The sequence below is a fragment of the Plectropomus leopardus genome, chromosome 23 (assembly GCF_008729295.1).
Source record: "Plectropomus leopardus isolate mb chromosome 23, YSFRI_Pleo_2.0, whole genome shotgun sequence".
Classification (NCBI taxonomy): Eukaryota; Metazoa; Chordata; class Actinopteri; order Perciformes; family Serranidae; genus Plectropomus; species Plectropomus leopardus.
This window is the reverse complement of record NC_056485.1, coordinates 12,096,766-12,147,285: the sequence shown is the minus strand read 5'-3', so window position 1 is coordinate 12,147,285 and position 50,520 is coordinate 12,096,766. Positions and strand designations below refer to the sequence as shown.

Genomic DNA, 50,520 nt, shown 5'->3' with positions numbered 1-50,520 from the left:
ACACGTCCCAAAAACTGCTAAAAACAGCTGGAAACAGCTTAGAATAGCCTGCCAAGACACGCCATAGCAAAGAAAGTTGCAAAAAAGCCCAAAACAGCATAATTTGGCATGTCGAAAATCTGACCAAAAATCCAAGGCTATAGTAAGGCAAAAAAATGTCAAAATTTGACACGTCCCAAAAACTGCTAAAAACAGCTGGAAACAGCTTAGAATAGCCTGCCAAGACACGCCATAGCAAAGAAAGTTGCAAAAAAAGCCCAAAACAACAGCATAATTTGGCATGTCGAAAATCTGACCGAAAATCCAAGGCTATAGTAAGGCAAAATGTCAAAATTTGACACGTCCCAAAAAACTGTTGAAAAACAACTGGAAACAGCTTAGAATAGCCTGCCAAGACACGCCATAGCAAAGAAAGTTGCAAAAAAGCCCAAAACAGCATAATTTGGCATGTCGAAAATCTGACCGAAAATCCAAGGCTATAGTAAGGCAAAATGTCAAAATTTGACACGTCCCAAAAACTGCTAAAAACAGCTGGAAACAGCTTAGAATAGCCTGCCAAGACACGCCATAGCAAAGAAAGTTGCAAAAAAGCCCAAAACAGCATAATTTGGCATGTCGAAAATCTGACCGAAAATCCAAGGCTATAGTAAGGCAAAATGTCAAAATTTGACACGTCCCAAAAACTGTTGAAAACAGCTGGAAACAGCTTAGAATAGCCTGCCAAGACACGCCATAGCAAAGAAAGTTGCAAAAAACCCAAAACACACATAATTTGGCATGTCGAAAATCTGACCGAAAAATCCAAGGCTATAGTAAGGCAAAATGTCAAAATTTGACACGTCCCAAAAACTGCTAAAAACAGCTGGAAACAGCTTAGAATAGCCTGCCAAGACACGCCATAGCAAAGAAAGTTGCAAAAACAGCCCAAAACAGCATAATTTGGCATGTCGAAAATCTGACCGAAAATCCAAGGCTATAGTAAGGCAAAATGTCAAAATTTGACACGTCCCAAAAACTGCTAAAAACAGCTGGAAACAGCTTAGAATAGCCTGCCAAGACACGCCATAGCAAAGAAAGTTGCAAAAACAGCCCAAAACAGCATAATTTGGCATGTCGAAAATCTGACCGAAAATCCAAGGCTATAGTAAGGCAAAATGTCAAAATTTGACACGTCCCAAAAACTGCTAAAAACAGCTGGAAACAGCTTAGAATAGCCTGCCAAGACACGCCATAGCAAAGAAAGTTGCAAAAAAGCCCAAACAGCATAATTTGGCATGTCGAAAATCTGACCGAAAATCCAAGGCTATAGTAAGGCAAAATGTCAAAATTTGACACGTCCCAAAAACTGCTAAAAACAGCTGGAAAAAAAGCTTAGAATAGCCTGCCAAGACACGCCATAGCAAAGAAAGTTGCAAAAAAAGCCCAAAACAGCATAATTTGGCATGTCGAAAATCTGACCGAAAATCCAAGGCTATAGTAAGGCAAAATGTCAAAATTTGACACGTCCCAAAAACTGTTGAAAACAGCTGGAAACAGCTTAGAATAGCCTGCCAAGACACGCCATAGCAAAGAAAGTTGCAAAAAAAGCCCAAAACAGCATAATTTGGCATGTCGAAAATCTGACCGAAAATCCAAGGCTATAGTAAGGCAAAATGTCAAAATTTGACACGTCCCAAAAACTGCTAAAAAACAGCTGGAAACAGCTTAGAATAGCCTGCCAAGACACGCCATAGCAAAGAAAGTTGCAAAAAAAAACAGCCCAAAACAGCATAATTTGGCATGTCGAAAATCTGACCGAAAATCCAAGGCTATAGTAAGGCAAAATGTCAAAATTTGACACGTCCCAAAAACTGCTAAAAACAGCTGGAAACAGCTTAGAATAGCCTGCCAAGACACGCCATAGCAAAGAAAGTTGCAAAAAAAGCCCAAAAAGCATAATTTGGCATGTCGAAAATCTGACCGAAAATCCAAGGCTATAGTAAGGCAAAAATGTCAAAATTTGACACGTCCCAAAAACTGTTAAAAACAGCTGGAAACAGCTTAGAATAGCCTGCCAAGACACGCCATAGCAAAGAAAGTTGCAAAAACCAGCCCAAAAAAAACATAATTTGGCATGTCGAAAATCTGACCGAAAATCCAAGGCTATAGTAAGGCAAAAATGTCAAAATTTGACACGTCCCAAAAACTGTTTAAAACAGCTGGAAACAGCTCAGAATAGCCTGCCAAGACACGACCCAGTAAAGAAAGTTGCAAAAATAAAATAAAACAGTATAATTTTGCATGTTGAAAATCTGACCGAAAATCCAAGGCTATAGTACGGCAAAATGTCAAAATTTTAAACGTTCCAAAAACTGCTAAAAACAGCTGGAAACAGCTTAGAATAGCGTTCCAAGATACGCCATAGCAAAGAAAGTTGCAAAAACAGCCCAAAACAGCATAATTTGGCATGTCGAAAATCTGACCGAAAATCCAAGGCTATAGTAAGGCAAAATGAATAAAATGAATAGAATTCTTCAAAAAAGGCCAAAAACACCATACCACAGCATTTTTTAAAAATGCCCACAAATGTCAAAATATGAAGCGTCAAAAGTGCCCAAAACAGTTGACAACAGTTGAAAACCGCCTAAAATAGCGTGCAGAGACATGCCATTTGCATAGAATGATGTAATAAAAGGCAAAAAAAAAAAACCCATAATATTGCATGTTGAAAAGAAGACCAAAAATGACATACTATATTATGGCGAAAAAATGTCAAAATATGTCACGTCCCGGGGCGCATTTTGGTGCAGTGGTTAGAGCTGGCATCCCCTCTCTCTCTCCCCCTTCCACACTTGTGCTGTCCCATCAATTAAAGGCAAAAAAAATATCTTAAAAATAATATCTAAAAAAAAAAGACACACTATAGTATGATATCCTGCAAAAACGGCCAATATCACCATAATATAGCATATCGAAAAAATGACAGACTATATACATACTATAGTATGGTGAAAAATTCAAAATATGACATTTCCCAAAAACAGCTGAAGACAACTGAACTCCCTTAAAATAGAGTGTCCATGGCACGCCATAGCATAGGATGCTGCAAAAACGTCCCAAAACTACCTTTTATACCATTTTGGACGACATACTATACTATTACCTTTTATACCATTTTGGATGACATACTACATCTATTACCTTTGTGTCATTTTTGGACAACATAATATTCTTTGATAATGTACCTTTTATACCAGTTTGGACGACATTATATACTTTGACGTTTAGATGTACCTTTTGGTGTCATTTTGGACGACTATGATACTATACTATTACCTTTTATACCATTTTGGATGACATATGTTGGACGACATTTTATACCATTTTGGATGACATAGCACATCAAGACTTTTTGTGTCATTTTGGACAACATAATATACTTTGATGTTTTATGTATTTTGGTGTCATTTGGTTACACGTTTTATACTTTGACGTTTACGATGAAGTTTTTTGGTGTCAGTTTAGTATGACTATGATACTATACATTGATCTGTTTCTGTATTTTGTACAACATGTGACATGGACGGTTAGATGGTAATATATTTTGTGTTATGTGTGTGTGTGTGTGTGCCATGTTTTTGGTGTGTGTACTATACTTTATGGGATTTTTGCCATTTTGGACAACATAAAAATGTTATCACTGTTTTCATGCCATTTCTAATGTTAACAATACATGACTTTTTGAATACATTTTTATACTTTTTTGTGACGACACACTATCATCCCATACTATGACATTGTACGAATTTTCGTCTGGTATGCTTTACAATGACATTATTTTTTATGGCATACTATGACCCCTCTATATCAGCGATTCTATGGCAAGCGACACAAATACAATCGAATGCCATTTTCATGGCACTTTTCTCAATGACATTTTGTATGACATATTGTACTGTGTTTTCGATTACTAAGACAAAGTGGGCAATACAGTCTCTCTATACTATGACATGTTTGCCAACATACTACGTTACGACTAATAATTTACTTTACTTTCATTCTTCTCTCACATACTATAATATGGAAGTTTTTGTTTGAAATGTTATACTAATGACTTTTCTCCGCATACTAAACTATAATATTTTCCACTGATTTTTTTCATGATTTTATTACATTTTTTTTATTCTGACTTTTTTTAACAAACTACTTTTTATCAACACGCTGTAATACGATTATATTACTTTTTTGTAAATTCTACACTACTATTGTTTAATCATGCTTTACATTCCTTTTTGTTTTTGAAATTCTTTTATTTTTTTTAACATATTATACGCCTTTTTTTAAGCCTGCTATCCCATGACTTGACCTACTACTACCTACTACAATGAATTCAACATACTATACAATTACTGTTTTAACATACTATATTATATATACATTTTTTTTTGCTGAGTCATATATTATAATGGCATTATTTTCAACATACTATACTATGGCTCTTTATTGGCATACTTTATTTATAAGTAGTCATAGTCATAGTCAGTAACATGCTATACTTTTAATGACATTTACAACATACCATGACTTTTTAATGGCATACTATACAATACAGTTTTATGATTGATGATTTTTTATGACATAGTATGACTGTTTTCATACATTTTCATGATTTTTTAAGGCATACTAAACTCTGACTTAATCATATTGTTTTATGACATACTACTTGACAACTGCTTTTTTAAAATCTTTTTTATGACACATTATACTATGACTTAATGTTTTTTCTATGACCTTTTTGACCTTTAATCTTGTTTTTATGGCATAATATTCTGTGACTTTTTTATGACATTTTTTATCATTGTCTTTTTTTACATTGTTTTCCATGACATACTATCTAAGCCTTTATGGCATGCTATAGTATGACATTTTCATGATTTTTTATAACATGCTTCAACATTATTGATGGCCTACTATGTCATGACATTTGACTTTTTTATTACATTCTACAGAATCACATTTTAAATAACATACTATTCTATTACATACCACATGCAATAGTATTACACTCTTATGGCATACCATACTTTGACTTTTATCATTACATTCAAAGTCATTCTATACTATAGTATAATAAAAATAAAAATGGATTTTTTTCAGACTTTTTCATGACATACTATACTTAAAGAGGGAAAGATATTAATGGGATACAATACCATGACTTATTTTTCTTTTTTCTTTTATCAAAATGTTTTCATGGTAAGCTATATTAATACTTGTTTTAGTGACTTTTTTGTGAAAATAAGGCTAAAATAGAAAATCTACAGCAGCAATTAGAACATTTTTTGGTTTTTTTTTTGTGGCATGTGCCTGGCTGTGACTGTGCAGCAGCAAACTATCATAATATCTGTTTTTAGCCCTGCATCTTAAACACTCTCCTCAGGCCGGTTCTGTCAGGATTGCCGGAGGCTGAGGAAAGCCTCCTAAAAGCTGAGGCATCTTTCCTGTATAAGAAGCTTGTCAACATTACAGGGATAGAAGGGATAATGAAATATACCAGGTGATAGCTTCCGTATAGAGTAGGTTTGAGTCATTTCCTCTTTTTTTTCAGTTTTAAACTGAGTGCTTTGCAGGCTTCTACCGTCTCTTCCTGGGGCTACGATAAAGCTATGCAAGACTTTAAGATGTTGAACAGACACAGTCAAATTCTAGACCTTTCATCTGAAAGTCTTCCTATTTTTAAACTCTCAAAACTTAAGTAGGAATGTTGTATTGTATCTGTTTTGCATAGAAATCTTTTTAAACTCTCATACAGGAGACAATGGCTTAATTTACTAGTTGGGTGACAGAAAATTGATCGGCAACTGTTTTATAAGCAAAACTTTGTTCAAGTAATTTCTTCAGCAAAAATGCCAAATTTCCTCTAAAATGTGAATATTTGATGGTTTTCTTAGCCTTCTATGGTAAGTAAAAATCTTTGGGCCTTTAATTCCTGGTCAAACAAATAAAGCAATTTAAATACCACAATGTCTGTTGGGGCACTGGGAAATTGTTAAATTATAAACCAATTTGTAAATTACAAAAAATTAATTGAGAATGAAAAAAAAAACATTAGTTGCAGCCCTGCTTCAATTTAACCCAGCTTGTATGCAGGTCTCTGCTGTTTCTTATGCTGGTGTATCATGCAATTTTTATGTCAGCCAAAAAGCTTGAAAGTGATTTTTTCATACAAATTATCAGTTCTATCCTTCAAGTTTGACCCTAAAACTTCAAATCTATAGGGAGCATGTACTTCACATTGCCATATGCAAAAATCAGTGCCACTCATCTCTGAGTAGCAAATACAGACAATATGCAGGAAAACGTGGCTAAAATGTTAATGAGCTGTGGTACAATGGATGTCATAAATGTATTCAGAAGGAATTCAGATATAAATTTTCACTGACTGCTACAGGCTGTCGGTAAAGCTAATGGATCACTGCAATTTGGTGAGATAAAAGGCACCATGATCTCCATTTTGCCTCAATACAGTCTGCAGTTAAATCATATCATGAGACTAATTTTGGTCTATCAGGTGATTCAACCTTAATTTCTTTTTAACTGTTCTCTGTACGACTTATATGTTGAGCAATCACTGATTAATTAGATTATTGTATTGTATTATCTATTTGGCAATTTAATGTATAACAAAATATTATATTTTAGAAACTTCTTATGATTATTTAACGCAAAACTCTTAATTTAAAAGGTTACTAAAGCTGTCAGATAAATGTAGTGAAGTAAAAAGTACAATATTTCCTCATGAAATGTAGATGAGTAAAGGTATAAAGTACCATGAAAAGAAAACACTCAAGTTAAGTACCGAGTACCTCAGATTCACAGACTCACAGATTCACTCATGAGCTTAGTTACATTCCACCATATCAATAGATGATTTACAGACACCGAGCTAAATTATTTAGATGTCTAAATCAAATGCAATAATACAAACTATTTTTTGGTTTGTGAATTTCTAATTTTTGTTTGGTTGTTAAAACACAAATTCAGCATGTGGCACTGTGCAATTTGGCCAAATGAGGAAAATCTGCAGCAGCTCTATTAGCACTTTTCTGATGAAAGTCCATTTTGCTATTTAGGGTGATATCAAAGGTGTATTTCCCCGCACAAAGCTATTGTAGGGCATCTCTGAAGCATTAAAAACATCACAACGCCAATGAAAACCCAGTGAGGGGGTGGTGGACAGTGCAGCTAAGCTCTTGTTAGAATGCCACCATGGCTCTTACCAAACCAGCCTGTCGCTGCTGCAGGGCGATGATGGAGGATGAGGAAGTGGAGTGGAGCGAGGCTTTGCACCCCAGCAGGCCTGCTGACACATGGCTGCCTCCCTCGCTCTCAGCTGCAGTGTCAAGGTCAGCCAGCCTCTCGAGGCAGTGGAGTGCTGCCTCAGAGAAAAGTGAGAGTTACTAGCAGGTAATTAAACGAGAGCATTTTCTTTGTAGCAAATAGACTAAAAAAATTTTTTAAAAAATGCACCATGCATGCATGAATTTACTTAATGAAACTTTTGTGATGAAAATGTTGTTACTATAAGGATCTAAAACACTCACCATACAGTAGCTGTACAAGAGCTTTTGATCAGAGCACATTATCATCACTATAATTGAGTTTTTACGGTTTTGATGAAATTGTAGTTCTTTGAACTTCCATTTTTGTTCGAGCAATTAAAGTACTTCTATCTTATGCTAAAGATAACATGAAACAAATCAAAGCTTCAGAACAGCCGATAGACTTTGTGGAAGTTGGTTTCCTTAACTGCTGTTTCCAAGGTAAAAAAATGAAGCCAAAACGGAAGCCCTTTAAAGTGCTCAAAGAGATAAAATTACATAAATACAAGGCGAACTTTTTCAGCTGATGAAGATCATTTGATACACTCAACAGCCCCAGAACAGTTTCTAAATAAACCTTCCTGTGAGACTGCTTTCTTATCTAATTCTCTCATGTTTTAGTATCAACATCATCAAGAAAAAGTAGAATATTTACCTCACAGTGAAGAAGTCCTGTGAATCTTTACCTCAGCACTCAAAAAAGCATGTGTATCTGTTAGGACTTGTCTTAATAACAGTTCAACTTCAAGTACAATGTGTGCCACATAAAAACATGTTTAATTTCTGCTAACATAACAAGGGAGGGAGTCTACATATCTTTAAAAAAAAAAAAATCTCACATCTGTTTTTTTTAACAGGGAAACATGACAGAATTGTGCTTACTTGTGTTTCTAACATCACAACTTTAAAAACTTTCAACTATCTCCCTGATGCACAGACAGGTTCAATATTAGTCACAATATGAGTTCTTCTCAAAGCTGAAGGCACCTGTGTTTTTCCTCTTCTCAACTGTTCTTTCTGAATTTTGAAAACATTGACTGAATTTCTACAATAAACCTAAAGTAGAAAAATAAAGGGTTTGTCATCTGACTCTAATATAAGGTAGTGGAAATGTTGCTGTTCATTTGCAGTATTCCTGATTTCAGAGAGATGCTCTGACTGCCATCCTTCAAACGCTATCTGTTGTCCTGACGTCCAACAGACCGTCACAGCCAGCGGACCCTGGGTGCTTCTATACCGACATGAACTCTAGCTCCCTCTTCGCTGCGGTGCACTCTCCGTCAGATGTACCAACGGAGGAGTCTCAATCTCAGCAGCTCCAGAGCAGATGTTAGAGGTGTCCCCCATTACCATCACTGCTCCCAGGTCAGCTCCACAGGCAGATGTTGCTCATGGCCTGGCAGGTGGAGCTGGTCTCTGCAGGGGAGAGGTAGATCTTGCCACTGGGGCACACACACACCTCGTAAACAGCCTGCTCGTGGGAGGCCTGATTGGCCGAAGCTGTGTAGACGCCCAGCGGGAGAGTACCCAGCTGAATGATGTTGGCATCTAAAAGTATCTAGGAGGAAAGAAACATCAGAGACACGCTGGAAGTCATTCAAAAAACATCGCCAGAGGTGCCCTGTGGTGATGCATTACTAGCACGAACTGATAAATGACTCTGGTGCAATCACTAAATACAATGTGACAGGTGAAGTGAAATACAGCAGCACTCATCTGGTGAGTTAGGATAAGAAGTGAAGGAAGATCTTCATCTTTCTATTAAATATTTGCATTTGGAACATAAAATCGTCCATTTTTGGCAATGCTAGCGGCATTAGTCACTCGGTCCACCACTTTGGTCCAGGGAAGAATATCTCTATCTAACTGTTTGATGGATTCCAATGAAATCTCGTTTAGACATGCATGTCACCCTCAGTATGAATTGTAGAACAGCAGCAGCAAAACAAGCAGCAATGTAACAACACCATCAATTTAGATCTACTTAAAGTGTTTGTTTTTGCTACTGACAGGCTCAGATTATTATTCTGAGCGTCTGTTAACATAATGGCAAGGATCCCTACTTTTTTAAAGGCCTAGAAACAATTAAGTCCAGCCAACAGAGTGGTAATGTCAATTTGCTCAGGAAAAAGAGAGAGGCATTCTGGATCTCCTTTTTTAAAGGTTTTTTTTCCCCAGGAAGTATGAATAAGGACTTAATGAGTTTTTATAGTGGCTCCCATCTATGTAACTTTGTAGTGGCTCTCTTTTGATTTTCTAATTATATTGTTTTAAAATGTGTCTATCCTACATTAATATCTTTTTCATTGTATTTGGTTTTTATTTTAAAGTCATGTATTTTTTTATTAGTTGTTTTTTGTTGTTGTTGCTGTTTTTTTTTTTTTTATTGTAATTAAGGTGTTTTTTAACAGTGTGTCAAGCCAAATGGACATATTTTGGGCTTGGACTCCTGCTGTGCAGGCTCAGTGGCACCTTTTAAGGTATATGCCTTCCTAACTGGCTGAATTAAGGTTTTTTTTAACCAAACCAGAGTTGGTGATTGTTGGAACAGTGGAAAGACAAACCAAGAGTGTTTAATCTTGTCATGAAGTATTTTTTATTGAAACGTGTTATTTGCAAATTGTCTGCTACTCCACAATTACAGTGTGCAAAACATTTCTTCCATCTCACACACCAACCCTATGGACATAAAATACAAAATCAGAATATATAAAGACAGAACTAAAGAGAATACAAAAAAAGGGGGAGAGGAACTTTTCACTCCCAGCATAACTACTTATCCTCCTCACCTCTCCCTCTGTGGACTCCAGCTGTAGATCTTTTCGACCGCTGACCTTCAGTGGTCCCTTGGCAGCGCTCACTTCGACCCCTCTGGGAGCCTCCATGGTCAGGGTCCGTGTTGGAGACTCCAGCCTGTAAAGAAAGAAAAAAAAAGAGCACAAGCTCAAAGATTTAGTGCATGAACTCATCCATTATTTCTATTTATACTTTCAGGATGTTTGCAATACTAAAACTTTGCCTTTTGGTAGAATTTAAAAGCTGAGAATAGGAGATGTGTTCAAGGTTAAATTGATTGTTATTCAGCTCATAGTTAAGGAATATCCCTGTGTAATTACTTGTTTGGGGCAGGATGATGGAATTCAATCGTATTATTTGTTTCATAACAGACCCAAAGCAGCGAGGCATTTAGAGTCAAAATGTCTCACATCTGAAAAAACAAACCAGCTCATTGATATTTCTGCTTCACTCTTGCTGCATAAATATATGTCGGGTGTTAGTAATACCAACGACCAACTATTAAAGCTGCCGTTCATGTTTAAGTAGCTCCTCTCATTATTCTAATCCAGTATGGCTCCTAAACAGCCCATTATTGTATCAGCGGATTTTGACCTTCGGCAACACTGAGGCTAATGCAATTTGCATTTTCCTCCTGTGGACTATGTGTTTACACAGGGAAAGATAAGTGAGAGAGCCAATCAATGTGGAATTTGTTTTCATAACTCATAACCGTTTCAAATTGATTTCTTCCCCCCATCTTCCCTAAATCTGTTTTCAATGAATTTTAAATGGAAGACTTTAAGGAGCCGTCTTGAAATCGCTTAAATCTCCATACCCTCTGAAAGTGACACACATTTCGGATTATGCGCTATTGGAATAAGGGAAGAAAAAAAGAAAAGCAAATGAATTTCATCTGCATTTGAAAATCCTCTTTCACTTTAAATCAGCTTTCAGTAGATATAGTTTGGAGAGGATCTGTGAAATGTGCCTTTGACCTGGGACTGTCTGTGCCACAGACCTGTAGAAAAAAAAATCTTTTTTACTCGTCTGGTGCTCATTTTTCTTTTTTCTCTCTGTTCAAACTAACAGCAGATACGCTTTGAAACAACTTACATTATGATGACATCTGTTTTATATCTATTTTCTCGTTTGAGTTTTAACTCAATTTACACTACTTATTCTGTATTTTTGAATGCATTTGATTATTTGTTTTGGATAAGTGACAAAAAATTGTAAAAAATGATTGTAAAAAATAAACTGAATGTACATTTAAAGATGTACTATGCAGAATTTTCTTATTTAACTGTGTACAGACTCAAACAGAAGTTATTCATCTCAATCGTCACTTTTGACTTATGATAAGTGATGTGTATGCGCACAGCACTCAGAAGAGGTTGGGGCTTTATAAAAAAGCAGTAGCCAGGTGCCAGACCATAAAGCTGCAGGCATTCAAGAGACACAGCACAAAAAAACAACAACAACAAAAACCCCACAAGTACAGCAGGTCGAAACGCCAAATAAGAGTGAATCTAGGGTTAGCTTTTATTTTCGCCGGCAAGCACATCTAGAGTAACCAACAATCCTACTGGTATACCTTTATGTTTGCAATTACTTAAAAATCATACTCACTCCATCTCCCGTAGCAACACAACATACCATTTCTCCTCCTGAACCCAAGACATTCATTAGAGAGCCACAAGAATCTGTGTCAAAAGTGCTCCTCAGCTTGGTGCGTTTCAATAATTATTTCTGAAGCGTTCGCTGATTCTCCATGGCGAGGATAGACGAGTCATTAAAAGACCCATTTAAAACACTTTGCAATGAGCTATGCAGTATGAAGTTACTGATATGTGATGCATGTGTGTGATATTTTCACTCCATTCGAAGCAGTTCTATCATCACCCGCTACACACACACACACACACACACACACACACACACACACAGAACTCTAGCAATTCTGCCAGAAGACCAAGTGCTCAATTTTCAAGATTGCTTGTTTCAGACGCATTCTATAATAAAACATTAAATGAACTTTATTTAATTTAAAAAATCTCTTGGGTTCTATAATCCTTTCAGACACTTCTGTTTTCATGTACGAAGGGCTTATGGTCTAGTTTCTGATGCTCCAAAAGTAGAATGAGGTCCAATTTCACCTTACTGCTGACTGGTAAATATCACCATTAAAATTAATGTTAAATTAATGAGAAAATTTAAAGGTGCAGTATGCAACTGTGGGGAAAGATAGTTGACTGTTGAAGCTCATTCTCAGGTCATAAATTACGGAAGCTTTGGATTGGTGGTTTGGTCCGACTACCAGTCCAAGTTTGTTCATATTTGACGACCTTGGGTTGCTGGGGAGAGGGAGTACTTTGCAGCCTGCTGCTCCTGCAAAATCATGACCCGGTAACTCAAGATAATCCACAGAACTTGTGGATTAGTTTCATGTAGAAACTATTTTATTTCTATCGACAGAAAAAGGTGTGTTCGCATTTTGTGCAGAGTTGATTTAAGCTTCTGTCTGTGTGGTGATATGGTTGGAGGGTGTAGTTTGTTAGAAAGAAAACAGCTCCTACATGAAACTACTCACAATAAGGTCTGTGGATTATCTTGAGTAACAGGGTCATGATTACTGGAAAAAGACATTGCATTTGAGGTTTAAAACTGTATTCATTTTAGTAAAACAAAACACTATTATAAAACATAAAATCGCAACACTGAGGTGTATCAATATTGTCTTTCAGCCCTACTTTGCTGTGGCCATGTATGCCACCTAGCAGGAAATGTCTGCTGTTAGTTACCATTTGTTTGCTTGTTTGTTACCAGATGATGAAGACACATTTGTTCTGTCCACGCATGTCAAATGATAATTAACCAATAATGTGTGGGGCCACATATAGTATATTTTGAATAACAATCCAAGGGACATTTACAATCAGCCTGAGGGCCATAACTGGCCCCGGTGGGGCAGACTTTGGACACGTCTGCTTTAAAGCATTGAAATCAGCCAAGCAGCTCTGAGACTAATACATGAAGCTATATTCAGTTTTTGTCCAGAAACCTTCAGATTATGAGACCTGGTGATCAGGCTATCAGATAAAAAAAGATCCCTCCTCCTCGGTACTGACAAGCTCCTTGTACCCATAATGTTTCAGGGCTTCTGGCTCCATCCAGAAAACTCTTTTATGTAAAATCCTCACTACAGATAACCTATGTGATATTTTCAGTCATGATGGCTGTTTACGACAGACCAGCTCTTCTTGCCGCATTCAGGATGACCTTTACATCCACAAAAAGGTCACCATATCGCAGAGATATGGAGGAAAGAGCAGGACCAAATGGGCTGACGGCCACAGCTGGAGTCACAGTGGATGAGGTTAGTTTAAATATTGCATATCTACTCTGTTAGCTGAGGGGATTCCAAAGGTGAAAGTCAAGTTTATTTTTATATGCGAATATCACAAATGGCACCAAAGTACATAAACTTAAAAGGCCCAATCTTAAACCTTCTGACCATATAAGGTAATCTTCATTTTTAGTTTATTCTGTTTTACTCAATATTTTCATATCTTCTAATATACTATTTTAAAATTTAAAAAAGGTTTTAAAAAATCTAATAATGACATAATTGTTAGTTGCAGAGAAAATGGAGAGGACACACTAAAATGATTTTTAATTGTGACGTTGATAAGATGCTTTACCCCTGATGATCTTACAGGCCGTAATTATTGCATCACATAGAGTTTTGACAGAGCCTGAACCCTGTATAGCAATAATAGATGTCATTCTTACCGAGAGATGGAGGACTGAGAATGACAGTAAATAAGCCTCCATCAAAAACTTTAAACCAATTATTTCCACTGTATCTGTACGTAATGTTATCTGCCGTCCAAACATTTCTATCATGGCCATCACAATAGCAAAGAATGGCCATTTTTCTTTGCTGCAGTCAAAACTAGAAAAAAACAACTCCAGCTTCACGACATCTCAATCCCAACAAATTGGAGGGAAAAAAGTGACCAGAGCTAAGTGGGACCAAGAAGAGTTGTTCAGTTCTGCCTTTATCTTCTTAATGAACCTGTCACTCTTGTGTGGACACAGCTACTGCAGAGACTGTCCTGAAAGCTGCTCAGATCAGCTCGACAGGGGTACGCGGCTGGCCGCACTGCAAACAGACTTTAAACCGAAAGAGGAGGAGCGCTATGGTAGCAGAGAGTTGTAGAGAAAATGAAATGAAAAGCGATTTTGCTGCTCTCTGATACTGGGCCGAGAAATGCACCATGTGATGTCTGCACTGCAAAGCAGAGCCTTCAAATCCTGTCTGGTCTGCCTTTGCTTCTTAATGTCAGACTTGTCTCACTACAGATTCCCATGTGCTTTTTTAAGCAGCAGCTTGCAAAAAACTGCAAAAAAGTTTGTTCTTGACACGACTGAGACCTGGAGAGTTTTTGTCGCACTGATCAGACGTCCATTCACCATCTGTCCTCCATACATGTCAAGAGAATAGACTAAGTCTCTCTGAATGTGAACAAACTCGATGACAGAAGTATCACAGTGAAATGTTCAGAGCTACTACAAAAAAACAGCTTTACCAAGAAGAATATCACAGCTTTATAACACAGCTTCCCTGCCTATTCAGATGTATTTGGGCCATGTGCATCAGGAATCAGAGCAGCAGCCTCCAGACTGAGACGCAAAATGATCTGATTATATAATTGACAGAAATATTTTCATATTTAGGCCTGTAATTTGTGGTTGGAAGCTGGTACTATTATCAGACTTGAGTGGGCAGCGAGCTAGGGAGTCAAAACATGACTCCTCAGAGCCAAATTTCCAGCAATTGACTATCTTGATTTCTGTCCTCGAACTCAATGCCGGAGGGTATTTTGAGAGTGAAACCGAAAGAGGTCACTGTCAGGTGAAGGAGCTGATCAGAGCCCAACGAGAGCTATGACTAAAGGTAATGAAGCTGTGAGCTGAGAGCAGGACATGACAAACTGACATATCTCTCCTGCAGGACTATATCCACTTCATAACTGCGCTGCCCTTGTTTTAGAGACTTCAACATCAAGGCCTCGATGCTTGATAGCTCCTCAGCACAAGTGCAATTATTCACAAGTCACCATACACAAACATGTCTCCTAGTTTTTTGCCGTAGACAAAGAGGATGAACTAAGGAGTGAAAAAACAAAGTGAGTCACTGGGGACCAAACAACCATAAATCAATCAAACTGCTCAACTGTTAAGCTCCTGCAGTACTGCCTCTGCATTATAAGATGCACACTGCACTACAGCTTAAAGGATTAGTAGATTAATCGATTAGCCCATCAACAGGAAATTAACTGGCACAATTCTGATTAAGAATTAACCAATTAAGTCGTTTTTAAATCAAATAAAAAAAGCAAAGCAGTCCTAGAAAATCTCTGCTGGTTTTCCCTTTTTTTTTTCATTGTAAATGGCAATTTTTGGTGTTTTAGCCTGTTGGTTGAACAAAACATGACACAATCAAAAATTTGGATGTGCATTATTTACTATCACAGATTGTATAAATGAGGGACATAGCTACCAAACATAACCCATTGGTTTGTGGGCTCCTGTTTTGAAGCCATGAGTTGGGCGTTTTGGCCACTGCCATTTAATGATTTTGGAGCCAGAAGTGACCATAATTGGAGTCTGTGGAGGGTGAGGGGTGGATCTAACTGAGAAGCTAAGGACACTATCAGCAGGCAAGCTGTGACTCAAGCGGCCCCGCCCTTAAATATGCACAACTTATTAATAACAAGGTATTGAAAACCTCAACCCTTCTTCAGTTGTCTTGAAGGAGGAACTTGGCAAACAAGCAAAACTTCCTGTCTATAGTACATTTAATTCCAGATGGAGGCAAAATGTACCACACAAAGTGCAAGATAGAAGTTGCAGCCACACAGCAAAGCCAGCAATGGACCATAAAAATGAATCAAAGCCATTAAAACTAAGACTATGACCTCATAAAATAATAATTCAGATGAAGGATAAACCAATAAAAAAGAGTCAGTCAGACCTGACATAATTATTATTATTTGTTTTAAATTCAATTAAATTAAATTAAATAGTCAAAATAAGACAAATGGGAAGCAGAGCTTAAAATAATGTCTTCAATTTAACTTTATAAAATCATACTGTTGAAGCACTTCAAATGATATCATCTTTATTTCTGTTGTAAAGTTGGGCACATAAAGTTTGGGGGTCTATGAGGGTGGTTTCCTCTGTTTTGGAGCCAGCCTCAAGTGGTCATTTAATAAACTGCAGTTTCTGGCACTTTGTTGGCTTCATTTTTCAAGTTTGAATTACACTGTTTTGATTATCGAAAGGATTCTACACACTATTTGCTGCTACAAGAACAACAACTAACAACAACTGTATTTCATGCCACTGACATTGCTGTCTTCAAACACTAGAAACTTTATCCACATTCCATTTTGTATTCTATTCTATTTCTAATTCTAATCGAATGTAACTTTCTTACGTCCTCATTTTGAGTGTTTTTGTCTCAATACACTTTATAAAACACTACGTATACAAAAGACACGAACTCTATAGAACCATTTTTTAGTGTGTATAGTGTTCATAAAGAACATTTTATTTTTTCATGCGTCGTTTTGTGTATCTTTAATGTCATAATATACATGACATTACAATTGGTCAGAGTTATAGTCATACCATGCATACGCTCTTGTGCTTATCCTTTTGTACTGACATAGATCTCTCTGCAAAGGATCAATAAAGTTGATCTTTTCTTATGTTGTGCATACATTTTTGCTAACCGTAGACAAAAGTTCAGACCACAGTTAAAGGCCCTATAAGAGTAAAAAAGTCTTACGATTATTCAAAATAGTACCTCTAAATAATACTGTTTGGGGTGTCCAGTGGCTGAGTGGATAAAGCAGGCACCCCATGAATGGAGGCAGTGTCCTTGCCGCAGCGGCCACGGGGTCAAGTCCAGCTCACGGCCCTTTGCTGCATGTCATCCCCTCTCTCTCCCCCTTTCACGCTGTTTATATGTCCTATCTAAACTAATAAATTATAATGTTTGTTTACTGAACATTATGTATGTGTCAACTAGAAGAAAGCAAGCAGAAATTGAAAAAAAAAAACATTTAAAGTCCAATAATGAGAAAAGGGGTTACCCATACACCAAAAATCTGCTTTAGATACACTTCGGGCATTATTCTGAAATAAATGTGAAAACAAATTCAGGAAGCAAATGTAATTTGACAACTAAAATTATTTTTTAGACTGTTTTCATATTCCCCCCACTTATTTCAGAATGATTTTGGCATACAAAAACAAGCACGATGATGACAAATGAAGACAAACTTTGAGTGCCAGCATACACAGATAAAGCGCTCGGGGAGAAGAACAGGTGCTTCAAAGAAAAGGAAGATCTCAGGTGGATTTCTTTGATTTCGTATCCGCTCTGTTCTTCGCCCAGTTTACCGTTGGCTTGCAGAGACATAAAACACATCACAAAGAAAAAGATATTTCTTTAAAGAGGAAAAGATGGGCAGCATGGACGTGAGCCAAGCCATATCTTTATCATCCAGAGAGGTTTACTTACAGGTGGCGAGAAGTTTGAAAAGAGGGCTTAACTCATCTCACTTTCAGGGTGGGGGTGAGGCGGATAAAATATGGCCGAGAAGTTCCAGAGCCACAAATATAAACAATGCCAAAAAAAACATGCATATTCCGCTCTAATGATGGTGTTAGGTTTATAAGAAATATCAATGTTTGCTTTACAATAAATATAATAAAAGTCAGTAAATTTGTGTGATAACATGTCAGCGTATAAGGATTCTTATTTTAGTAAGAGAAAGTCTTTTCTGATATGCCATCTCTAAAATTTATAGTATGATGACATCAAATCAGATGATAAATTAGGTTTACATGTGCAATCAATCAACAGGCTATTCTGGCTCATAATATACTGTCTTGCTCCATAATGAGAAAGTGCCTGTTTTGGTGACATTAACAGGAACTAGATGTCACAGTGCAGATTTTCTGGTATATGATGGTGACTGGATGTTGAAATCATATCGTATTAATAGGAATATAGCTTAATCTGCTGGCAGAGTTAATGCATTGTGCTCTCTAAACATAAGCAGCCAGTGACAACTGGTGGAAAGAAAACTTATTTTTAATTAATCACAAACCAAAAAGGTTTGGACACAATGGCTGCAGTAAAAACATGATTCTTCAACTGTCAATGGTTTTCTCAATCAGTTTCTTACTATGAGCGATGGGGTTATGAAAGTATTTTTTATTTATTTTTTAACCTTTTTTTCTCATATGAACTCCAGACAACGTCTGGAGAATCAAGTCTGTCGTAGTTTCACACATGTAACACACAAAAGGAGATTGTACGTGTCAGGTTTTCACCTACTGAAAGTACTGGTTTCATTTAATAAAGAGATGGCACTGGGGTATAACGTACAGGAAGCGAAAATTTAAGTGTTTTGTATAGTTGTTTCATAATATGGTTAACAAGAATTCTATTGCCATTCCCTTGATTTTAAAAAAAAGGCTTATATTGGCATCTTCGTGTAAATGACCCCTCTTCCTCATCTGTGGATTATTTTATTTTTTTCTGGGTTTGTGCCAGTTGCATGTTAGTAGTGTTGTCTGTGTCTGTTGTCTCGATATATTTTGTAACTGTAACTTAATCTTTTGGCATGTTGAATGGAGCAAAGGTGAGTATAAGTAGGTTGCAGTTAAGTAGGGACAGTTATCAGTTCTGGGGTGGAGCAGTATTCATTGGTCGAGCAGAGTGCGTACAGGGACTGGGGTGAGCTCACATTCACAGATGATGGTTCAGAGTTCGGGTCGGGAGATGATGTATCGTCCTTTATTGTACTTTTGCATTTATGTATGTCACTGGTCCTTATGGCTGACTCTGTGTGACTGTTAATTCTGTGTTTTGTTTTACCTGGCCACAGAGCTGTAGTTGTGGATGAAACGGCAGTAAAAGTTTGCAAACCCCAGGAATCATTGAAGTTGTTCGTGGGAGTCAGGAACAGGCCAGGAGGTGACGGCAGAGACCTGGGGTCCATAAGCACGCTGCCATGAGCCATGATGTACCAGAGGACAACAGAGCATGTAAGGAGTTTGTAATGACCTTTATTTAATCTTTTGGCAGGTTGAATGGAGCAAAGGTGAGTATAATCAAGTTGCAGGTAAGTCGGGACAGTTATCAGTTCTGGGGTGGAGCAGAGTTCGGGTGGGGAGATGGTGAACGTGGAGGAGGCTCTGAAGACGGCCGGAAGAATGGCGATCTTTCTCGACAGAGCCGAAGCGGTAAAACACAACACAGCCACAGGCAAACAAGAACCAGGAAGTGCACAGGCAGAACTCTTGGTCGGAGACAGAGGCTGTTTGGTTTACCAGGACAGAGACGAGGAGAGGTGATCAAAGGCGAGGCGAGTCGAAACCAGGAAAACAGTCAGTCAACAGGCAACAAGGTCAGGCATGGAATAAGTGAGGCTGCTTAAATACTGGCTTGATATATAATTTTTTCTTTGTTTCAGCAGCATTTTTGGCTGAATATATACATTAACATGAGGCTGGTTCTACAGGATAGCCTGCATGTGTTTCTGTCAAAGCAGTTAAAATGTGAAATTCTTTGCACATACAACAACAATATTAAATAGTTTTACTGACATGCCATGGTAATAATGGTGGTTTGTGTACTTTGCCTACAGCCCAATTAGTGTATAAAGAGACACTAGCAATAAGGAAAAACAATAATATGAATATCAAAAATGTTTTTAGGCTTGAATTCATGTCATTAATGGCCCACGGGATTCTGTTTTTTTCCATTTTTCTTTTTTAATATAGCTGTATGAGAGAATATAAAAAATCTTTGACATGATGTTTGGAAAATAAATTGGGCTTAGAGCAAAGAAACATTTATTTAAAGCCCTTACAGTACAGTTTGTAAATCTGCTTGCTTGGAAATATTTCGGTAATTTGTTAGTGAAGGAAGCCAGTCATTTTGAAATATCCTTAAGAAATGTTTTTATAAATGCAATATGTATTAAATTAAAACCACACAAAGAGAATCAAACTGTAACAAGGCATAAATTGAATATCTTTGACCAAATATGAATTTAAAACTGAGCGAAATCTGAATCCCGTTGAAACAAACATCACGTTGGGGCTTTTATGCTTTAACTGTCTCCTGTTCGGTTTCCTCTCGTTAAGATTTTGACCACATTACAGATGGTCACCCCTGCGCTGAGCCTGTGTGTCTGTGTGTGTGTGTGTGTGTGTGTGTGTGTGTGTGTGTGTACGTGTGCTTGCTTTAAAGTGAACCTCATCAGTATTCCTCTCACTCTGGAGGAATTAGATGCCAGAACACTGCTTTTTCTGCCAACTTTGATCCCAGCCCTCCCTTCAGGACCAGTAAGGTGGACAACAAACCGCACTCGTTATAGCTCGTTAATGGACCGACACAGGGCTCGCAGCCTCGGGCGGAGTGCAGTGGGGATCACATGCTCCGAAGTGTATGAGTCTAACACGCATCTCAACCTTACCGACTTCCTCCATGCTCTCTCAGTGCTTTAATCAATTCCTGTCTGCTATGCAGAATAACTAACAAATTAGCTCACCCATCAGCTGTGAAATTAAAATAATGGTCAAATCTAGTTTTAAATTTGTGTGATAACGAGCCAACCAGTAGATGCTTGAGTTTACAAGAGGGTGCTTGAGAATAATTATACTGGTGAATAATGGCTCCTGCCACTTTTCTCTTTTTTTTTTTCCTCAGCTAAGGCATTGACTTTGAAATGCCGTGGAACATTTATCATCATTATTTAAAGATCATCATCTTAATTGAACAGGATATGAACATGTGACATTAAGCTTTAATGAATTTCTGTTAAGTCAATGAATATGAACTTACTTTAGGTCTTCAGAAGCCCTCGCCTGGATCAGGGGAGTTTCGACTGAATGTCCAAACACGGCGCCTTCTGAGCCTAGAAAATAAGACATACTTTTATAATTCAGAAAATGACAGCCAAGGATGTGTTTACTAAGGCTTATCGAACCTCAATGTTTGGCACCGACTGAAATGCGTCCATAGCACGGTATCAAACTGTCTTAGGGTGTTTTCACACCTAATCTGTTTGGTTCAGACAAACTCTGGAACATTTGGCCGTTTGGTTTGATTTGTTTAATCTTGTGTAAAACCTGTCAATCATTTCATGGTACCAACCAAAAAAACGGCACTGTGCGGGCTCTCGTTTCCTTTTCTCTCTGATCAGATATTGGAGGATTTTTCCAGTGTTAGACTGGATTTTACTTCTGTAAAGTTACACAGCTGCTTGTGTTTAGACAACATTTAATATTTAAGAAGTCTGACTTGTGTAAACTAAAAAAATACATTTTGTAGAAAGTAGTGTTTATATCAATCATAGTCAAATATTAAAAAAAAAAAAAACAAAACATTGTTTCCTGGAACTATTTAGAGGTTATGGGTTCTTTCTTAATTTTAAACTATACTCATCCCTAATGTTTACCATCTGTTCATTTTGGATTTACACTTCTTCTCATACGTTTACATATCCTGGCTGGATCTGTATAAAGAGTACCCTTCTTTAAAGAAACATGAGTGATTATACAAAACACATTACTATTAAACTTAATGGGATTCAAATGAAACTATAAGACACTGCCGAATAGTACAATCATTAAATCCAGTTTTGGTTTTTCAAAACTTTTCAGTAAAATTGGGATACCACTGGTCCAAAAAATTTGAAAATATCCTGATACCAGAAGAGGGGTGTGATCAGGGTGGAACAAAATAAAACTTTGAAACTGCTAAAATACAAATGCAAAAATAAATCCTGTATATTCCATTTCTGACCCCGAAAACTGAAAATGGTTCGTTTTTAATATTTCATCTTTAGATTTTGAAATGAAAATCAAATATATGTGTATTTTGTAAAATTCAAAGACCAAAAAGTGCACAAAAAAAGCACAAAACTAAGATGGATTAGCTGATCATCTACAGCAAAACCAGATCATTGTGATCCCGATTTAAATTATTTAACTGGACCCAGAAGATCTTATAATGAAAGTATCGCACATTTACCTGTGACAGTGAACTTTTCTGTTGTCATGATGATCTCCTCCTCATTTGCAGTGAACAGCAGTCTGCCTCCGTCTTTACTTCGTACCTCCAGCCTCTGGCACTGGGCCTCCACAGCCTCAGGTCCTACAGAGACACAGACATCCAGGTTATGGAGGCTCTGGCTGTCAACACAAAACTGCCATAAAACGGTCTTGATTAAACCTCAGTGAGGTGCTGGAAACTCAATTATTCTAAGACTTTGACGCTGATAATTCAAACTATTTATTTGTTTAGCTCTACTGCATCGTTCAATACTTTTAGAGCGCTTCCAGGACTAAACGTATATTTTAGTTTGATAATGAAAAAGCATTAAAGAACAGATTTCCACCTAAAAAGTATTATAGTCTTCATTCCTAACAATGATTTTCTTTTTATAAATGCTGCTGTCAAATAAAGGTTGCCTTATGGCTCTGCAAATCAGCTTTGGGAAACTGTGTTTGTGCATGTAAGACTATTAGCAATCTGAAATACTGTGTAGAGTGCTTGCTCTGCAAATGAAAGGCGCCCAACAAAGCTGGATCAGCCATGCTTTTACAATGGATGGAGACAAATCAGTAATCTGTTCCGCTGGTGAGGAATATTAATTCCTGTTCTCCAGACTTTGGTGTTTTTCCAGATGTGCATGCAGAAACTTTTAACGTCTCCCTTTCTCACTCCCTCCTCCACTCTCTTCCATTAATCCACGAGCTGCAGCGGCTGGGGAATTTAATTATTCTCGCCAAGTTTCATCTCATTTCAGACAAAATGCACTTTCTACAAAAGCAGGCACTAATTTTCTGAGGAAGGTCAAGCGTGACCAAAAAGTGTCATATCACCAGTCTTGTCAAATCAGCATCAACTCTCAACTTATGTTGGCTAAGATCAATAGCTATTAATGTTAATAAGCAGGTCATTTGCCTTCCAGTGGTCATTAATCATGTAAATGACTTTGGTAATTTGGACTGACTGATGGTTGAACTTGATGATAATAAGAAGAATCCATTGCCCTTTCAATAAGTGCATCAAAGGTTAGTGTCTGGAAGAAACTGCAGAGAGTCTTTTCTGAAGGTGCAGAGACGATTAAAGAGAACTTGAAGATGAATTGTTTTGCTAATCTTGATTAAAGTCATTAATAATATAAGACTGATCAGGCAATTTACAGTCAGGGTCAGCTTAATCTAAGATCACTTTTTTATAAATTGTACAGGGAGAGAGGAATAATGGCTGAACCTAAGTGTAAATTAACAGGTAACCCAATTATAATTATGTGATTCTTTTAACATTAAATGACACAAGGGCAACAAAAAAAAACAACAACACACATTTAAACTACCTTCAGGCAACGCCCAGACAGTGATGTCACAGCTGTCAAAGCCAAGTGGTGATTTATCATCTCGAATACAATGAATGTGTACAGTAGTCAGAACTGAAGACTCACCCACTGTGAGCTGACCGGTCAGCTGGCCTTGTTCGTTTCTGGCGTTCAGAGTTACATTCTTTTCTGACCCCAAGACCAGCAAGCTGTCCTAGGGGAAGTATGAATGGGGAGAGAGAGACCAGGAGACGGAGAGGGAAGGAAGAGAAAAGAAATATGGTATATAAGGATCTTAAATTTAGAAAAAGAGCAAAGTGAATTCTTGTCTTCTTTGTCATGAAGACGCTTACCATGATTCCTAACTTGGGACTTATTTTTTGTACTTTTAAGCATAATTTCTAATGATTTTGACAACACTGTTATCACTGAAGATATTAGTAAGATCAGGAAACATGTCACTAAAAAGTCCAACAGGTCACTGACACTGTCTATCTGATGTTGGTGCTGGATTTTTTTTTGATCAAAAACTGCTGCATGCAGTGTCTGAAAAAGATACCGATGAGAGCGGTGACAGAAACCAAAACCAAAACTATGAGCTGAAAAGCACCAAAAAACTACATAATCCTGAGGGGAACTGCAAAGTCAGGTAATCATTAATCACCACAAGTACCTTACATACAGACATTTGACCCATTGCTAATATTAAAAAAATAATAAATGCAGGTTTATTGGTAAAACACACTCACAAGTGATTGCACACCATGCAGCATCCCTTTTGTGGAGAACAATTTCCTTTTTGGGTGCTTGTTTCTCTTTTTTCCTCAAAGGTCAGCACTGTCAAGACAGTTTGCATTTGTCAGAGTTCAGTGAAGTTGCGTGAAGGCAGCAAAAGTTTATTTTTCCTCCACAAGCAGATCCACTACCTCCCAACCGCCTTATATCACACAATATTTAGTTCTTGTTCATAGTTTCTTTTTTTGTATTATTTGTGAATAAAACTGACATTTGTTAGCATTTAGTTATAGTCTCACGTTGGTGCTAATAGTTATGCACAATGCGGTCTAATAGATTTAGAGTTCATGCTCTCCCAAAAGAGACGTCAATTCAAGCAGATTATTTCAAGTTGGTGTAACTTTGCAGAGGTCATCTCGTTAATTTTCATTCCCTACTTGCTCCATCCAAATATAAATGCGCAACATGAACAGAAGTTCTCCAGGAAGCAGAGCATCATGGAGAAATTTGAGTTCTTGATTTGAAGCATCCCTTTTAAGAGTTTATAGGTCTTAAACTGTTTCCTGAGGGGCCATGACTGAGACGCCGTTGCGCTCAACACTTCTTTGGGATCACATAAAAGGCTTTTTAGTCACTGCGACCGTTGAGGAAGGTCAAGTGCAGATCAGAGTGAATGCACATAAATGGAGCCTGTTGTTGTAGGTGCAGTGGGCCCCGTCAGACTGAAAAATTACCATGGCTGCTGTAAGGCAAAGGATGCTTCCCTGCATACAATGAATAACATCACAGCCAAAAGCGAGAGCGCGGCACAGTGCTTCGATGAAATGGTTTAAAACAAAGTCACCTCATATGATGGCACTACCTTCCTGTGAGCGGGTGAGTGTAAAATAAAATGCAGACATTTAAAGCACAGATAAAGAGCACTGCTCGGGATTTAACTGTAATCCTAACCAAATATTTGCATGAATATGTTTGAATTTTAATTATTTCTAATTGTTGTGCTAGAAGCTAATTTGCATACTGAGCTGAACAAGTAAATATAATGAAGAAAAAATTTTTCACAAGTTAAAAAGGCATGCTTATTATGTCTTAATTTTCCTCATCCTGATATCAAACATTGCAGGCAGGCTCTTTCCATGCAGGGTACAGGCTGTTTTGCAATGTGTTTGCAGGCATACTTAATATTTTCCATATTAAAAAAGGGCCTTGTATTTCAATGTAATACTGTTAGCCAAATTAAATTGGTTCTAGCAAGCGTGGTTGGAAGGATGTTCAGCTCTCTGAGGCGCCGCTATTGCAGTCTGCTCCCGAAAAGCTTTGATTTCAAACTGAGAATTAAACATGTTGATGGCTTCAGCTCTCATTTGCCGACTCAGATTCACAACTGGTGCTCACAATTATCTTTGTCACGCATCTCCAATGCAAGTAGGTGAGACTCTGTGAGGGAGAAGTTTCACTCCAATAAAGACACACCTGCATCTGAGGCTATTTATAGATCAGTCAGGGTCCCCCGAGACGATAAGGAGAGCCAACAGTCTGAACAGCAGAGATTTGATTAACTGTATCTGGGCACTGTGTTGACTCATACCACATTGTTCCTCAGACTGAGGCAGAGAGTTAAATTCAAAGCTAAGATGCAATTTTGAGTTTTTTCTTGATTTCAAATTGCAATTATAGTGTCATACTAAAAAAACAAAAGCACTATCATATCAAGAGCCAATTATTTGGGCCATTTACTTCCAAACTCCTCTTTAAAAAAATGTGCATACATAACTGTTCAAACGTCATATTCCATGAATAATCATCATATAATAATATATCATAATTTGTATGAATGCTTCATATCTGAGAACAAGTTTTATGCATGTTTTAATGAAGCAACAGATTGTAACTGCTGACAAGTCCGACAGTTGTCAAATTTGACCTCTGTGGTGCCGTCACTAATGGGGCAGCAACGTTACAAGAAGCTCTAGCTGGGCACAGTCCCAGAAATTCAGTCAGAATTTTAAGACCCACATGTGCAAAAGATATTCTGCCTCCCTTTATGTCACCCTGCTGCTCCTGCATCAGTGGCCTTTAAAAAAAATACTTAACTGCTGGAAAGATGGTCTTTTCATGAAAGCTGGCCTTGTCAGACTCAAATACTCTTGAAACCAGTGCTACATGACCAGATAAAACAGAAGAAAAAGGGCTTTGATTTTGATTTTGCTCAAAAGGTAGAAAACCTACAACTACCAGAAAGCATTGCAAAGCACCAGACAAATAAATATCTCGCTAGTCGGAGACACAATGCAATATTGGCTATTTTAGCTGCGCCCCATTTACGTCAGAGGTAAAAGGTCGGAACTGGAAATGATGTCACACCAGAGTTGATCACTTTCCAGTACAACAAGCTGGAAAACCAAGACTTAACTAACAAAACCAGGTTAGCCATTGTTAGCAATACCAGTTCGCAACACATGACATTTTATTTTGCTAATAGAAACGCCACTGCATCATACTGTTTTAGTCAGACGCAGTAAGACAGAAGCACAAATAAACAGTATAATACTGCTGTTTTCAATACAACTGATACACATTACAGCATTATTGGATGTTCAGGTTGGGGTTTATGAGGTTCTTCCAACTTTCCAAAGTGGAAGTCTGACTTAAGGCAGCATTCAGGTTTAAATTTCCAACTTGGAACTCCCCAGTACAAATGAAATGTACCATTTGACACAGGAAACAACATGGCAGTCTGTTGGGAATAAACAATTAAAATTTTTCAGTTAAACGGTGAGCTAAAATATGTTTTCGAAGACATCTGAGGTGAGAAACAGGAGACACAGTAACAGAACTTTTGTTTATATCTAGTTAGCACTGTCTAGTTTTGTCTGGGTTTAAGAGAGAGCGAAAGTGGTAGGTCTTTCTCTTGGTCCACTTCAATACTCGTTTAGTTGATGGTTTTGGGCATACTAAAATGCAGAGTTAGACTCTGTAGTCGGAGCAACAGCCCAAGAGCCAGAAAAATAAATTTCAGCTGAGAAATGAGCAAAGAGGTCTGACCCCTGGCAAGATGGTTACCACATTTACACACATACCCACATTGTTATGATTCAAAGCTGGTATTGAAAGCTGCCAAGTACTCCTTTGACCATGTGCAATCAAAGGCCAAGGCTGCAGATGATTTTTCTCTCCATACATGTTCAAGCAGAGCGGAGGAACTAATCAGTGAAATCATTCCTGTAGTTCTTACTGTAAATAAAATACTTGCTTCTCAATGGTCTGTGATTGAAATTCACTGGGATACAAAAATTTACAAAACACTCATGAAAAAGCAAATCTGAGTGGACTGACCCACCTCTGCTAAAAATATATCTGCTCATCAAATCAAATTTGACCTCGGTTGTCCTTAACCAGCAGCAGACATTATTACCCTAATGCATATGCAAAACAGAAGCTAGACCAAGGCAAATCACTAAACCCGACCTGTCTCCTTTGTGTATGCCTTTTAAGTGTTTGCAGAAAATCCAAATAATGCATTAGCGAGTTAAGACAAAACATGACTTTTGCAAAATAAAATACTGCATACTGAATGATTTATTTTTCATTTGACTCCTGACCAAAACAGAGGCAGCATCTGTGCGGATTCACAATTTATACACTTTGTAGATTACAACATGTAAAATTTTCTGTGATAATCAAAATTTTCAAAGTGGGAAGCTTCAGGAAGAAGGAGAAATGAAAAACTGAACCACAGTAGTGTAGTAACATATTCAGTTGGATAAAAGTGGAAAATGCAAATTTTCTACAGCTTCCGAAGCTAAGAATTTTAAAGTCTAACCAACAAGCAGCCATTACACAAGCGTTGCCAGAAACCAACATGTTCTGCCAACAGCCACTGCAGCCATACTAAAAGCTCACAGGCAACATATTTGTCTTTGAACAAGCATTACTTGATCCAGCCTGTTTCAAGTGTATGTGTGAGGAAAGTGAAAGCGGGAAGAAATGCCTGCTCAAACATTTGGTTTCACACACACTTGAAACCATGAATGCAATATTCTTCTGGCAGGTGGCAAGAGTGACACAGATTTCACGAAGTATGAAATTACAGCTGCTTTGTTGCTTTCAGCCGGGTGAAATTTCACGTGTCAAACTGATTTCTCATGCCTAAAATTATAGCAGTTAGAAATTATAGCTAGAGCCGTTGTGTGGCAATCATGTGCTTGAAATTTCAAGTGTAAACTGGATTTCAAACATTTGATATTACGGTCATTCTGTCAAATCTTTTTCATGGTCCTTATATTGTCTTCTTTTGGCAACAAGAAGTTGTGTGTGAGCTGTGCAAAAGCTAATAGACGGACAGATGGACGAACGGACAGATAGATAAGCAGACATTCATGGGGAGAAGCCCCCAGGGTGTGGAAATAATGCACAAAATATTCCATTCCTCCATCTGCCTGTCCGATTTGACAGACAGCTCATCACAGGTGAAGCTGAAGGCTGATGCAAAAAGAAGTTAGCATTAGTTATATTAAAACGCTCATAATATTGAGTGTCTGTAGTCCAATGTGCACTTGAACCTTCGAGCAGGAGTGCCACACAATACCCACAATGTCAGATATGAAAGCAACAATGGGGCTCTAATCTTTAAGTGTTTGAATCAACTCTGCACTTGAAATTTCACCTGCCACAGGCACACCAAATCAGAAGTTTGGAGAGGCAGTTGTTACCGCCTGGGTTCACACACTGCGGAGCATAGCAGGCAGGAAATGTGAAGCATTAACACTAAAGCACTGGAGCCTGAACTTTGCCAAAACAAAGAAAAGAAAGCATTTAACTACATAGCCTGCTAACTTATTTACTTATTGTACAGTATAATTTACTCAGTTTTTGTCTATATTTTTAGATATTTACTGTGTGTGCATGACATGGGTGCCAAACTGCTGCGTAATTGCAGCCGTACACTTAACAGTTGAATTGAATTAAAATTCCTCAATATCAACGCAAAATTGTTGTGTAATACAGAATATAACAGCACATGGCCTGAGAGTATCTGTAAAACTCAAACATTTGTTGTTCTGTATGTGCTTTGTGTTTTTTTATCTTGGCAGGGATTGCAACCGATGGAAACCGTTTGTGCAAAGTTAGCAGCTCGCATTTCACAACATGCAACTGAGAGCGCTGATTCAAGGGGCTACTTAGCCTGTAATTGGCTGCCAGCTATCACAGTTTCTGCCAAAAACACTGAGGGAGCTATTTCCACTTGGTATTCACAGATTACAGCTTCAGTCATTGCTGAAGATTCAAAGCACTGATTGATCCAGGAGTAAAACTAAAGCTACTTTGAGTTCAGCCTCAATAGCAGCTTGGACTCTGGGAACATAAAAAATAAATAAATCATACTATATTTAACTTCTGTGGTGCACTACAGAGTTCACTGCTGTTTGTGGTAATGGCTTATTGATCAGTGGTGGTTATCTGACTCAAGAACAGCATTGTGCACTGTGGTGTAAACTCATTGGATAACCATAATCCCCTCTCTCGCAGTGCTTGACATATTTCCTCAGGTGAGAAATATCGAGTGACCCACAGAGATTTTTGTCCAACAAATATCTCTGGTGCCAGTAGATAAGGAGCCAACAGCACAGCCTGTCTGTAAAACAAGACAGTAAAAATGTCTGCAGGTGGTATTGCACCGGGGAATGAAATATTGGCTTTGTCCAGTGTTCGTGTCGGGCGTCTGCTGTGGCCTTGAGGTGTTTGCTATTGCTAAACACGCGACTGTTATATTTAAATCAACACTTAGCTCCAACTAGAAGATCAAAGAGCAAGAGAAGGCAATTCCAAGTTGTTTCTCAATCTGCTGTGGCAAATTGTGCCCACTATCGAGCCACTTCTTCCATCGACGTCCCTCAAAAATCAAATTTACATGGAACCCCAGCTTCCAGTGCTTGAAATTGCTTTCTGCACCATGCCTAATCACTGAAAAAGGGGATGATCCAACTGAGCGTCTGCGATTCGTGTGGGAGAAGGAAATTTGGATCAACTTTGCACTGGAGCTGTGTTGGTTAATCTACTAAACATCAAAGAGGAGAAAGGGGAGGGAGGAAGTGGAAGAGGGGAATTTATCGCGTGGGCTTGATTGGAAATCCAGCAGGGGACTCTGGTCCCTCTGTAATCGGCTGTAATCTCCTGTAGGGTTGTATGTGGCCTGAGAGGAGCTGAGAGGCAGCCTATTACCCATCTCCTGCCGATGGGAGGCCCTGATAGTGTACTGTTGGAAGATGACAGGAAATGAGGATGAGGAGGAGCACAGGACACAGAAAGAGAAAGAGAGTAATCTCTCCTATCCTGGCACAAATATAAGGTAACATCAAAGTAGCGTCAAGTAAGAACTCAGAGAGAAGAAGGCCTTTGTTGCTTTCATGAATTAAGTATAACTACCTCAACATTGTGAGATCAATACCAGCTTTTCTGCAGCTTTGGAAGATCTTTCCATGCAAGAGACTTTCACATGCCTCTGTCAATGGTAGTTATTCCTAGTTTATCAGTGCTGCAAAGTACTGATCTACAGCAGTGATACTCAACTTAACGCCCACAGGCCAAATCTGGCCCCCCAGAGGGTGCCAGGTGGCCCCGAAACAATTTTCTAATTCACAATAAAAAATAAAATGATTCACAATGGAAACTGTTTATGTACTTTTAGTACACATAAGGTGCCAGAATGACTAAAAACTGCATCAAAATAGAGCTTGTTGGGGTTTCCGGTGGCTAGAGCAGTCACTCCATGTACATAGATTGTGTCTCTGGTCTTTCCTATATATTAAAGGCATAAAAGCCCAAGTGCAAGTGGAGGATCCCTTGCACCACCTGACAAAGGTCCTAACTAAGCCCCAATTGTCCAGAAATCCTAGAAATGTTTTGAAAACCTAGAAATGTCATGAAATCCAAATATATTCTTTAAACATAGAAACATCTATGTTTAAAGCCTATCCCTAACCCTAACCCTGAACCTCCTAAAATCTTGGAAATGTCCTCAAATCCTAGAAATGTCCTAAAATTCTAGGAATGTCCTAAAATCCAAGAAACATCCTAAACTTCTGGAAGTGCCATAAAATCCTAGAAATGTTGTCAAATCCTATAAACATGTATGGAGCTTCCGCGTCTGGCCCCTGGCCTTGTCATTTTGCACAAGTGCCCCCGCCAGCAAAGCAAAGTTGAGTATCCCTATTTTACAGGCAAGTTGTAGTTATAGATAAGAACAAAGGGAGCAACTTACCCTTCTGGACTGGATCTCGTTCACGTAAAGAGGCCGGAGAAACTCGGAGATTCCCTCCAGGCGAATCCCGTCTTGCTTCAAATGAAGGTTTCCCATTCCATCCTGAAACATAAATCACAATTATCAGTGATTTTGTACTGAGCGGCGCTGAGTTTTCCTGATTTGATTTAAAGGACTTTAACTTCTCAAATGCATAAAACATTGGACCCTGCTGTCACTGAACTACATTAGGAAGAGCAGGAGCGGCTGCCTGCCAGACGGGCTGGTGGACGGGCAGCTGCGTTGAGTGACAGCGAAGAAGTAGGACATGACATCGAGGTGACAATGCCACAGACACTCGGTGGTGTCGGGGTGACAGGCTGCATGCAGTGGGAGGCTGACTGAGGAGAACCGGGCTAATGTGGCAGCTGTGGATGTGAATGTTGAGAAGATTCATGCAAATGACAAAAGAATCAGATTTAAGCTCATGCAGATTTACAGTAGTTGGCTACATAGTGATATTTTAATGATTATCATTACCAGTGCTGCTGGTAGTAGAGGTAGTTGTTGTAGTAGTAATATTTTCTTTTTTAGAAGTGTTTTTCACAGTGAAAAACAGAATAGTATTAAAAGTACTTGGGTTGCAGCTATACGAGATTTTTACATTACGATAACTGTTTAAAAACATATCGCAGTTTCTCAGTATGACATTATACAGTATCAATCATTATTAGTGTCATAATAATCAGTCACAATGACCCTTAACCCTTTGAACTCTGGTCTGCCGGTGCCTGCGTTGGTATTTTTACTTACTGTGATGCCATTTCTTAGAGATGTTTCATATATAAAGTTATGCCTGTCAATAAACCATTAAAACTCAAAAAAAAATATTAAAATGCTGTCAGATAAAATAAGGAAATGGGACATGTTTTTTCAGCAGATTACAAAATGTGTGTAAAAAGTTCCTAAAATAAATGTGAGATTCTCAGTCTTGATAGTCTCAGTTTTCGACTATCAAATTAATTAAACTAATTTAATAATTGATTTATCGGGTTGAGTAATTTTTTTTGGGTTGTGGACAAGACAAGATATTTTAGAACATAATCTTGGGTTTTGGGACATTTTTCACCATTTTCTGACAGACCAAACAACTTAACGACTAATTGAGAAAATACAACAAATAAATCAACAATGAAAAGAATCACTAATTGCAGCCCCACCTGAAAAGCAGTGCGCAAAAATATAAAAGGACTAGGAAATTATCCCCTAGGTAAAAATCAGGGCTGAGGCTACCTTTATCAGGCTGGGTATCGGCTGAACACAAACAATCCACATTAAATACTGTTTTCACTGTCATTATGAAACTCTGTTTCTAAAGTCAGTTGCTGTCATTCAGTCACAGCAGGCTGCAGACTATGTTTTGTGGTGGCACAGCAAACCCTACACTCGTATTATCCAACAAAACATGATCCCAGAGACATTTTAATTTTGGGGAAAAGGGAAATGATATAAGATCAGTACTTGGTATCAGCAGTTAGTTTGAGAAAACATCTGACTGGTACATCCTATGCATCAAAGTCCTGGCTAAATAAGCATTGCAGAAACCTGCCTTAAAAATATATTTATTTCCTTATCAATTATTTATGAATGTGGACTGCACTTTAAGATTTTTGGACATGTATTTCCTGCTGCCTGCTGGTTTTCGTTTATTTCTGTGTGGTGTGAGGATCACTTTGCTCTTGAAAGTTGTGTATCCATCACCATGAGCTTCAAGTCTGTGTTGATTTTTATTAAAGATTTATTGCAGCCTGTTAATTGCAGTTTAAGTGCATATTGATTTTAAAAGTCTGCAGTGTATTACCTCAAATAATTACAATGTAACTTTGACAAAAGGTTAATGCAGACCTAGTGTTCACTGTGATGAATTCCACAACTTATGCAAGTTTTAAAGAGTCTGCTCCTTTTTTTTTTTTTTTTGATCGTGAAGACATGACGAGCGGTTCAGGTGCTATATAGCACTGCTGCCACACAAAGAACTTTTTAAGCCCCTATATGGTACTTTAGAGGTTCTGTGCTGGTTTTTTAGTTTACTGGGGGAAAAACACTACAATAAAATAGCCTACAAACAAACATGTATTTTAAGAGATAGCAGCTCTTTAAATAGCGGCTCTCAACCTTTTGCCCCAACGTGCACAAAAACTTTAAATTTGAAAAAGTAAAGTAATCACTTTCGGTACCTGTTAAGCACCATGTTCATTTAGAATGCAGGCAGCGGCTGCCTGAATAGTACGAAAAACTGTAAAACAAATTTTGTAAAACACAGCAGCATGGTTTGAAAAATGGTTAGGTGTAATAAGTGACTGCAAGGCAATGGGCTAACATCTTCTGGTCTTGCATACACAAAACACATGGGCCAGAAAGAGAAGAGAAAAACAAACAATCAATCAAACAAAAACAATATCCCAAATTAACTGTTAACATGATGAACGACTAAATATCTAAAGAATATCTCAATAAAGCACTTTTTTCCTCTTCTCCTTGGCTTTCCCCAGATAACTGACTTTTAACAGCCATCTCAGTCTTTGTGCATCTTCCTTATTAACAAAATCCATATCTATGTTTGTCATGCTAAACAAAGCATGTGCAGTTCACAATGAAAAGAACAGTAAAACTAAATGGAATTAATTTTCCATATTGTTTAGACAGCACATTGAACAGATCCACTTTTCTTCTTCTAGATTAAAATATCCAGTTTCAACAGTCAAATAAATAAAATACCAAAACTCAAATGAGTACAATAAAATCTTTGTTTTTTAGAATGGTTATATACAATGTAACTCTAATTTATACAAAAATTACTGCTTTACATTAAGGTGAGCTAGTTCCAGCGTCCTGAAACTGTCCAGTGCAGGCTCACTGTCAAACAGGCTGACTGTTTGCATCATGACTGACTCATATTAACAAAATATGTTTCAATTGTGTTTTTTTCACAAGTCAAAATGTCTGGCATTAAAAAGGGTCTTTAACCATTTAAGATCCCATTAAATTTAAAAACGTTTTTTAGTTAGGGACTGCGACTAAAAAGTCAGACCAAAAAAGCAATAACAACTTTTCCAATCATTTCAGCTTGTCCTTAACTCAACAGGTGACTGCCTTTTGGTTTAAATTTTAGATTGATTCCTTGAGGTCCTGATTCAACAAGAAATTAACCACATTCACATTCAATAAAATGAAGCACGATTCTGAAACTTCACTGCATATTTTTCACCACACATTAATGCTGTTCAGGACCATTTGGGTGTAGACAGCTCAGTAGAAATTGGACAGGGTTATGCCTTGCCACACCACAATGAACAAAGTGAAGGCTGATGGCAGCTTTGTGAGGATGTGAGTAAGTGGGTGGGCCCTGAGGGATGCGCTGAAGGAGTCCATAGTGCTAGCAGCACAAATGGACAGAGATAGTGAATTATAGGGGCGGAGTACAGCAAAGAGAGCTTTTTCATACGTGGTAGAGAGCCAGGATTGGGGACAGACAAGAGGACAAAGTCAGAGGAGCGGAGGAGGTGTGTGTGGAGTGTGGAGTTATTTGTACTGTAAGTCAGCAGCCAGAAGTTAAAGTCACTCCTGTGCTGACGCTGAGGTGATGTGGTGGGTGTGACGAGTTCAGTACAAGCTGCAGTCAGTCAGACGAGTAGGTGGGAGGCAGGACAAACAGGAGGGCGGCACAACAGTCCGGTCGTGATGTGCTGAAGGCCTGGATGAGTTCCTCAGTATGAGTGAAAAAACACAGATAAAGGCGATGTACCCGAAGTGGAAAAACCACAACTGCAACCACAACTTTTGATTTGTGAGATTTAAAAGTGTAGAGCTAACAACACTCAAGGTCACCCTGCTGTCCTCAAGAAGCAGACTGAAGTTGTTTGGTGAATGACGTGGATGTGCCTTGTCAAAGTTGAGCTTTACAGGGTTATTGTAAACTATGTTTTGATCCAGTGCACATGATGAGGTGTCAAAGATGATGCAGATACAGATCAAGCTTAATACTTCACCAAGCCCAAAATGAGCCACACAGCCAGGTGTGCTTGTGAAATGTATTCTGTCCACAGAAACCAGAAACATTAATGGATTAGGCTAAATGTGTTTGGTTTTTGAGCAGAAATTAGCAGTGCAGTCTGCATTTAGAGCGCATAAATAAGCATTTCATGTTTATTAATGTGGCCACTCATAATTTGCTGTCTTTTGCATGATATCTCAATCCTGGAAACACATTTTTAATTCATTTTGGAGAAGATTTTTGGAAGTTGTATTGAGATCTCCATCTAAGATTTCTTGACCAAATAAAATGACACTATCAGACTGATTTAAAGCAGAATTTGACTTAACAGGTGAGTTTACTCATTATGTGGGGTACTTCTCCGCCTGTAAAAATGTTGTTGAAATGTCTTTTGTTGCCCAGGAGGAGCTTTCTAAAGTTTGAGGACATAATCCTGGAGAATAAAAGGACTTGGAGAATTCAACTTTTTAATGTGGGCATTGTATTCATTCCTGTAATGTCGGCAGAACTACCCTTATTAAGAGCACCTCTGCAACCAACGATAATTTTTTTCTTTGACTAATCTGGCCTAGTGTTGTCACGATACTGGAATTTCTAACTTTGATAGAGTATCTTAAAAAATGATTGATATTAGATACAATTTTTGATGCAACTCAGGAAAAATTGGTATTTTTTTTAATCTATAAATAAATTTGACTAAAACATGACAACGGTGATTTTTCTTTCCCTGGTTAGTCGCAGAGAACAGTAGAATGACTATAGTAAACATTAATACTACAAGTGAGTGAGAAAACGCAGCTGATACCAATGTATCAATACTGTGGAAAATTATTAAGTGTGAGTTAGTGAGTATTTAAAATAAATGGAATCAATATGTATCAATAAATCAATATTGTTGAAACACTAATCTGCCCAGTAATTTCTCAATTAACCACGCTGTCAACAAAATGTCAGAAAGAAATAAAACACGGCTTGCGTAATTTCCCAGAGAAAAGGGTGACGTCTTCAAATGGTTTGTTTTAACAGTACTAACAGTACAAAAATCTAAAAACTATTTAGTAACTTATAACGTATCACAAAGAAAAGCAGAAATTGTTACATTTAAAAGCTTATCAGCATATGTGTGGCTTTTTGTCGGAAAAAAAATACTAAAATTATTATTCAGTTATCAAAATAGTTGCCAACTGATCTTCAGTCGATCATCTGATCATTGCAGCTCTAACTGGGAGAGTTTATGCATTATTCCAAGATGGTTAGTTAGTGTTACTGACATTCTAATCATACCAGATAAATACTCTTATTTAGCTTTTGTTGTGTTAGATTTTTTGTAGTTCAATCAGCATTTAGCTCCTCAGAAATTAAATTACCAGATTTTTGTATTAGTGTTGAATTTGATGTCACTGCCAGTGATGGTACAACCGATTATTGACATGTCTGCATTTTTTTTTTTTTAAACCAAATAGCCGTTGTGTGTTTAATGTCTAAACTACAATGTAAATGCAGCAATTTACCAATCTGTCATCTTCTATATAAGCTTAGCATGCACCTACAAGCAGAGAGTTTCTTTGTCTTACATTCATTCGTTTGAAGAACAACGTAACTGTTGACAGAGATGCTTCTGGACAGCAGCCGTCATTAGTTTTTGTGTGTGTGATGTCTCCAGATAGGTGATTTTAAACCTGCCTTGGGGGAAAGTTTTGGTGTTTGGAAGCTTTTTGGAACAGAGAACCTTTGTGTAACATTTTAAAACTAGGAGACTATGCTTGCATGCCAGCAGGTACAGTAACCTCTTAAAACTGACTTTATAACCAATACTACGGCGTGTAGTCTGGCATGTTTTCTTATTGAGCTGCCTGAGTCCTGAGAGATGGGGAGCAGCGAAGTACATTTTCTGGAGCGACACCAACAGCACTGATAAGGTCTTTTACTCATGACACAGATTGATGGGAGGCGAAGGACTAGAGGAGTGATGGCAATAGTCAGGGGACACATCCGTCACAGAGGGGCGATGCTGCCATCGCGAGTTTGTTGAAAAAATGCTAAATTGTTTGCATTGTCCCTGGAAATGTCACAGGAGCTCGCAGCATCTGCCTGTTTGGTTTCTCGTCGAGATTAACACATTCTGCGTCAGCCGCTCCTGCTGCCAAGTCTTCTAATTCTTTATCAAATCCACACGAGACAAAGCACACAACATGAGAGATGGTGCCTGTAACACATTTCAAGTGGGCCTGAATGAATAAATTCTTCCACTACTGCTCTGTTATCAAGCGCCAGTGATGGAAATGGCAAAGCTGTACTCCATCTACACAAAGTGAAATGCATGTCAGTTGACAAACTCTGCATTAACCTTTAAGACACTAAACCAGGCAAAACAGCAGACTGACATGGATATTGTCTTAATTCTTAACATGGCCCAGTATTGAGATGAAATGCTGTATATTATCAGTTATTAGTCATTTTAATACTACATATATTTTATACTTTAAATCTATGTAATATTTTCTAAGAACAGAGTATAATACATTTTATTCTTGTAATATTTAATCTTGCTGTGCAATGTACTAACTAAGGATTTCATTGTTTTCTAAGAAATATTATGTGAGTGCAGAAGATAATTTATGAGCATTTTTGTTTTATTTCTTGAAGGTCTAACTTTGGTAAGATTTACTAAACTGATCATGACATTTTACAATATACCCAACTAAAGTCCAACTAAAGGATTCACAGGGATGTATTGGCAAAAATGGAACATAATATAATAAGTTTGGGGTTTTTTTTTTTGTCTATAATGATCAAAAAATAAGAGTCATTGTCACCTTAGAATGAGTCGTTCATATCTCTACATCAGGTCCATGGAGTCCACCATGTTACACCACTAGTAGCTCAGAACAGACAAACCGATCATTGTCTCTAAATAGAGTTATTTGTGTTTTCATGTTGGCCACAGTAGTTACTACCCCCTCTGCAACAAGCAGCACCGGAAAAACACTGATTTTTACTGCTTTACTCAGAGTTTTTACCAGGGTAAATCAGAGCCCTTATCAGAAAGAGACCTCTTCGGATCTCTCTAAGCAAAAACCTTCTGAACATCTGGAATTTAAGAAAAAAGGTAAGCACATTTTGCAGGTGTTGGGCATCCATAGTTAGCAGCCCCTCCATGACGAGTGGTGATGGAGAAGAGATATTTTTTAATATGAAATGGCATTTTTACTGATTGAAATCTAGTTTGTTAGTTAGTTTGTTCTGGAGAGGAAGAGACCTATGCAGATAATTCAGCTCCTGGTAAAAACCTCCCGAACAATGAACACTTAAGCAATCCTTACATGCAGGTCATGCTTAGAAGAAACATCTTTAGTGCTAAGCGGCCTATTTTGCTTATTTCACATGTTAATAAAAATGTTGCAATGTATTCTCATAGAAAATGCATGCCCTACAGTTCATATGATATAATTCATATTAGAGCCCCATGAATGACAATAACATGAATGTTATGTCCTTAATGTACAGTTATGGAGATTAGATTTAGGCAATGAAATTTACTTTGTTTCAGTGTCTTTAGATTTAGGCAAGTAAAGTCACTGTAGGTAACTTTAGGAAAACAAACATGGTGAGGATTTTCAAACACGCACCTCTAGGGGAAGTCCAGATTTTTGTGACCCATCCACCACCCCGCCTCTTTGCAAGACCACTCTGGACTGCTGTTTACTTCAGCGAGCGGATTGGTCACATGATCATTGCCTTTCAAAATACGTGGGATATGTACGAATTTAGGTGCATTACTTTTAGTAGGAAATCGTACAAACAGTTTGTGAGCCTGAACGTTGATATATTTTCTCTGGGTTTTCCTGATGTTTTTTTCTGGCGTGTGCACTTTTCAAGCTACCGCTGCTCATGCTTACAACCCAATTCCTCTTTAATTTAACCAAAAGAAAATCACCACAAAACAAATCATTTCTTTTGCTCCAGGGGACTAGTTCTTAAATTGTAAGTCCATTAATTCATTAGTTAATTGACAGGAAATCAGTGTGTCACAATATTCTTAATTCACTGACTGTTTAAGTGATTTATTAAGCAAAAGTGCCAATCACCACTTCTCTGTTTTAATTGTAAATTGAATATTTTGGTTGGTTATTTATTATATTATTTTTGCTCATACAAAATGAGCAATTGGAAGACATCACCTTCGGTACTAGGAAATTTTGGTTGGCATTTTTCAGTTTTCACTTTTTTTTTTTTTTTTACAAATTCATACACAAAAAAAATAATTGAAAAATAATGGAAGAAATGAGTGGTAATGAAAATGGTTAATTGCAGCCCTACAGCAGAGATGTTTCCTGAAAATACCAATAAGTGTAGAGTCTTGAATAACTGTAGCCTCACAACAAATTACAATGAACAGCAGCTACTTTAATACTAATTAACTCATGAATGTTCAATATTATTATGTTAATAAGTAACAGACTGAGCTTTATTTTAGATGATGCCATGCTGTACTCACCACTGAGAAATTCATGACCTTTATTATCCAGACAGTGAGGGCCAGGTTAACTATCATGGTGACCAGGAGCAGCAGCAGGAAGAAGTAGAGGCATCTTTTTCTCCAGCCGTACAGACCCACTGGGTACACGGCATCACAGCCCGGTCGCTGGAGATGCAGGGACTGGGATGCAAGGATAAACTGCTCCTGGGTAATCTGGAATACAAACACACACACACACACACACACACACACACAACACACACACACACACACACACACACACACACACACACACACACACACACACACACACACACACACACACACACACACACACACACACACACACACACACACACGCCTTTATGTTAGCTGGCTGTCAAGAATATATGGACTCTGTAGAAGCAATCACATATTGTTACTGGTTATTACCTCACAAGCACCCCTAAAAATGACTCTGAGCTGAGGTGAGCTGAGGCATGGCTGTGTATCTTACAATTTTTGAAAAGTGGTGCCACTACATAAAGAACAAAAGGTAAGGGCATGGCATAAATGCAAGCTGGAGTATAACTACAGCCTGAAACACCCATGCTTGGTAATTAAATGGAGTGAGAAGGAGACATCTCAATCTGTTACTCAGAAGTGATTTATTAAAATTCTGAATAGGGGTTGCAGATTTATTTTTTGGAAAGTGATTTTTTTTTTTTTTGTTGTTTGCAACTTTTCTTACAGACATACCTGGGTACACCGGCTCCAGACACTTTTAGAAATTAAACCAGTAAGCAGGGTAATTTATCAAGCTCTGTGCCTAAAAGACAAGGTCATTTGGGTTATTTTATTAAGAGATACCAAATCGAAGTGCCCACTTTGAAAGAAGCCCAAATGGTTGTGTGATTTATTCACCGGGAGACGGAAATCATCAGTCAAGATTTATCGATTACAAGTTAGAAATCAGTTGTGGGAATAACTGGCACAGAAGTGAAAGCTGTTTAAACTGCATAATTACACTTTAAGTCAATAAACAGTCTGCAACCAAAACAAGATACTCATGAACTAACCATTGCAATTAATGTAAGTTACAATCCTTAAAAGTAATGTCCGTGACATTCCTGCTTGTATTTGTGTACTTTACAATGAAAGTTCATTTGTCTGGATTTAATAACATGCCACAGCTTTGTTTTCAATGCTAATTACTTGTTGACATTTTGTCAAACTGGATCCCTGTGTTCACAAAGAAAGTCGCCGTGAGTGACAGCTTCCTGCGGCTGACCTGTTTACTGCTCCCCTCTGGCTGAGATCTTTGTAATGTTACTGCCCATCAAACATTCACAAGAATACATTTAACACACCACATGCACTGAGCAGGCTTTATGGAGCTCTGTCCAGCAAACAGATGTGAAACTGATGGAGACACAGGCAGGCAGCCCATGAGTTAAGTCAAGGACATTTCAAAAGCCCAGTCTCCATGTATGAAATTTCACATTATGAACAAATTACGGGCTGCTTTTCTTCCACTCAGAACGAATGAAAACAGGAGGTGGATTATGAGGAAAGAGGGTCAATTTGGTGCCAGAGAAATGTTCTCCACTCTGGCTGAGTAACTAAGTGCCTGCCAGCCACCGAGAAGCTGCTACATGCGAGCTCTGATCTGAGATCAGAGAGGATGATGTCTGTCAAGTGCGGTCGTCCAGGCGAGGGTGAGCAGTAGCTGTTCTCCAGCCGATCGTGACCGCGGGCTGACAGTGTGAAACTCCCATCACAGGGTGCAAGGCTGGCTGAGCCCTGAACTGTTCTGTTCAGCTGTTTTTGGGATGAATTCATACTGAGGCTGCCTACCATCCCACTCTCTTGCATAGATAATGAACAGAGTGAAGGGCCTGCTGGTACAAACAAAGTGAAGCAGAATGTTTTATTATGTCCAATTACGTCAAAGATTTTTTAAATGTTCCTCAGACTTCCAAAGCACAACTATTAATTCATCAAGCCAATATAAAATGCATCCATTGCATGTAACATGCATCTATAACTGACATACCTGTGCACAATTTTCCCAGTGGGACCTCAGAAGTGTAATGTATGCATTACTCAAGTCAGGATCCATGCTCCACATGCTTTATTCACACTCAGCATGTCATTAGCATAGGACACTGATGGCAGGTCTCATTAGATTGTGTGTTTTCCTGACAGGCTCTCATCAACAATGGCAAAGCAAAACTCTTTAGCTCAGTAAGCTAAAGACTTTATCCAAGAGGAACTAAATTATCATAAAGAGGCAGAAGCTATATCCTACGCTCCTCTTTACCTCATCAGTTCAGATACAGCAGCTGCAGAGTGAGCAATGCTAGAAAAAATGTCTGTTTAAAAAAAACAGGACACTGAATTCTACCTGTGATAATTTTAGCGATGGTAAAATGCCAGATGTTGGATCTGGATTTGTTAAACAGTCTTAACAATGAGAATCAGGCAGCGTGAGGTGCATCAGCTGGTAAACAGCTGGTGCCAGAAATAGGCATACGTCCTTCAGGCTGCATTTTCAGACATTCATCAAATCCAGAGGTCTTCACTTTGTGGATGCAACAAAGCGTTGACCTCAGTGCTGAAAAATGAAGCCAATGCAAAAGTGCTAAAAACTGCAGTTCATTGAATGGTCACTTGAGGTTGGATCCAAAAGCAAGTCAATCCCCAGAGAGCCCCACCACCTTTACCGCAGAAACAGACAACAGCCATGACAATCGTTATCTATGTAACGGCAGAAACAAATAGCATGCGATTTTTTTCCTATGATAACTCTGAATTTATGATCTGATAGGCAAAATGAAGCCTGGTTGTTAATTAATTTCACATTGTCCTTGTTTTCAGTTGTTGGCCAATTTAAGTATCTATTTTTATGTCTAAATCATTTATAGTGATTTAATATGACAATTCGAACAGAGAAGTTAATTAAAATGCCCGTCTGTAGTCCAAATAGGGTCACTTCTGGCTCCAATGGCAATTTTCAAAATACATAGCTCGAGGCTTAAAAACTGGAATCCAAAAACCAATGCATGACTTCACCATCTTTTGTGCTATTTATATATCTAGATTGTTTTTTGTGCGAGTTGTCAAGTGTCATTTTGTTCAATTATATTCAAGAGCAGGCAGTTATGTCTGCGGCTGATATCTCCAACACTCGGCAACTCACACCAATCTAGACTGATAAATAGCAAAACAGGCAAGAGGAAAAAAAGTATTTTAGATTTTGGAGTAAACTGTCCCTTTAAAGGAATAAATTCAATCAACATTTGCAGATATTTTCAATACGTTTCGGTCAAGCAGTTTTCTTGCCTGTAATATGAAATTTTAGCTGTTTATATTTTTACAAAGCCATAATGTCTGTCTGTGCACTGAAGCCCGTCTTTCCAAATCTTTCCCATAATTGACAGTTTTTTGGAGGGACATGAATGATTGGACAATCTCCAAACCAGAACAATAATAACACAGGGTAATGCACTTCAAACGTGGCATCTAACAAGAGTCTTCCACTGCCTTACAACTTAATACAATCTTTAAGAGACTCTTTCCTTGGGCGAACAGTTTGGGTCACATCTGCCAGCACTGGCAGATGTCTCACAAATGGATGTTGAGACTTTGCAGCAAATACAAATGACCCATATCGCTGGCCTAGAAATGTCAGTGATTCCAATTTAACCAGTGATACAGCTGAGGGACAAGAGCATTATGAAAGGTGCTTACACTGAGGCTGAATATAAACTCTTCATGCAGTGTCGCAGAAGACTTTTTCACAACCACAACTTTGCCGTACACACAATGTTTAGTAAAACCATACACTGAGTTACTACAGATCTTCTTCTAACATCCTTACACCTAAATGGAATCTAAAGACACTCAAAATTAGCATACACATTTAAAATTACACCAAGAAAAAACTGCTTAAAAAACAATGTTTTAGCCTACAGCCATGCCCCTGCTGGACAGATTCAGTCTATTTTCAATCCGCTGTTGCTAGGGGAAATTTCAGCACTTGTAATTTCTATGGCAACCCACTGTTCCCAACGCTAGTGGATCCTGTGATTTCTTTGCAAGAGTTTTAATGCATATATTACCCTGGTCGAGCCATGCCTCCTAAAGCTCGGTTATTCACAGAGCAAATGGAGGAGTGCATAGTGGCTGGCGTTTTGTCAATCTGTCATTTCAGCATGCCGGTCACAGCTGACTCACAAACAAGCCGGACTGGACTGATCGAGATGTCCAACTGCAGCCGGCGTGAGAAACAACTTTGACTTTTCAGAAACAAAATATTGATTACAGAGCTAGTTGTGCAGGCATGTCACGCTGCATTGAATCCCATTCATCAGGTCATGTCAGTTTTAGAGGGTCTGACAATTAACACTTTGTATGGAAAAGCATTGCAGCACAACTGAGTGACTGAAAAATGTGTCCACAATGTGTGTATGTCCACTCCAAAACTCTATAACTAAAAAATTTGCCCTTTTACAATAGCCTCTATAGAAACAGTCCTGATAATAATTAGAAAATATAAGCAGTGGTCAGTTAAAGGTCAATGCATGACACATGGACACTGATGACTACGATGAAATTATGATGAAAGTATCTGAGCCCAAATAACCGGCATTTACTCATACAGTGTAACAAATTTTAATAAACTTTCAGAATCCCATAGAATTAAACTGAGGATATCTCAAGCCAGTTATTCAACCAACTCATCAGCCAAAGCCCAATCCAAAATCCGGACATAGTACGACTCTTTATTTGGACAAACAAATCAGAAATTAGCCATAACCAGGAAGGAAAAGACCCAGAAAACTGCTCTGCCTTGCAGCCAATTTTCCCAGTGGCTACTTGCAGTACTGCAAAGCATTTTCCCTATAGGCCAGCACTGTAAAAGAAACATCTGTAAAACTATTGACAAGACAACTCACACTACAAACAAGGCCAATTATAAATCTAATCCAGGAAAGCAACTTAAATCAGATGAATAGGCGCCATATTTGGTCCAGTATCTCTGTATTATGGAAGTAACACGCACAAATGTATTTTAAAATAGAGATCCATCAGTCAGGTACTGATATTAGATACTGAGTCGAAACTGAATCTTTGAAGATTTTTTATCAAATAGCTGATGCATGGTTTACTGGCATCATACAAAAGTGATTATGCATCCTCATACATATTGCAAGAAAATTCAGAAGTGGCTTCATGAGATCAGGTGGAGTCTACCATAATTGAATATGTCTTTATACACCAAATAATGAATTAGATTTCAGCTTTTTTTACCCTGTCTTTCTTAAGCCAAAAGATGCATTAAACACAAAGCACACACTAAAAGAAAGAATAGAGCAGATCACTGCTGTATCACCCATTTAGTGTGAAAAGGTGAATGTCACTGCAGAATACCACTTTATCTGTAATTTTCCATGGTATAAATTACAGACCATTACATGCAAGTTTAGATTAAAATATACTCATTCTGTGTGTTTCTCAACAATCTATGATGAAAAATTAAAGGTATACTACACATGAATTTTCAGCTACTGTTTGTAAACAGGAAGATCAGTGAAAGTGACTTTTCCCACGCTTGTAATTTAAAGTTGGTATTTTAGAAAAAAAAAATTAACCTTAAACAATATTTACAATAAGTAGAGCTGGGTATTGGTTAGCAGTAAATCCAGAGGTGGGCGGGACCTAACCAGAAGTTATTTTAAGCCTGGAATTGGTATGGGTTAATCAGAAGATGGTGTATTTATTATCAGAAACTATTTACAGAATAATCTCAGGCTTGAGCTTAAGATAATTTGTGATCACATGAGCAAGAGATCAAACACAGCTACCCAAATGAGGGTTTTCCTTCATTAAATTGTACTTGTAAAAAGTAGATTATCCAGACTGGATATTAATCTCATTCCAGTACTCAGCTCAACCCTGTATCAGTAAGATATCGATCAAAATAACCAAGTATCTAAACTCCTCCAGTCAAATGAGGCCTGAATTCAAAAACCAGATCTAGAAAAAATGTCTCCATGTGATTGGCCCACTGCAGTTTGCAGATCAGTTCCCAAAACATTCAAAAGTATACAATATACAACTAAATTCTTCCACTTATACGATGGGTGTCAAATAAATAGAATATAAAGGTATCAATGAAGTGTTCTATTGGTTTCAGTATCATGTTAAGGTTAGTGGTAATATAACTAAATGATACCCAGCCCTAATGAAACTGTTCACAACAACCATATGAATGTGCATACTATTATAAGTGTAGAAATGAGAATAATTCAATGCTCAAACTTTCAATCACAAAAAGTCTAAAGACAATTTTTCCACTTACACAAGCAAGATGAAAATTTATTTTCCAGTCCAACAACTATACTGAGTCTGCAATCCTCACCCACAAAGGCTGTTTTAGGAACAGTTGTGCAGCTCTAAATAATCAAATCACGATGTTCTAGTATGCTCGAGACAAATGTCAACAGATCATCATGGACAGATGGGTCTGAAATCTACACAAAGCAACGGCTGATTTACCACCTACAGCCCTGATTACATGTAGTTTCTATTAATAGAAACTTACCACCTACGCAGTAACTTGCTCCTCTAAGGTAAAATAAGCTATAAAAACTGCTATCTCTGTAGATCATGCGCTGCACTGGAAGATTCCTAGTGGATTAGCTGCACAACCATATTTATGTGTGTATACGCTACTTCATCAATCCCCTTTAAGTCTGTGCTGAGATCTGACTGTGTCACTTTATTTCTTTTTTTTTTTTGCATGGGGAGGAGGAGGGGGAGTCCACAGAGCTTTGACTACAGACGTTACAGCTGGATTCAGCCAAAGCCAGCAATTACCAAGCAGTCCCCTACCCACTGCCAGCACGCCTCATCTTCACCAATTAGTGTTGAGGGTGATATTCTACATGCTGTTTTGATCAAACAGTGACATGCTGCAGAGGCAGCAAAATGCAGCCGAGAATCGCCTAATGAAAGAAAATGAGACGTTATTAATGCCTGATAGTGTTAATCAGCAAATCGGCTAGCGCTGTCTCACTCAGCGGTGCCACGGGACTCCCACAGGGCCACCTCAGCTGGAGGTAGGAAAACATTTGGGATGCACTAATGACTGTAAAGTTTGTACTTATCCATCCCGCGCACAATCGCTGAGGTAGCAACGGGTAAAAGGGATGGACACTTCATACTACGAGCCTGTCATACAGTATCAAAGCACCTATTCGTTTCAGTTCTGTGGGCTTTTTGGTATGACAGAAAACCCAATCAAAGAGACAGAGGAGCCCGAATACGCGGCTGTAACCAGCACAACCAATTATACTTCCCAAACGTGCAACTCGCTGCATTGATGTAACCATTTCACATTTTGTTGATGAGACAATCAAGCATGTGAGCGAGGGTGCTGCTGTCAATAGTCACTCCACTTAGATGTGAAATCCAATTGTTGTGGCTCCATCATCTCTGGTGGAGTTACAATAGCAGTGGGGTTCGTCAATGGCTTCATCTTCAGCAGTGTGGTTGCCCTTTACAGATGAATGGCAGAACACTTCCTTTGGCTGAAAGCAACAAAGGTAACCCTACTGTAAGCACAAGGCCGGCGGGGATCAAAGATCTCCGATAAGTCCGGCACGGGGAAAGGTCGCAGCTGTTCAATCAGAGCACACGGCCAACAAGACCGAACATCACAGACTGTTTGAAGAGGGGTTTTCAGAGAGAATTTCCTTTTGCTGCAGCTCTGCTTTTGATGACACTTTCATGAAAAATATTTGTACTTGGCAACACAAAAGTGTGCAACAAACATTGCTGGCACCTCTAAAATTTGCATCAGTTATTAAAGGGATAGTATGGATTTTTATTACATACAGTGGATGTCAGTTGGCACGCCCCCAGTTTGGAGAAGCAGGCTGGACTCCGTCACAGAAACTGAGCAACATATGGCTGTAAATGGGAGTCAGCAACAAAACATATTTGAGCCAACTAAAAAATAAAGTCTAATTTAAAAAAACAGTTTTTTCTTTCTCATTTGTCTGTATTTTTTTTTAATCTTGGGCAATATTCTTGTACTTTTAATGAATTTCTTGCTAATTTCTGGGTCATTTCTTTTTATGTTGATCATTGCCTTCTTCCCGCGTTTTTGAAAGAAATCAAAACTATTTTCCCCAAGTTTCAGAGAGTTAACCCTTTGAAACCTGTGCAAACTGGCTTGATTCTAATAACACTAGAAGATAAAAGCTATGGGCTAAAAGAAAAATACCTGATATTTATCAAAAAAGAAAAAAAATGTAAAGAAAATGGAGCAGATGTTTAGCTTTCATGTCCTACTTCAGTCTGCCTCTCCAAAGCAGGGGCATGCAGACTGTCATCTATTATATGTAATATACATACAAAAAAAACTGAACTATCCCTTTAATGTAGGGAGCTGGGGTTTTTTGAGTCTAAATGTTTGCAGCTTTGTCAGTTCCCTCCTCAGTGTTGACGATGGCTTCGGCAGAGGGAAGAAGACGACAAACTGCTGATGTAAACAGACAGACACTTCTCCACAGTACACTAGCTTTTCCTTGCTAATCCCCTAGCAAATCCTTGGAGAGAGCAACGGGGCCATTTTGGACAGCAACCCCCATAGGCGTCATTTGCATTCATCAGAGGAACGCACAGGGGAAGTGCCAGACTGAACGGAGCACTATCAACAAAAATACAAAGCTTTCAAAACAAAGCCTCTATTTTAATTAAAGAAGATAGTGGATCCTTTCACATCACCTTCCTACGATTAAGAAAACATGACAAATTAGCTGACAGACAAACTTGCAGACTTGTCACTAAGTGGGAAATGCTGGATCAGCTCAGAGCTGGTGTGAGTGATTTCTTGACTGATAAGCGTTACTTAACCACTAAGCCCAGAGCTGTGTGTGTCTGTGTGTGTGCAGCAGGCCAATGGATGGACTTGAGTGCACAGCCAAACAGAAGCTCTGCTGTGTGGGTTTCTGACACTGAGCTGCTTTTTTGCACTGCAGCACGGAGAGACGAGATGCACATACTGTACCCAGAGGTTACTGCCTCCCCTGCTAGACTGGAATGATAATGAGAAACCATGCAGGCAGAATATTCATAGGCTGTCACATTACTGTGATTCTTGAGAGGGCAGAATGCATAGGATATGAGGTATAGTGCAAGAGGGAGATATGTAAAAGAAGTCCATGCGGGCTTGCTGAGGTGTTTGAGCGCACGTGAGTGGTTATTAATCATCATGTTTCCTGTCTGGAGGAGAGATGCAAGAGTACAGACAGTTTACATTCATGTTTAATTAGCAGGGACTTTTAATGGAACAATTGAAGCAGTGGGTGCACCTGTTGCAGGAAGGACTCGTGACAAACTTGACTCCAGCCTGCTGAATAAAACAACACAGTGTCTAGGATAAATAATTCATGAGTATTCACATCAAGTCCTGTCCGGTAAAGGCAAGGTTAATAAAACTCACTTTCCTGCTGCATAATGTGACATCCGCGTCAAACTAGTCACCGATAAACTTGTCTGTTTGGGTTAAAATTACACAAAAACACACACTTTTTTTTCACCGTGAGCTTACCTTCAGCGTCTCTATGTCGAGAGTAGCCGACTGCTCCATGTTACAGTCTCATTTGTCACAGTTACATATTTCCTCAAAGTTGAAACAAGCTAACAGCACGAAATTCAGTCCCCGGCGCGCGAGCTAGCTTCACTTACTCACTCTCGTTTGGCAAACAAATCACTTATTCGACGGTTCAAACAAGTCGCAACTGTTTTTATCTACATTTTAACTGTATTTTTAAGATATTTCGAAGTCGTTGTTGTGGCTCGTAACTTGTGTTCAGACGAGCTACTGTCTAATTAAGACAGACAGGTTCAGGTGCGTCCGTTTGCTGCTCACTTTTTCCTCCAGGAGCCGATGAGACGATCCGCTCCGCTACAAAACTCCGCCGACAAGCGAACACGATAAGATACCTGACTTCCGGTGATAAACTTCAAAATAAAGCCATTAAGTTGAGCATACGCGTGCATATCTTCTACAATATTTTTGTTTATATACTTTTATTCTAGATGATTAGACATAATAATACCTAATAATAATAATAATAAAGAAAATAAAATGACATGGGAAAATGCTTAAAAATGTATAACAATGAAACAAGCTAAATGTAAACTGCACTTTTACACAGTTACATTTATACACTACATAGTATTTACTATTATTTGATATTTAGTATTTAGTAGTATTTCTTTTTTAGAAGTGAGTTGGGATTTGTTTTAGTATTTTTCAGTATTAATCATTAAGTATTTATTTTTATAGTTAGAGTTTGCTTTATTTTGAAAAGAAGGTATTGATCAATTTCCTGTTTAATCATTGTGAACTCTGGTTA

General features: G+C 38.2%; 1 protein-coding gene across 2 annotated transcripts; it reads right to left on the bottom strand.

Moving 5' to 3' along the window:
* Positions 1–8,578: 8,578 nt before the first annotated feature.
* LOC121962163 (zeta-sarcoglycan-like) lies at positions 8,579–50,029 on the bottom strand. Of its 2 annotated transcripts, XM_042512366.1 has the most exons (8): positions 49,710–50,029; positions 40,124–40,318; positions 31,593–31,694; positions 23,723–23,810; positions 22,267–22,389; positions 21,076–21,148; positions 10,151–10,274; positions 8,579–8,919 (listed from the first exon to the last, which is right to left on the bottom strand). In XM_042512366.1, exons 1-8 carry the CDS (start codon positions 49,746–49,748, stop codon positions 8,728–8,730), a joined length of 936 nt encoding a protein of 311 aa, XP_042368300.1. In that variant the 5' UTR covers positions 49,749–50,029; the 3' UTR covers positions 8,579–8,727. The 2 variants fall into 2 exon arrangements, with proteins under 2 accessions (XP_042368300.1, XP_042368301.1); XM_042512367.1 differs by lacking the exons at positions 8,579–8,919; positions 10,151–10,274 and adding an exon at positions 19,295–19,543.
* Between the last annotated feature and the right edge of the window lie 491 nt (positions 50,030–50,520).

Excerpts from the sequence above, each read along its gene's own strand:
- LOC121962163 (XM_042512366.1), bottom strand. The coding sequence starts at position 49,748 with ATGGAGCAGTCGGCTACTCTCGACATAGAGACGCTGAAG. Across the intron at positions 23,811-31,592 it reads ACGAGATCCAGTCCAGAAGG|GACAGCTTGCTGGTCTTGGG; the intron begins GTAAGTTGCTCC and ends TACTTCCCCTAG. Across the intron at positions 22,390-23,722 it reads GACCGGTCAGCTCACAGTGG|GACCTGAGGCTGTGGAGGCC; the intron begins GTGAGTCTTCAG and ends GTGTCTCTGTAG.